The sequence below is a fragment of the Nansenia antarctica genome (assembly GCF_963989245.1).
Source record: "Nansenia antarctica genome assembly, chromosome: 4".
NCBI lineage: Eukaryota > Metazoa > Chordata > Actinopteri > Argentiniformes > Microstomatidae > Nansenia > Nansenia antarctica.
The window spans coordinates 39,763,383-39,835,471 of NC_137689.1; positions in this window are offsets into that span (position 1 = coordinate 39,763,383).

The following is a 72,089-nucleotide window of genomic DNA, read 5'->3' on the forward strand; positions in this document are numbered from 1 at the left end:
ACGAGTGGGTAGTTCAAAACCTTAAGTTGTGTCTGATGACAAAAAACCTAAATCAGATGTTTTGCTCTAAAAAACTTTGAACGCTAATTTGAAGCCTTTCCCGTTTGCAACTCCATAGCAAAGAGATGATACAAATAGTAGCAATGAGAAATGATGGCATCTCCTGACATTGTTTTTAAGCAAATTCTAGAAGTGACAGTCATTAAGAAAACAATGATGGAGAGAAGTATTTAGAGAGACTTAGTTGGAACACAATAGTTGTCTAAACAGTTGTTAAAAGTAGCACCCAGTATACAAATCATTAATATGTCTTTCAATAACCAGCTTTGTTTTCAAAACATGACTAAAATAAGATTATTAAGTACATTACCCTCCATAAGTATTCGAAAGAGGAAACATTTTATCTTATTTTAGCTCTATACTCCAACAGTTTAGAGTTGAAAACAAACAATTACTTTGGGGTCAGACAACATATTTTTTTCTGGGCTCCAAAACGATTGCAAAACTCATATAATCTCCAAATAAAGTACTCTGTAACTGCCTGAACGACCCATTGACCCCACCAGATGCTAGGTATATTTTCTGGTGATGCTCTGCCAGGCCTGTACTGCAGACATATTCAGTTGTGGTTTGTTTTGAGATATTTTCATTATCTTATCATCAGGATGTGAAATGCATGTTCAATTGGATTTACATCTGAGGATGGACTTGGCCAGTCAAGTACTTTCCTTTTTCCTGAAAAACTCCCTAGTTGCAGTATGTTTTGGGTCATTGTCTTGTACTTACTACCTCCAATACATTTGGAGGAATTTGCTTGTATTCAAGCAGAAGATGTTTCTTTATGCTTCAAATGACATTCTGCTGCCGCTGTCAGCAGTAACATCATCGCTAAAGACAAGCTAGCCAGTTCTTTCCTTTCTTTTATTTATTATTTCTTTTTCATTTCTTTTTATTATTACTATTCAATCTTTTCAGTTTGTAAAACGTCTTTGAGTGTCGAGAAAAGTGCTATATAAGTCTAATGTATTATTATTATTATTATTATTATTATTATTATTAAGACAAGCTAGCCAGTTAGACAAGCGAGCCAGTTCTTAAGACAAGCTAGCCAGTTAGACAAGCTAGCCAGTTCTTGGGGCAGCTATACATGCCCAAATCATGGCAACCTCTTCTCCGCCATGTTTCACAGGTGAGGTGGTATGCTATAAATCTTGATCAGATCCTCCAAACTTTCCTCTCACAATCACTCTGGTACATGATAGTATTCATCTTATCTGTTGAGAAGAGAGTTTCTGTAGAGATCTCTGCAAGCTTTTTATGTAGTGTTTTTTCAGCAAACTGTAACCTGACCATCCTGTTTGAGGATAACTAGTGGTTTGCACCTTGCAGTGAAGCCTCAGTAGTTTGGCTGGTGAGGGTAGTCTCTGCCTACCTCCTTATGCCTACCTCCTTACGCCTACCTCCTTACGCCTACCTCCTCACGCCTACCTCCTTACGCCTACCTCCTTACGCCTACCTCTTTACACCTACCTCTTTTTGTAAATGTCTGGCGGTGGCAGAAATGAGTTATCACATATTCAATCATCATTTAATTCAATAGAAGCTATTGAATTGCTCTGAAAGTACTAACAAGTGTTACTTCATGCTGTAGACAGTCTAAAGTTTATTTTAGAAGTGATTCAATATTAGATATTATATTTGTATATATATATATATATATATATATTTGTGTCTATATAAACCTACTGTAATGCGTAGCTTTGGTCCTGTGGGATCTACAGCCATTCCACATAATATTATTTGTTCAATTTAAGCAAAACCATACTTGACTCCACCAGTCAATCATCAAGCCTTTGATTAGGTACATCTGGTGTGGTCGTGGTGGAATAGAACCAAATATGAAATGGTTTGGAAGAAGATATGTCAGTTTAAGACCTCTGTGTCAACCTCTCCACCCACATTTCATCCAGACGATGGAAAAGAAAATTGCTCCCAAAAAACCCCCCCACTGACACTCCCCTTTAAGTCCTGGACCTTGTTGGCTGTCTTAAATGATTACAGACAAATGAAAACACACACACACACACACACACACACACACACACAGGGATTTACAGGTGTAAGAGCCGGGCCATTTTACCTACCACTGGGCTCCATTGTGACCCTAAAATTGCCAATATTGAAGCTCAGTGGGGTGAATAAAGAAAAGGGGGAGGGAGGGGGGGGGGTGGTAAAGCCGAGACAGATAGCTTGAGTTCTCCACTCTCTCCTCATAGAGACAGAGAAAAGAGAAGGAAAAAAATCATAATCTCACATTGTCTGATGCAAGCTTAAATGCTTGATTGCTTTGCCGCTCACGTCTCGCTCCCATAATCTTTTCCCCGTGTCTCAAAGACAAATCTGGGCCGCCACACGCACACTCGTACGCCGACGCCAGCTCAGGCATGATGAATGATGCTCCCGTCCCGACGGGTCCCTGTCGATGCATGTTCAAGTGGATGGGATTGAATTTAACCATAGAAATGACAGACCATTCTTTTGGGCTCGTCGGCAGGGTTACATGAATGCTTTGCAAGCGACGAGGGGATCTGTGATGGATGGTCGGAACATAGCGGCAGGGATTCTGGGGAGGGAGAGAGAGAAAGAGAGAGAGAGGGAGAGAAACAGAAAGAGAGAGAGAGAGAGAGAGAGAGAGAGAGAGAGAGAGAGAGAGAGAGAGAGAGAGAGAGAGAGAGAGAGAGAGAGAGCGGGAAGGCCATCTCTGTTGTAAACAGATTTTGAGAATCAACTCTTTGATCCCTTTCCACCTTATCCTCTTTACCCGCTGATTCCCTTCTGGATGAGCTCAATGTCCCCCCTCTGTCAATACCTAAGTATTCCTTTTCTTCAGACACCGAGGTCCTGTCAATGATGGGCTGATGTGATGTTCAAAATTATACCCCAATTGATCTCATGATGATCGACGACGCCATGCATCGGAATTATTTGACGTAGTCGCTATGACAATGAAAATGATGTGCCGTAAGCATGACATTTGAAACTTGAAAATAAATATGGCATTATTTGTGCTGTTCCATTCAAGACCACTTATACCAGATTGGTACGGATGGGGTCGCGGCGACCCCAACGTGTCTCTCTCCGGCCGCTCATGGAGCCGCTCCACTCTCCTTCTTTATGGACTCAAATATTACATCTGTTTTTTGCTCACCTATGTTTGAGTTTATGTCCTCACTCCCCTGCACTAAACGATCATCTCTGTGGGTCCTGTCATGTGTTCCATGTCTAGATAAGTCTGTTCCTAGCGCAAGTGACAAGCAGCTGGTAAAACAAGAACAGGTCCAACGGACCGTTCTGACTTTTATTCAGAAAAATGTAAATACATTTCAACGTTGTTGAAAATCAATGACACACTCGCTAATCAAGCCGAAATATTGCAGTTCAATGGATTCGGTGAGTAATCCCCGACTAATACCTAGTTAGTGTAGAGTAGTGGGGATTACTCACCGGATCCATTGCATTGCAATGTTTTGGCTTGACTAGCGAGTGTGTCATTGATTTTAAACAACGTTGACATTTCTAAAAATAATTCTGAATAAAAGTCGGAACATTTTGATTGGTTGGTCCTATTTTTTTTTTTCTCAGCCTGTTTTGGAGACTGATTTCTCCATTTTTATTTTCGAGACAAGTGCGGGTTTGTATTTCTGTTTTGCCTTTAACGCTCTGAGGCCCTGTCCACACCTATACGTTTTTTTGATAAACTTGGATTTTTATATTCGTTTTGGGGGGTTCGTCCAGACGCAAACGAGTTTTTGCCCCCTGAAAACGAAGATGTTTAAAAACGCCTGCCAGAGTGAAGATGTTTAAAAACGCTGTATATTCGCCGTATATTTTTTACGTGTGGACGAGATAGACGGAGCTTTTTGTATTCGTCACGTCATCATGCGCGTAGATTTCTATGATCATGCGCACTGCAGCTGTTTGCTGTTCCCTCCAACGTCATATCCTAGCACCAGTAACTACTTTGTTTACAACAGGCAACGGTGTTCGAGGCTACACAAGCGAGGAAAATGGATGTGAACAAAGTGCTTCTAGTTCTTTCACTGTTAACTGGACTTTTAACCTGTTTACAGATAAATGCACAGTTAATGATCGAGAACATTGAGAGACAGAGGCGTCTGATTGGCCAGCGGGGCTATGGGGATAATATTATATCGCCGACTACTGGTGTGGAATGCTCAATGCCAGCGTTTATATTGCGTTTAAACATGCTGGTGTGGACGGTAATATTTTTATATACGAAAAACTTTTATCAAAAAAACGTATAGGTGTGGACAGGGCCTCAGTAAAGGGACCTTTTATTTGAGTTTGCTACCTGCCGTCTACTCATTCCTCTGCATCGCACCTGGGTCTACACCACAAACCCAGTCCTTACATCAGATGGCATCCTCTTCTTATGACAGAGGTTGAGAGTAGAGGCATTCTCTTCTTATGATAGAGGTTGCGTCTTGCATTATGACTTCACTGACAAGACCCCCCCTAATTTCCAGAACACTTGTGTAAAATGTAAAATGTGCCATGGAAGTTTGGATTCTGGGCATATACTGTATATACATAAGTAAGAATAAGGATCTCAGAATTCGGCCACAGTGAAAAGACCGTCATAGAACACAACATTCAACGTCATCTGAGGAGCTGCAAGTGGACCTGGCGTCCTATATGGAGGAGCTAGGTATACATTGCTCTGTACTGGAGGAAATTGGAAGCCTCCATAACAATGCAGAGTGAGCCCCCCAGGACGGATTAGGACCTTGTTTTCTTCTATCTCCTCTTGAGCAGGCATCTCCCCAGACCAAGCACCCGAAGTCAGCTTGGCTCCACTGAATCACTCAAGTCCTGGAGGTATTGGAGGATGTTCAGAGTTCCCCTTCCTCCAAACTAGACAGGAGAGGCTGTTGTGTGTGCTGTACCACGTCCCTGTTGCTATTTCATCCTTGCCCGCTAATACATTAACACCATTGTAGTGAAGAAGAATGCAATTAAATCTCCTTTTGATAATGAACACAGATCCATCTCCGTTGATTACATAAACGACCATTATGAGTGTTGGGCATGAATATTCATGAGCCGTGAATAGTCTTAAAATGATAGTCATTGTCTTTTTGGGGTTAGTTTTCTTGTCAGGAAGTGATCACCCACAGATGGAGGGAATGAAGCCACAATTTCAACTTCAAAGTAAAGTGATGTTGCTGCTAATCAGCAATATGTTTCCGCCTTTTTGTTGTATTGATATACATTTTCTAATCCGTCTGCTGGTGACCGTGTATTTGGGCTCTTTTGTAATTGTCTTGTTGTCGGTTGTTATTGACGTGCTATTTTTCCTGTTCCTGTCTTCTAACCAACATGTGAATGCTCTGTCCAAGCTTCAGTATTCATCAGTAGTTACGTCATTTCCCTTTTCTCAATGTCTCCAAAAATGTACTGAAAAGACAGACTGAGGTATATAGAAACACTCTTAGAAACCAAGTAAATGATAAAAGTATAATATTTTAAGAACTTTTGAAAGCTTAGGGAGAAAAGGCTCGGAAGATCATCAAATGAAAAGGTATTCGATCTGTTTCATGACCACATTGTGTCTATGCTGAGATCTCTCAACTACACCTTCTATAAAGGCAAACAGACAGAGCGGAACTGACATGGAGAGAGACAGAAAGAGAGGGTGAGAGAAAAGAGAAAGGCAGAGAGAAACCCTTTAATAAGAAAAACGACTCGCTCACAAGGCGATAAATTGCAGGATGACAAAAAGTCACAGCACAACAAAAGAGGAGAACTGCTGGGACCATTCACTGAGAAATTGATGAGATCATACTTAGAAGTATAGTCTCCAGGAGTCAGCAGTGTGTTACCCAAGCGTCCCAGGATTAAGACAAGTGTGTGAGTACCCCCAACCGATCACTGTGTCACTGTTCTTTGTGTTTCCATGTTCTTATGCAACAAATTCTCCTCCTCCTTTTTCTATATAAACTGGTCATTCCACAAAAGGAAATAAATACCTGAAAACACCTCCCCCATTTGCGTGTCTACTCTTTTGATGTTATTGTTACTGGAAGCCCTGCGTGAGTTTGAGGTGATTCCTTGTCTTTCCCACATTTCCCCTCCAGAATTGTGTGAATGTCAAGGTTTATTATTTAGCTCTGCCTTGGCTAGGGGGATCGACATATTGAACCGCTCATCAAAGAAATCAAATGCTCCCCCGTCCGATAGAACGTTTGATCTCTTGTGAGAGATCACTAGCCCCCACTAACAGCGCAGCTGTTAGATGCTGACACTTAAAGGCTTCGTGAGGCATGTGTGCTCTCTGTTTTATTTCCTTTCATCTGTTAGGAAACACATATTTTGTATGCAGGGAATCGAAAATGTGACATCAAATAGTGACATTTCTTTTAATATTTAAAAGACTCTAAAATAGTCTCTCGCCCTATCCTCCTAATAGCATGCTGATGAACCTGTATGTCAGCCACTCACTAAACGTATGTGTATGGTTCTAAACAGTGTTTCAGGGTATTCAGCTCAGCTTGAATGTGTATTTTTCATAGTCTTTATTTCAATTTATTTCAATGATATTTGCTGGTTTAGAAGACACTCACACCTATTTATCTCTGCACTCCAAAAACATTTGAATAAAATAAATTGACAATGCTGTAAGTTTTAAATAACTTACATACATATTCAGGCAATTTTTAAAAATTGTTTCATGTATTTTGAGTCTGTGATAGTTTATTTTTCTATTTATCTAGGCCTAGGCCAAATGTTACATGTAACACTAACCCTAACCATAAGCAGATCAAATGTAAATGGTTTGATGAAAAGGTCCTCATGTCGGGAATAACCCTAACCCTAACCTCACAATCGAGCCACACAAGTCTTGTTGTGAAAAAAAAAAATCTTCCAGTTTTTGGCATAGGAAGACAAATGAAGCGATGAAGAACCTACACGATATCATAACCAATAGTTTCACATTCACTAAATACCTACAGCTAGTTAGTAAAGTCGGGTGGGGGGTATTATTGATATTAGTGTGTAGCCACACCCACCGCAGCTGTATGTAAGTAGCCATGTGCGTGTGGACCTGTTTGTTGACAAGTTTACAAGATGGATGCTGACCCTCTCGCTGATGCTATCAACAGAATTTCAGTAGCCGGTAGAAATATTGACAGTGGGCAATTAATGAACTCCTTCATATTGGACTATATACATAACAGGAACTCCTAATCTGAAGATGATGATGATGAAGAAGACGACAGAATTTCAGACATTGATCTCAACATCACTTCACTATTCATGGCACAGTCATCTGCAGACAGACCTTCTGCTTTGTTCTTGGGTAAGTTTTAGTGAGTTACATGTGTTGTTTACTAGGCTAGCACAACCTAACCTAACCTGTTAGGATAGCCAAACAGTTATTTGTTGTTTTGTGAGTAAGGTAGATACTGCCTTTGTTAACATCAGCTATCAAACCACTGAAACTGTGTGCTCAACACAACCATGACTCCCCATATACTTAGAATTCTACAAAACTAATATATGGTGGGAGGAAGAAATAGGTTGCCAAAGATAAAACATAATGAATATAGTGTGTGTGTGGTATGCTAGCCAAACAAGTGTTAGCTAGCTTTCTAGTTTTGTTAGAGATATAACAGATTATAGAAAAGGTAAATGCTTTTGTAATGAACGGTAATGTTGTGTGGAATCAAAAATAATGATTAATTCATTGATTTGTAAATTTGCTGTAGAATAATACTGTGGATTGAAATTATTTCACTAGCCTACTTCTTACAGTACAGGATGACTTCAACAAGTAGCCTACAGTACACTGAGCTGCACCTCTGACCTGAAATTTGTGTTACAGAATGACAAAGATGAGAGGTTCTGAGAGATGACATCTTGATGAGAGTCACCAGCACTTCAGGTATTTGTCATTGTCATTGTATTAGCAATTCTATTTTATCAACATAGTAGTATTTCCTAAAAATGGTGTGTTGGTAACTGTGGGCAATCATTTTAAATGTACTGTCTTCTTTTTTTATTACAGCTTTGATGCCCAGATGGTATAGGAAGGAACTACACTGAAGTCCCACTAGATGCTTTACGGACTATAATGATAAATGCATGCACACAGACACAACATTATTATTTTTTACCATTCTATTACTGCATTGCTCAATTGTATTTTGCCTAATTTTTTCCTCTGCCATTTTGTTCTCTCTTGCTGCTGCAATGTCGACTGAAACTGAAGCGATAATAATTTTACTCTCTTGTACTTGTAATGGGATGTAATACACTTTTGGCACACGTGGTAATAAAAAATCATGAATCTTGAATTATTATTATTATTTAGCAATTTAAACACGTCAGCCCTGCAAGTTTTTTCTTGAGGGTTAGCTGACAACCCCACTGACAGATGACAGGTAGTGTAATGGGGGAGTGGTTATCTTGAGGGAGTGATTAGGGTGGAGTTAACCCGCTATTGTTCCCACCCATTACCTACCTGTGAAATGTGACTGTGAATACTTTGAGACTGGTTTTCTCAGCTCGCTGATTTGGGGGGTAGCAATATTCAAATATGCGTAAGTAACTTGTCTCAGATTTCAATGTATGACATAATTTGAAAGCTTACAATCTACCCTTTCATAATCAGGAACAAACTGAAACATTACATTGCCAGACTTGCAGACCTTTTCATCAGACCATGTCACAAATGGATACATCACTTATTCTTCACAGAATCACAACATACATTGCCAAAACATGTATTGGACACTTACGGCACCAACAGTAATGATGTCCCTGATTTATGAAACATCAGCCTATTAATTTCCCTGATGAGAAAGAGCAGAGAGTTTCCATCATAGAGGTCCATTCAAATAATACAATTCCTCTGTATTGGATTGTTTGGTGTTAGCAATGGGAACAAAATGTGTGCAAAAATGTGCTGTCAAACACATGACAAGAGAAAAAAGAATTAGAGAGACATATTAGCAAAACACAATTAAATAGGAGGAATGGTCTGTCACAGATTCTCATTTGATTCTCCTGCCATGCCATCAAATTAATCTGTGGAAAAATACATTTTCTAAAACTGCATTGCCGAGATCCTGTTGCTGACTGACATCATCTAAAAGGTAGATTCATTTCATCCAAAATATGATGGGGGTCTTGATGTCATTGAAAGAGGAAATGAGGATGTCAAAGCTTATTTGTCACTAAAATAAAATCATCTAAAGTCTCGGGCCTGTCTGAATATTCCTACTGTCAACTATTTAGTAGGCTATTTATGCATGCAAGATTAAGCAAGTTTGACAGTATGTGAAATGCAGTATGAGTGAAGTGCTGGGATTGCCTACTCAACTCAGCTAAAATTGAAGTATGAAATTGCTGTACACTGTTCTGAACAAAACCCTGGATTCAAGAAAGTCTTTGCGCCTTGCTGTTTCTACAGAGACATGCAAGCTGTTTCCGGTTGGACAGCATTGTCTTATGGCAGGGGGCATTATTCCTATGTAATACTCATAGCCTCATCTAACCTGTCTTGTAGGACATGGAATCAAAAAATCTGAAGATTAGAAAGCATCCGCGATAAAATAGATCCTAACTTGTGAGATCCATGTGCCCTCCCAATGCTTTATATATATGGGACTGCTACTTAAGTTACAAAACTATGCAAACTTGATATACATCAGAATGTATAATCTGTCTGGCTTACTGAACAGTCTATGGTAGATTTCTTGTACACTTCCAAACGAAAAAGCCCTATACAAGGCCGGGAGTGTTTTGCATGGTTGACCCCACCCAGCCCAGCCTATAAAGGCTACTGCACTGCAGTTTCATTATTATTAACTCTCACAGGCAGGTCAGCAAGACCGTCAGGCCAGGCAGATCCCAAGTCAGAGCCCCTGACAGTTGCAAAAGTATTCCTCTGAAGTAGTTCCAACAAAAAATGACTGTTCAATATCAATATACAAAGTGGACCTTAACTGATTTACTGTTCTGGGCTTCCAATAACATTAACCCCTTGCACTGCCCAGAGAATATGACGTATCACTTTCTGAAACTTTCCCAAAAAGCCTCTTAGCGTTAAATACTTTGTGAAGTCATTGGTAAGAGCAGTCAGCAACTCCAGCGGGTTTCCCGAAACCCTTCGTAGTTCACGTTGTTCTTTCATGAGAGCTACAGATCACATATGGAGCAGCCAAACAGCATTGTTAAAATAAATGTGCTTTACTTTACACATTGACAAAAGAAAAAGAAATACAGTTTTTAGACATTGTTTCATCAATGCAAGGCATGGCAAATGTATGTATATAGCTCACGCAGACGAATGCAAACTCATAGCGCTTTACATAAAAACATAAAGATTTTTTTTTTTTAAAGTTTTTATTCAAAGAGTACATATTCAAAATTATACACATATCACATACAGTATATATCACAAATGACTCTTTTTTTTTTTTTTTTTCCCCTAAACATGGATATCAAATAATCCCCTCCCTCCCGGCCCACCCTAAGAAAATAAAATAAAATAAAAAAATAAAATCTAAAAAATCTAACAAATTATAATAATAATAAAATTCAAATGAAATAAAAGAAAAAGATTTAACAACTTATGGTACTCTTCAAAAGAAAACCTATTCAGTATGGAAAGTGATGAAAACAATGTTAAACGTTAAACAGCTAGGCTGTGTGACCCTCTATAAATGAGAAGAACTCCTACAATCAGCACGTGGGCCTACCCCACGATAACTTCCCCATTCCCTTCCCACATGACCCTCTCAACACAACTTCAGTCAGGAGGTAATGATTCTAATGTATCTACATATGAGATTAATGGTTGCCAATGTGTGTAAAATGTATCAGAAGATCCTCAGATTGTAAATTCATTTTTTTCCAGATTTAGGAATGACAACACATCACAATTTTGGTGATGGGGGAGGTTCTGCTTTCCAATGCAAGAGTATCCTCCTACGGGCAATCAGTGAGGCAAAGGACACAACATTGGTCTGTCTTTTGGTCAAGACCACATCTTCCTCAGGGATCCCAAAGATAGCAATTTGAGGGCAAGGTAAAATAGTTGTCTCCAGTGCCTCAGAGATAATATCAAAGAAGGATTTCCAGAATGTCGTCAGTTTAGAGCAGGACCAGAACATGTGGGTTAAATCCCCTGGTGAATGGGCACACCTGTTACAGTTGTCTGCTACGTTGGGATATATTTTAGACAATCTGGCTTTACTGTAGTGGACTCTGTGAAGGACCTTGAACTGGATGAGGCCTAGTCTAGCACAAGAGGAAGAGGTGTTAACTTTCTCCAGTGCCTCCTCCCACCATTCATCCGAAAAAGTGATCCCCAGCTCAGTCTCCCAACCTGTCCTAATTTTGCTTATGACCATGTCTTTTCGGGGAATAATCTCATAGAGATATGAGACATGGCCTCTATCCATACTAGCTGAGGGGAGGAAACACTCTATGCCTGATGGAGGGGGCAGCTGTGGAAATGTAGGGGAATGGGTCTTAACAAAGTACCGAATCTGAAAGTATCTAAACCGGTCAGAGTGGCGTATATTATATGTGTCACATAGGTCATTAAATTCTGCAAGTGCCTTACTCAAGGGCACACTAGTAGTGGTGTGGTTTCAGGCGGGATTTGAACTCACAACCCCAAGTCCAACTCACTATCCACTAGACCACCACTACCCCCCATAGGCCATCTATGTATAAGTCTCGTAAAGTGATTAGACCCTCTCTATTCCATGTTGCAAAGCCAGAATCGAGTTTAGCAGGTAAGAAAATATGATTATTACAGATGGGTGCTGACATGGAGAGCGTGGTCCACCCATATGTCCCTCTCATTTGGGCCCAGATCCTCAATGTTGACACAACAATTGGGTTCTTACTATATCTTGTCGGTGACAGTGGCATATCACTGCAAGCCAAAGCTTGGAGGGAAGATGTTGGACAAGAACTGGCCTCAAGTTGACACCAGCTACTGTCCGGTTCACTCATCCATAGGACAATTTTGTGAAGATTGGCAGCCCAGTAATACAGTCTGAAATGTGGTAAGCCCAGCCTTCCCTGTGTCCTGTCTCTTTGTAGTAAGGATAATTTAATTCTTGGAGTTGTGCCCTCCCATATACATGAGGAGATCATCTTATCCAAATCAAGAAAAAATAACTTGGGGAGAAATAAGGGGAGACTTTGGAATAAGTATAAGTATCTGGGTAATATATTCATTTTAATGGAATGTACTCTGCCAGCTAGAGATAAGGGTAAGTCACTCCACCGCTGTAAATCGGCCTTCACCTTTGTTGTTAATGTAATACAATTTTGTTTACGAAGGGAGTGAAGAGATTGAGAGATATTAATGCCCAGATATTTGAAACCAGTACTCACTAAATGGAAAGACTGTAGGGATTGGGAAATATTTCGGGCTAAATCATTAATTGGGAAGCATTCACTTTTCTGTAGATTTAATTTATAACCAGAGAAGCTTCCAAAAATATTTAGAAGGGACAAAATGTTTGGGATACCGGCCAGTGGGTCTGATATGTAGAGCAGTAGATCGTCCACATAAAGAGATACTTTATGCTCACTACCCCCCCTCCTGACACCAGAGAACAAGGAGTCAGCTCTGAGCGCTATGGACAGGGGTTCAATGGCAGCAGCAAAAATCAATGGCGACAATGGGCACCCTTGGCGTGTCCCACGTGTGAGGGGGAAGAATTTAGAACTAGAGCCATTGGTTGTGACACATGCCTGGGGGGAGGTGTACAACAAGCGTATCCACAACAGCACTTTTTCCCCAAATCCGAACTGTTTCAGTGTAAAGAACAGATAGTCCCACTCCACTCTATCAAAGGCCTTTTCCGCATCTAATGAGACTACCACCTCAGGGCTTATTTGAGAGCTTGGTAGACCAATAGGGGTGTAACTGATCACCTAACTCACGGATCGGATCGGGTCACGGATCGGATCATTTTTCGGATCAACACAAAACATTTTTGTTTTTTTATAAAAACTGCTTTTTCCTTGAATTCTGTAAAAACACCACTTTTACTATGTGACAAAAACCAACAACATTCAAGATGTCAAAACTGGTAATATATATATATATGTATATATACATATATATATATATATATATATATAATATATATAACATATTCTACACTCAAACATTACATAATTATACTGAAATACACTCAATTTAAATGATAGGAGAGAGGGAGGAGGCGCCTGGTTGCAGCAGTGAGTCACTGGGCTCTTTAAAGCAGATGAATAAACATGTTTTATGCCACTTTTAACTAAATAATAAAGTGAACCCTTATTTTGAACATGGTATGAAAAAAAGGCCTACATTATCAGAAGTTGTCGAGCTACCTTTTTCGTGCCTCCCGTCATAGTTGACAGAGAAGCCAAAGTGCTCCAATACATGGGATTTAAATGACGAGGGAGGCATTTTGAGTTCTACTCCGCTGAACAACGTAACTAGCACTCGCCATGATACACCTGGGCCGCGTTCGTAAATTCGCTTTGAGAGCGCCGGAGCGCACACTGGGTCCGACGTCATAAAGCGACCAAGTAATTTGATTGGACAAGAGGCGTTCCTTGAACGCTGATCAGATTCCAGAGCGGATTTACGAACGCAGCCTTGTTGTTGTGGATTCCCAGCTTCACGTGTAGTGAGCAAACAACGGATTATTTTTCTTTCGCATTATCAACCTATCATTGCGCTTTAGAGTAAAACAAAGCACGGAACTGTCGCGTCTATCTTTTAATGGCAACTCTACATTGTGATTTACAAGAGATATTAACTAATATTAAGTAATATTATTACTTGTTAACATTTTGCAATTGATCCGCGGTACACATGCGTTCCGAACCGTGGAGGGCGATCCGAACGGATCACGGAATTTCCGTGATCCGTTAAACCCCTATAGACCAATAATACTTAGTAGCCTACGAATGTTTGTGAAGGAATGACGATTCTTTATAAAGCCTGTCTGATCCTCAGATATCACTGTTGGGAGAACCGATTCTAGTCTACACGCCAGCACCTTAGCTAATATTTTATTATCCACATTGAGGAGAGACACAGCACGATAAGAGGAGCAATTTGTGGGGTCTTTATCCTTCTTAAGGAGTAAATAGATGGAGGCCTGAGTGAGAGTAGGTGGTAAAGTACCCAGTTGTAATGAATCATCGAACATCTCTAATAATAAAGGGGCTAATTGCTTCGAAAACTTCTTAAAGAATTCTACAGGGTACCCATCTGGGCGTGGAGATTTCCCACTTTGCATCTTTTGTATAGCTGCTGTAACCTCACCAAGGCGTAGCGATTGATCTAAGTCATGACAATCCTCTGGGGAAATTTTGGGAATAGTTTGGCCTGAAACAAAATCTGACATTACAGAGGTGTCTTTAGGTGCCTCAGAGGTGTAGAGTTGGGAGTAAAATGACACAAATGCATCATTAATTTGTTTCGGATCTGTTGTTAGAGAGCCTAGACTATCGCAAATCTGTGGTATTAGTTGTGAGGCTGATCTCCTCTTCAGCTGTTGAGCCAGGAGTCGACCTGCCTTGTCCCCACTCTCATATAAGGCGCCCCTTGTCCTAAGCAAAAGTCGTTCTGCCTCTTTGGTGGATAAAAGATTATGTTCTGTCTGAAGGCCAAGTCTGTCCTTATAAAGTTCCGGAGTAGGCGCTACTATGGCATATCTACGATCAAGATCTGTAATCAGAGTCTCTAATTGTTGTTGCCTTTTGAGATGTTGTTTGTTAACAAGAGCGGTATATGAAATAATTGTGCCCCTCACATTTGCCTTTAGTGTCTCCCATAATAATGAGGGTGAGGTTTCGCAATTTTTGTTTGTCTCAACAAATATATATTATACAATATAATCTTCATCCCCGGGAAAGTCTGCCCTCTCCAAGACTTCTCCATCACAGTGGAGAACTCTACTGTAACCCCCTCCCTGACAGCCAAGAACCTTGGAGTGATCCTGGATAACCGACTATCCTGTGCGGAGAACATTGCAGCAACGGCTCGCTCCTGCATATTCTTCCTCTACAACATCAGAAGGATACGACCATTCCTTACCAGAGAGGCAGCGCAACTCTTGACCCAGGCACTGGTCATCTCCCGCCTGGATTACTGCAATGTACTCCTGGCTGGGCTCCCCGCTTCAGCCATTAGACCTCTGCAGCTCATCCAGAATGCTGCTGCCCGGCTGGTATTCAACCTCCCCAAATACTCGCAGGTCACCCCTCTCCTTCGCACCCTGCACTGGCTCCCGATAGCAGCTCGCATCAGATTCAAGACCCTGGTGCTTGCATACCAGGCAGCTAAAGGGACAGCCCCTGCCTACCTGAAGGAAATGGTAACCCCCCAAACCCCTGCCCGCTCACTCCGCTCCTCCACCTCGGCTGGCCGACTGGCCCCACCTCCTCTACACAGCAGTCGGGCTGCCCGATCACGTCTCTTCACAACACTGGCTCCCCGCTGGTGGAATGAGCTCCCCACGGCTGTCAGAACGGCAGAGTCACTACCCATCTTCCGTCGTAGACTGAAGACCAATCTCTTCAGGTTACATCTTAACTGCTCCTCCTGAGAAATCTTCTGACCCTCACCACTACGTCTCCTAAAGACACCCGCTTTCCCCTCTACTGTGTCCCTAAGAACTTCTATTGCCCCCCTTGTACTGTTTCTCAGTTTCTCCAGTAAAAAAAAAAAAAAAAAAAAAAGTTTTAGTAGAAGGCGATAGGGAGAAGGTTTTTTCTTCTATCAGTGGCCCCGGGCCCGAGCTAGATTACTCTTCCTGCAACGAATGATGGATTGCTGATTCACATGCTTAGTATTCAAATGTATTGATTGTAAGTCGCTTTGGAATAAGGCGTCTGCTAAATGCCAAAAATTTAAATGTAAATGTAAATATAATGTTGCAAAATTCAGCCGTTGCTATTAAAGTAGAATCCAGTCTCCAGACACAGGCTTCTTTGGGTTTAGATTTAAAAACAAGTTTAAAAATGACAGGGGCATGATCTGAGATGGTTATAGCAGAATAGCTGGCTGAGGACAGACGGTAATAGGGCTTTATCAAAGAAAAAATAATCAATGCGTGTATAGGAGTGATGGACATAGGAGAAAAAAGAAAAATGCTTATCTTTAGGATACAGGAATCTCCACGGGTCTATGTAGCCATTATTACTCATAAAAGTGGATAAGGTTTGAGACATCTTTGAGGGCACAGCAGTCCTTGTGCTAGATCTATCCAGGTGGGGGTCTATTACACAGTTAATATCTCCTCCCAGTATCAAGTGATGTGTGTTCAAGTTAGGAAGCGAAGACAGAAGATTTTTTATAAACTTAACATCATCCCAGTTTGGTGCATACACACTCACAAGGACCACTGGGGTCTGATATAGTGATCCAGTTACTATTATGTAGCGACCATTGGGATCTGACATAGTCTTAGTGGGAGTGAACTGTACTTTCTTGCCAATCAGTATGGCTGCCCCCCGTGTTTTAATTTCAAATTTAGAATGAAAAATCTGACCAATCCATGGTCTAGAGAGTCTCATTTGATCAGTGGTACGTAAATGCGTTTCTTGGAGAAATATAATGTCACCTTTCAATTTCTTAATATGGGAGAAGACCCTAGCCCTTTTAACTGGCCCATTTATTCCCCCAACATTCTATGAGAAGAATCTGACCGTGTTCCCTGCTCTTATCGATACCTTAGTACTAGTCATTGTATGTTGTTAGTGAGGTAGGCAGAGTGTATGATAGTGGTTGCAGAGTATATAATAGTATTCCCATTAGAGGAGGGTGTCAGCCTGAGCAACTGTGTAATGGACCTAGAGAAGTACATTTTAATATGTCAGAGCAAAAAGAAAAAGTATACAAAAGTAAAAGAGTATCATAAAACAAACACAAACCATTCAACCCCCCTCCCCCCTCCCCCCGCACATCAAGTGTTCCCATCCCCAAATGATGGAAACAACCGTGCTGACTCCAACAGGAGCCATTCCCTTCAATGGTACTTACGACTTTTACCATAGGTAACAAAAACAACAAAAAAGAGCTCAGCAGAGTTATGTGTATTAGGCACATAGAATACAGTGCAATCTAAATCTAGTCTTTAACCTGCGACTTTTGTGGCCATAGGGTATAAATGCAAATTAAACCTGGTCAACTTTATCAAAAGATACATATAGAAATTAAATAATTATGTAAATAAAAAGGGGAGGTAGACAATAGCCATCTTTGTCAAGCCTATAGCAATGTTGCCAGCCTGAGAAATGTAGGATGCTATCAGAATAACATCAACAATTGAATGTCAGTCAGATTAAATCCTCTGTGTGGGACATAATAGTAATAAAATCAACGTCCTGCCACAGTTGGTTGTTAGTCAAATGGAGTCCTCAATACGAAAGAAGAGCAAAAAATGTAAAAATATCCACCATTAGCTAAATGCTCATGGCAAATTCAAAGTTCAGGCGGGTAGGTGAGGTGTATTTCCACAGTTATTCACTCTCTTCATACGGATAAAAAAGGATCAAAATCAAAATATTTCCATCAGCGGATGTACAGAAAATAAATTAACAGTAGCCTATATAGATCTGCATTATACCATAATGTATAGCGGACAAACAGCTACAAATAAAGTTCAAACTCTGGAATAGCACCCATCCCATTGTAAACAACACCAAATCACAACAAAAATACAGCCATTTTTAGGCTTCTTTCACTTTTTGTATGTAAAACAAAATAATAATTAGTGCAAGTATATTGTCGACTCACCAGGATCACCGATCAATCCGTGGAAACAAGTCAAAAAGCAGTCCCATCATTAATCTAGTCCCCGTTTCTGTTCAACGATTTGATGAAAGTTTCAGCCTCTTCGGGTGTGTTGAACTGACTTTCCTTGCCGTTATGAGTAACGATGAGGCGGGCTGGATGACGAATTCCGAACCGGAGACCCTCCACCTCCCGGAGCCGTCGCTTCACCTCGTTGAACGCAGCATGCGCCCGTGCTATCTTGGCTGTGTGGTCTGGGAAAACAGAGATGGTCATGCCCTCGTACGTGATCCTCTTCAACTCTCTTGCTCTCTTTAGGATGTCAGCGGAGTCTGAAAAGTAGTGCAACCTTGCGCGAGGTCGCTCTCCCGGTCCGGACCTGGGGTGGAGCATACGATGTGCCCTGTCTATCACAGGCTCCCTCTCCAGTTTGAAAGCCTCCTTAAGCAGCTTGGAGACGACCGCAGTCGTGAGGGGGGAACCTGTGTTTTCGGGAACGCCAATGATCCTTATGTTGTGCGACGGGACCTGGACTCGAGGTCCTCACATTTGTCCTCCATTCTAGCCAGCTCCTTGCTAAGATGTTCAACTTTCTCCGTCAATATGTCGACGTCGTCAGTGCATGAGGTTAAAGCGTCTTCCATTCCTGCCACTGTGGTCCCCAATCCCGTTACCTCGGACTGTAATTATGTTATCTTGGCTGACCATTCAGTTTTTAGGGCATGTAGTTCCGTTTTGATGGTTGTTAGGTCGTCTCCTAGGGTAGACCGTAGCTCAAATTTGAAGATTTCAGCAAAGAAATTCTGACACATCCCGTTATTAATTTGATCAATGCAGTCCATAAGGGAGTCTCTTGGTGCAAAATCATCTTGAGAAAGGGCTACATAAATGTGTGTGTTATCCCCATACATGTTTTATGCAACTGTGTTATTTATAAGCCACTTTGTTATCCTGAATAAGTTAATGCCTAACAGGAGCATGTATACGTTCAATACAAGAGGCCCCAAAATGGAACCTTGGGGAACTCCACACGTCACGCTTGTGCGGTCAGATATATTCGGTTGTTAAGTCGTGACGTGTTTCCGGGTCCAAAGTTGGCTGAGGCGCTCTCTTCGAAATGCCTCAGTAATAATAATAATACATTATATTTGTATAGCGCTTTTCCAAGGCTCAAAGACGCTGACAATATGGGGAAAACGGGAAAGTGCTGTGTCCCTTGTTGTATGAATAGATCCGAGTCTAAAAAACAATTGAACTGTCATTCTACCGCTGTAGTACACTGGTGCTTTAGTACACTGTTACTCTGGTGCGGGGAATTTCTGGTTTGGACCCGGAAATTGCTAAACGTCACGTTTGACGTCAAACTTAACGACCGAATAGTTACCAACTGAGACAAAGTAGTCCCTGTCCTGTAGGAGGACCTGAATCATTGTAAGACTGTGTCAGATAAGACAGTTCTAGATAAGACAAGTGTTCTAGCCGGTCTAGGAGTATATCATGATAACCCAGTTCTAGATAAGACAGTGTTCTAGCCTGTCTAGGAGTATATCATGATCGACATATTATAGATAAGACAGTGTTCTAGCCTGTATGGAGTATATCATGATCAACAGTATCAAACATGGACATCAATGAATATATTGATTGATTGGGGACATATTATTAAATCTTATTACAAAGAGGCAGCTTATTTTTTTTACAGTCTTCATTTCGCATTAAGTGTTTTGTGCAGCCCTACATGAACTGTAACAAAGGCATTACTGTCATGTTGGCAAACGTTTATTATAAGAACCAGTGCAGTGTCAGTCTTCTGTATTAACTTCTTATATGGGTTGGAGTTTGAGTAGGGAAAGCTGATCCAAGAGGAAATGCTACTGGCAATACATATTGTTCTCCAGTTCAAGAGAAACTTCACAAACGCTACAAGCTTTTAGTTTTTAGTGAAACTCAAAGACCAATTGCATTTACATTTACATTTTTGGCATTTAGCAGACGCCTTATTCCAAAGTGACTTACAATCAATACATTTGAATCAGGGGCGGATTTAGGATCGTAGGAGATCCGGGGCTTAGCCCAGAGGGAGAATGTAATGTGCGCGCGGAGCGCGCCGGAAAATTTTGCCTTCAACCTTCAACTTACCACCACCTTAAAGCGGACAAAAGGCACTGGAGAACACATATACATTCACACCCTTTAATGAAGCAAACTAATTGTGGTGGTTCTGGGCACAGAGGGAGGTCAGCACACGTAGCTCCCCCTGTCAGTCAGTCACCATCATTTATATTTGTATAGAATTACATAATTGATGGGCTGAGGCTAGTTATGTTACAGTATGTATATCAGGGCAGACTCTGTGCTCACCACTTATATTGTATTTAGAGTCTTGTCCTGTGTTATATGACGATATATTACATGTATTGTTGGCCTGTGTATAGTACTGTGAAATCAAATCCCCCCTGGGACATTAAACAAACTTAGTTAGTTAGCGTTACATCTTAGGATAGATTTGAGTCATGTTCTGTATACATACATACTACCATAAGGGCATACTTAATGTGGTTACTCCATGTTTACTAGCTGTAACATTAACGTTACATCATTCTTTTTCACTTGTTACTCAGTCAACCAGAGTGCAGATATCAAAGACTATCAGCCTGTTATTCACTTTATTTGTATAAGTATTATCCTTTGTTTGATTTCTTAACATGTACCGTAACAGTACCTTGCTATGTTTCATTTTCATTATAACATAACGTTATGTTATGATAGCCAGCTAGCATCAGCAAACCGGAAAAGTAGTGTCAGTGAGTCAGTCACCTTTCTAATAAGATTCACAAACCTGAAACATCATCTATGTCATCACTGCTGGTGATGTCATTCTTGCTGCTGATACTGCTGCTGCAACAGTTCTTGGCGCTTGTTTTGTTGAAAACAACTTTGGGATATCCATCCTTACAATTTTGCAAGTCAGGCACTGATTGAGATCACTTCTTCTTCAGGGCAGGGCAGGCTACGCAGTACGCAGGCTAATGTCGCGCAGCTGCTGCCTCTCTGTTGGACTCCGGTACTGCACGTTACTCAAATATTATTATTTTTATTTTTTTTTAAGTAAAACATTCGGGGCTTTTCAGAAAACATCCGGGGCTTGAGCCCCAGTAGCCACCCCCTAGCGCCGCCCCTGATTTGAATACTAAGCAAGTGAATCATCAATCCATCAGTCGTAGCAGGAAGAGTAATCCAGCTCAGGCCCGGGGCCATTGATAGAAGGAAAAACGTTCTTCTATCACCTTCTTCTAAACCTAGTTTTTTTTTATTTTTATTATTATTATATTTAGACACTTGAGAAACAGAGAAACAGTACAAGGGGGGCGATAGAAGTTTTTAGGGACACAGTAGAGGGGAAAAGCGGGTGTCTTCAGGAGACGCTGTGCTGGGGGGTAGTAGATGTCTCAGGAGGAGTGGTTATGGTGTAACCTGAAGAGATGGGTCTTCAGTCTACGACGGAAGATGAGTAGTGACTCTGCAGTTCTGACAGCCGTGGGAAGCTCATTCCACCAGCGGGGAGCCAGTGTCGTGAAGAGACTTGATCGGGCTGCATGACTGCCGTGTTGGTGTTGAGGTGGTGGGGACAGTCGGCCAGCCGAGGTGGAGGAGCGGAGTGAACGGGCTGGAGTTTGGGGGGTGGCCATTTCCTTCAGGTAGGCAGGGACTGTCCCTTTAGCTGCCTGGTAAGCAAGCACCAGGGTCTTGAATCTGATGCGAGCTTCTATCGGGAGCCAGTGCAGGGTGCGAAGGAGAGGGGTGACATGAGAGTATTGTTATCAGGAAACGCACCTCTGATCAAAATGTTGTTTTTGTGGCCCCTAACTAGTTTATATTCTACAGACACCTTGTCAAATACCTGCCACCTGCTGACATAACTCTTTAATCTATGTTATTACTGGCAACAAATAATACAACCAATGATGCAACAACTAAAACAGTGCTTCGCAATTATCATCCAGGGTAACCAAAAGGGTCAACATCTTGATGGCTACAACATCTTGAAAGCTACTTCTTGATGGTGGTGATAGTGTGTGCCAAGGCTTACAAGCAGGCAGCTACTGCTCAAAGCCCGGTGCTTCAAGCCTAGTGATCACACCCGTCTGAATTTCCATAGTTGGGCTTTCTAGTCCCGCCTGGTTTGATCTCCACTTTGTTTACATTCTACAGCTCAAAAGATGGTGAACTATGGAGACACTAGCAACACATCAAATGTTCTGGTTTCACAACAGGTTCTGGTAAGTCAAGCACTTCATGACAATTTTATTTGTAAAAAGCGCTAATCAAATCCATTCGCATGTTAACTTGGATTATGCTTGCCACAGACCACAAACCAAGTTCACGAGCCTGTTAAGCACTTGGATGACAAGAATATATTACATATGTATACAGTGTATGGAATGTAATATCCCACATTTGCTCTAAACCAAGTCCATAGTAGCCTACTGTTTGGCCTCCCTCCCACAAGGGTGGGAGAGGAGACCACCCTAGTTTTAAGCACCAAATAGGACCTGCACAGAATGGCTGTGGAAAAGTAATTGGCCTTCACACACTGCATAAGCCCTGCCGTGGAAAGTTGGCTATGGTTGTACCAAACCAATTTGATCTGAATCAGGTGTGTTAGTGTTGAATTGAAACAAAAGTGGTGCTGCAACTCGCTTGGTCCCCTGCTCTAGGCTTGGTAAATACTGCCCTTCAGACATGGACTGTACCACTAAAACTAAAGAGGCAGTTTCTCAGACACAGTGTAAGCCTAGTCCTGGTACTTTCAATTGAGAATCTCAACTAAAGTTGTTGTTTTTAGTCCAATAGTGGGATCCTGGTCTAATCTAGTCAGGGAGACCGCCCCTTTATTCTGACCAGCCTAGAGTAATCTCCTCTCCATACATCCTTCACCTCCTCTCTCTGATTTATCTATCGGTGTGTAGAAGGATTTACTCTGCTTCTATGCTAGCCCATTATAGCCTGGGGAAGCTTCACCTTGCCAGTGAATGAGCTCAAATGAAAAGCTAAAAGAGGACATTAACTCATCAATAAGGGGCCATGAAGATGAAAACACTTGTCATAGACCTGCCAGAAATAACGGATTGTGTAATGCTCTTCCATGGTATGTAAGGGAGGTCACAGGAGTCATGCTGCAGTGGGGGGAACATGGGGGTTGGGGTCCTGGGAGACCTACAGAATAGTTCAGGTGCTATGGTGACAATGATGCATGAAAGTATTGAATCATTGGTCAATTATGCAGACGTTTCAGTGACCAACTTTCAGCACTTAAAATAGGGGAAATTGTGATGTATTCCAAAGCAGATCAGATAGTTTCCAAGTCAAGATTAAACATTATTTCTCTTGCTTAAGTTATTTTCAGTCACCTTTGAAAGTAAACAATGATTGTCTCAAAAAGTCTACATTGTTTATGGGACAGGCTTCAAATCTGCATCTAGCAGCTACAGATGTATCTTTAAAGATCATCTCTAAAGATCATCGTAAGATAATATTTCCTGCCCTACCGTTCAACAAGCTACCAGGATGGTCTGAGAAGAATTATTTGTCTCATGCAGTAGTTCTTCCCCTGCCAAACACAGTAGTGCAGGGTATCATAAAGTAAATGCATTATTCAATAGTAGAAACTGCATTATGCAAAAGTACAAACGATTAACCACACAAGGGGAAGTTACTTTCAACCTAGAAAGATCTTCACACAATCTCCAACATGTCTCCACACACTGTTTCACAAAGTGGCTACAGTTACTAAGGGCGCTCATGTCTTTCCCTTGTGTTGTTGTACATGTCTCACTTTATGAAGTAGCAAAACACATCCTCTTTGTTTTATCACACTTATAATGGGATGAACTGTGTCATGTTTAACTTTGTACCATTTAAAGGCTAGGTTTTGTTTCTTTGCATTTTGACTAGGGGTGCCCAAAGTTTTGCACCCACTGTATAGCCTATATATAAACACATTATGTTACAAATATCAATCTTATTCACTGAATCTAATTCAGCACATGTAGCACATGCAGGCTAATATATATATATATATATATATATATATATATATATATATATATATATATATATATATATATACATTTATTTTTCTCACATGGTGAAATGACCCCACCCATGGCTGTTCTAGTGTTAACGGACATTAGACCTTGTTGGACAATCATCAACAGACAGCAGTGGTTGGGTGCCAGTGAACCCTTGATTGACATGCAAGCACGACCATGCTTTTTCATTTACTGCTATCCAAACATCAATGGCACAGGGGTGTATCGCTTGTAAGGGTAAACAAATGGCACAGCAAACCCAGAGGCCTATCTGCTCACATTTCCTATATTTATTATGCATGTGGATGGGCAGCAGGGAATTCAGGTGTGACTAGGAAATTCTACTCGCTTCAGAGTGCCATTATGGTAGTTTTGTGTGTCTTACAAAAACATCAATGCCTATACGGTGTAATGGAATGGGCAGTTTGATATTAAGTATTCATAGCCTCCACCAGTCAACATTGTATGTATTACAAGCAAGTATATGCGTATTGTGAGAGTAAGCGGACATGCACACACCTACACACAGTGTGTTGTACATATATTAGGCCAAGATATATTATTATTAGATGTATCATATTTTGATGGGAGACATTTTCTCCATCTCTATCATTAGCATATGTTTGATTTTCACAGTGGCATATCCATGATCAAGGTACTTAATACTTGATCTAGAATTAGGCAGTCAGCTTGCATGCACTGAATGAAATCTCAGCCAGTTCGCAATGAGAAATGAAAGATCACTCCTTGTGACCGTCATTGTCTAAATCAAGTGTTCACTCCATTCATCTTGGACACACCACAGTGCAAATCAAAAACACTTCTGAAAGCGGTGATGTGGATACCGGCCTAAATGTGCAAAAATATTAGACATTTCTGCATTTCTAGCAGCTCAACCCACTGAGCCCACAGTTACTGTGGCCTTATGGTGACTAGTTCTTGGTAATTAAACCATACACACAAACACACACAAACACACACACACACACACACAATATGGCACGGGAGCACCCCCTCCCTCCTCCCTACCGTGATACATTATTCATGGGTGTAGGTATGTTTTGGAGCTTTTAGTAATGAGTTCAAAGCTAGCCGTGGGGAGCCAAACAAACTGGCCTGGCCGCTTCAGAAGAGGGCTCCAACCTTGGCAGAAGGTGTCTGAGAATTCACAATACTTGGTCCATCGGCCAGTGCCACGCTGTGCCCCCTCACCCCACAAATGATAAACCCTTAATTCATATGTAAAATGGGGAGAGGGGGTTGCCCAAATTATCCCTACTGTTGGATTAATGGCCAAGAATGAGTCCAAACTCAACATCAAAGTACTTAATCAGTAACCAGCCAATGTCCCCTTTGGTGGCTATTCAAATGCAACAAAAATCCTTGCCAGAGGTAAAATATACATTTAATGATTTGAATGTTTTTCCCAATGGTTGGGAGATTTGAAGATTTGCTCATGTTAACTCTAGGACTAATGTTTTTCTCATTATTGACCATTTATAATGATACACAAGTACACACAAACATACATTCCCGGCTAATCACAAACAAAAACAGACGACACAAAAGACCCATGTACCATCACGTTTATGTAGGCGCCTGACCCCACTCTTTATCACACCCAGCAATTATGAGTCGTGCTATCAAATCATACCCCATTTGGCGAGGGAGAAAAAAGATGGATCATCACACAAAGAAGGAAACAGAAAAAAGGATATTATGGAAGCGGCTCAAAAGGAGGCCCATAGATCAAAGCGGCGAATAGCCATTTGTTCCAGCAGAATAATAGCTGTGATATGTGTCAGCCCCGGTGACCCACTGCAACAATAAAGCAGGTTTGGAGACGCCTAAGAGCAATGACCTTGTGCTGCTGAAACCTGCCCAAAAAGAAAAAAGGAGATGGATGGGGGGAGACACATTGCCTGGGACAAACAATTACAATATATATATATATATATATATATATATATATATATATATATATATATATATATATATATAACTGATTCCTGTTCACCGCTGCCACTCACTTGGGAGGGAGAAGATTGTTGTCGGCTTCCTTTTGCAAAAAAAACTAAGGGGAATGGCTTTTATACAAGATGAAGAGTGCAGAAGTGCCATTGCCACACTAGACGCACTGTCACTGAAATGGATACAACTGCTGTTGTTGCTGTTATTATTATAGACAATGATGCTGCTACTACTATTGTTACTACTACTACAACAGGTACCACAACAATTGACAACAATGATGAATAATCCAACCTTGGCAGAGCCACGTCTCTTCACAACTCTTGACCCTCCTGCTGTCCATAACTACAGACCCGTGTCCCTTCTCTCCTTCTTATCTAAAACCCTTGAACGCACTTTATCTAAACAACTGTGTCACTATCTCCTTCAGAACAACGTCCTTGACCCTCACCAATCCAGCTTTCAGGCTGGGCACTGAGACTGCTCTCCTTGCTGTCATGGAGGCCCTCCACTGCACGATCGCTGACCTCTCCACGAGCCCTCACCACAGGGGTCCTCCAGGGCTCTGTCCTAGGGCCCTTACTGTTTTCCCCCTATACCAAATCTCTTGGCTCTGTAATTTCCTCACATGGTTTCTCCTGCCACTGCTACAACACTCAATTATTTCTCTCTTCCCCTCCCCTCTGACTCACTGATAACAACACGTGTCTCTGCGTGTCTTGCATACATTTTTGCTTGGATGTCAGCCCACCACCTCAAGCTCAATCTTAACAAGACTGAGCTGCTCCTCCTCCCTGGGAAAGCCTGCCCTCTCCAAGACTTCTCCATCACAGTAGAGAACTCTACAGTGACCTCCTTCCAGACAGCCAAGAGTCTTGGGGTGATCCTTGACAACCACTTTTCCTGCGCTGTGAACATCACAGCGACAGCACAATCCTGTAGATTATTCCTCTACAACATCAGAAGAATACGTCCATTCCTCACCAGAGAAGCAGCGCAACTTGTCATCTCCCACCTTGACTACTGCAATGCACTCCTGGCCAAGCTCCCCTCCGGCTCCATCAGACCTCTGTAGCTCATCCAGAATTGTCACCCATCTGGTGTTCAATCTCCTCAAATTCTCTCATGTGACCCCCCTGTTTCGCACCCTTTACTAGCTCCCGGGGCAGCTTGCAACAGATTCAAGACCCTTTCTGATCGCCTTCCGAACGGCAAAGGAAACAGCCCTTCATTACTTGCAAGCAATGGTCAGCCCCCAAACACCTGCCCGATCACTCCGCTCTTCCACCTCTACTGGCCGAGGCGCTTCCGCCTCTGGTGATGCAGCAGCCTCACTACTTGGTCATGGCTGTTCACTGTCTGGAATGAGTAGTAGAAGAAGCTTCCCACTACAGTCAGAACTGCAGAAACTAGGGATGCACCGAAATGAAAATTCTTGGCCGAGGCCGAAGCCGAATTTAAGGAAACACTTGGCCGAATACCGAATACCGAATACCGAATGTGTATCGGCAGTTTTTAATTTTATCATTGCATAAACTAAATACATTTTGCTTTTTATTCATGCTTCTCAAAGAAAGAAATTGAGATTGAAAAAAAATTACTTTTATATATAACTTATTATAACTAATTATCGTGGGATTTAATCTCTACTGCTTTCCAGGGTTCAAGTTAATGATATTCATGATTTGTCTCTACATAGGCTTCAGAAAGTATTTAGACCCCTTCACTTTTTTCACATTTTTGAATAGATTTGCCATCAATCCACACACAGTACCCCATAACCTAAGTAAAAACGTTTTTTAATGTTTGCAAATGTATTAAAATGTAAATACAGAAATACCTCATGTACATAAGTATGCAGACCCTTTGTCACTCTTAAAATTAGGTCAAATGCTAAATGTCTTCAACAAGTTGAATTGAGTCCACCTGAGTGTAAGGATAATAGTTCATGTTATTTCAGAATGAATATCTTTTGTTTTTATAGTCTCTGGTTTGCATAGAAACCACCGCATGATACAGCTGCATGTCATAAACTCGTGTAGAACAGCTGGGGAGTCTGAATATGTTTTCAACAAGGCAACAACTCTGCTTCAGACTCCCATTTTAAATTGAGCTACGACTGCTACGCTAACTAGCTAGATGAGTGTAAGGTTGCGTTCGTAAAGTCGCTCTGAGAGCGCTGGAGCGCACACTGGGCCCGACGTCATAGAGAAACCGAGTCATTTGATTGGACGAGAGGCATTCCACGAGTGCTGATCGGATTTCCTGAGTGAATTTACGAACGCAGACAGTTTTGAAAGCGCGTCGCCTCGCGCCGCGCGCCTGTTGAGAGTTATATTTAATTGTATTGCGTCATCAAAACACGCCCACTATTCGGTGGTAAACATTCGGTGTTTTCACACATTCGGCCGAATACCGAATGTGCTTTATTTTGCGATATTCGGCCGAATACATTCGGTGGCCGAATGTTCGGTGCATCCCTAGCAGAAACACTACCTACAGTATCTTCCGCCACAGACTAAAGACCCATCTCTTCAGGCTACACCTTAACTGTCCCTCCTAAGACCTCTTCATCCCCTCTACCCCCTTTACAGTTTCTCTACTGTAAATAAAATGATGATACAATATGTGACAACTGACAGTGAAAAGAGCTACCTGTAGGCAAAATCACGTTTCTGTTTTGTTACATGTGCTTAAAGTACAGATTGTAAGCTTTCAAATGATGCATCATACATTGAAATCGGAAACAAATTGAAGACGACATGAGTATTTTAAAGTTGCTACACCTGAAATCACTAAAGCGGGGTACACACATAAGGATTTTCAAAATCTTAACCGAAATCTTATCTGAGACAGACCCCACACATGAAGAAACACAATCTTGGATTGAACAGCCTTGAGCCGGGTACACACATACGGATTTTCTGCGATTTCAGCGATTTTCGGATGTCTGAAAACAACAGAAAACGCCCGGTTATCAGATGGATCTTAACATGTTCCTATAACAAAATCCTGGGGTGTGAGGTGTGTTAAGAGTCAATTCTCTTCAATTGTGCAATCAACTCTCAACTCTCAACCTGCTCGGAAAATGGGCGTGGGGAACGACAGATTCCGGACTCTAGAGTCTCGTTCCCCAAGCCAGAAATCTCGCGTGAACCCATCCTTTTAATATTGCCTTTAAATTACAAAATAATTAAATTAAGATTATATAATGATTAAAGCACTTTGAGCCGCAACGTTTGCAGGAAAAGCGCTATACAAATAAAGTTATTATTATCTAACGTAGTACCCTGACTAGTCAGCTCGCTTCCTGATTGGCGAGCAGGGTTGCCAGATGGGAATGATATTTTCCACCCTAACCACAGTCTAAAACCGCTAATTCCACCAAACAATCTGGCAACCCTATGATTTCTGGTCGGAAGTATTGAACACATTTCACATTTACGATTGTCGGCCACGCCCATTTTCCGAGCAGGTTTGCGGGAGAGATTGACTCTTAACACACCTCACACCCCAGGATTCTGTTATAGGAAAATGTTAAGATCCATCTGATAACCGGGCGTTTTCTGTTGTTTTCAGACATCCGAAAATCGCTGAAATAGCCTATAGTATCCATCTGCGCGCATCAAATCCATCACCCGGAAATGTGATTTCCGGGTTTTGGACCACGTCATCGTAAGCGCGTCGGTAAAAGAAACCGCGAGAAACCGCGAGATTTTGAAGGATCTTAAATGGATTTTAAAAACACGGCGACATTGTATAGGACATTTAACGAACAATAATTTGAACACGCAATTGATAAGAAGAAGAAGAAGAAGAATTACAAATACAATGGCAAATGCAGCTCAGGTGAGAATTTCGAAATATTATTAATGAACATGTTATAGTTTTCAGATGTGTATTTATTATTTAGGTTGTTGCATGTGTTACGCGGCTGTTTCGCACGTAGTTTTGTTCATCTGGCTTGGCTAATTGGGTAATCCTATGTGGTTTAGCGTTATCAGAGATATTAGAGAGATATTAGATTAGATTCAACTGTATTGTCATTGCTGAGTACAAGTACCAACAACAAAATGCAGTTATGCATATAAGATGTACAGCTGGCAGGGCTAAAAAACGCTGCGTTGTCTTCAACCACTTAATGTAATTTAAAAGTTCACAATAGCTACATTCTCAGATGTCTACCGATTACTTATCCCCCTATTTTTATTGCTTGTTTTCTTGTTTTTGAGAGCTGACTTTTTGCAGGCGCCGAGCTGTGGTCCCGAGCAGAGGGACGACTGGCCACCAACGGAGCTGTCCGTGTCTGACCACTGGGGGTTGGACACAACACTGAACACTACACTACACTGGACACTGGACACAACACTGAACACTACACTGGACACAACACTGAACACTACACTGGACACTGGACACAACACTGAACACTACACTGGACACTGGACACAACACTGAACACTACACTGGACACTGGACACTACACTACACTGGACACAACACTGAACACTACACTACACTACACTGGACACAACACTGAACACTACACTACACTACACACAACACTACACACAACACTGGACACAACACTGAACACTACACTGAACACTGGACACAACACTGAACACTACACTACACTGGACACTGGACACAACACTGAACACTACACTACACTGAACACTACACTACACTGGACACTGGACTGAACACTACACTGGACACTGGACACAACACTGAACACTACACTACACTGGACACAACACTGAACACTACACTACACTACACACAACACTACACACAACACTGGACACAACACTGAACACTACACTGAACACTGGACACAACACTGAACACTACACTACACTGGACACTGGACACAACACTGAACACTACACTACACTGGACACAACACTGAACACTACACTACACTGGACACTGGACACAACACTGAACACTACACTACACTGGACACTGGACACAACACTGAACACTACACTACACTGGACACTACACTGGACACAACACTGAACACTACACTACACTGGACACTGGATACAACACTGAACACTACACTACACTGGACACAACACTGAACACTACACTACACTGGACACTGGACACAACACTGAACACTACACTGGACACTGGACACAACACTGAACACTACACTGGACACTGAACATCTGTCATTACGTGAAGCGCATTGAGTCGCATCTTGTAAGAAATGCGCTATACAAATAAAACTTGTATATACAATTGATTTGATCCCTTGTACACCTTTTTGGGCATTTGTGTTGCAACACACCTATACATTGTGTTTGACCTAATAAAGTCCCACACCTGGGGTCATTGACATTCTTTTATTTATATACAGTTAGGTCTGGAAGTATTTGGACAGTGACACAATTTCCATAATTTTGTCTCTGTATGCCACCACAAAGGATTTGAAATGAAACAATCAAGATGTAATTGAAGTGCATACTTTCAGCTTTAATTCAAGGGGTTGAACAAAAATATTGTATGAAACATTTAGGAATTGCAACTATTTTTATACACAGTCTCCTATTTTCAGGAGCTCAAAAGTAATTGGACAAATTAACAATCATACAGTAAGTAAAATGTTCATTTTTAATACTTAGTCGAGAATCCTTTGCAGGCAATGACTGCCTGAAGTCTGGAACACATGGACATCACCAAATGCTGGGTTTCCTCCTTTGTGATGCTTTGTCAGGCCTTTACTGCAGCAGTCTTCAGTTGTTTGTTCGTGGGTCTTTCTGCCTTTAGTTTTGTCTTCAGCAAGTGAAATGCATGCTTGATTGGGTTGAGATCAGGTGATTGACTCTGGCCATTGCAGAATATTCCACTTCTTTGCCTTAAAAAAGTCCCGGGTTGCTTACACACTATATTTTGGGTCATTGTCCATCTGTATTGTGAAGCACCATCCAATCAACTTTGCTGAATTTGTCTGAATCTGAGCAGACAGAATATCCCTAAACACTTCAGAATTCATCTGTCTGCTTCTGTCTTGACATCATCAATAAACACTAGTGACCCAGTGCCATTGGAAGCCATGCATGTCCATGTCATCACACTCACCAGTGCATTCTTTTTTTCTCAGAATGTACCAAACAGTTAATTTGGCCAGTATTAATGTTCCTACTATCTCTCTGATGGATTTTTGTTTTGTTTTTACAGCCTAAGGATGGCCTGGTTCAGTTGCATTGAGAGCTCTGTTGACTGCATGTTGTGCGTATACAGCAACAGCCTCCAAATGCAAATGCCACACTTGGAATCAACTCAGACCTTTTATCTGCTTAATTGATAAAGAAATAATGAAGGAATAAATAGCCCACACTGGCCCATGAAACAGCTTTTGAGTCAATTGTCTAATTACTTTTGGTTATTATACATAAGAGCTATAATTCATAAACCCTTCGTTCAATTTGGATGTGAATACCCTTAACCTAAAGCTGAGAGTCTGCACTTTAAGCCCAGTAAATTCTGTTGGAAATCTCATATAAGATATGTTAGATCCAAAGTATCAAGGAGTATTGCAGTATTGTGCAGGGCAAAACATATTCTGGAACAGAGGATGTTGTATACTCTATATTGTTGTCTTGTCTTACCCTATTTGAGTTACTGTGTGGAGATATGGGGAAATGAATATAAAAGCACTTTAAACCCATTGATTACACTACAGAAAAAAGCTATGAGGATTGTACATGAGGTCGGATATCGTGATCACACTAATAACTTGTTCCTAATGTCAAAAATATGAAGAAAATATGAAGGAAAGCAGAAATATTGCTCTATTGCTCTATTTAAAAAAAGGTTTAAATTATTTTTAATGAAAAAGTATTAGAACGGATGATACTGAAATATATGTATTAATTAATTGGATTATATAATGTAAGCATAATTGTTAAGTATAAACAGGGGTAGGACAGGCTTCTTCCTACTCCTTTTCGAACAATTGATAGGACTGTACTCTACATATTATTTTTTTCCGTAGTTTTCACCGTAGTAAGGCCGTAGTAAGGCGATTCATGGTTTACTCCTAGTGTATCCTTCTGCGCGCATCAAATCCATCACCCGGAAATGTGATGTACCATACGTCATCATACCGCGCCTGCATATTTGCATAACACATTTCCGGGTGATGGATTTGATGCGCGCAGATGGACCCTACTCGAAATAGCAGAAAATCCGTATGTGTGTACCCCGCTTAAGATCCATCTGATAACCGGGCGTTTTCTGTCGTTTTCAGACATCCGAAAATCGTGCCAAAACCGGCCAAAAACTCCTTATGTGTGTACCCCCCTTTAGCAGAGAAAATGCCCTTCAAAGATTTTGTTCTTTCTCACCTTCACACAGCCAGGTAATGGACGGTAACAATGGCTGGTTAACCCCACCCCCTCTAGATTGACAGCTGTCAACTATCAATATCTGTCAGTGTTAGTCACTCGGTCAGATAGCTATAGCTAACATGATTACCTAGCAAGGTATTACCTAAGCTAATTAGCCAGCTTATCATTGTGGAGGCTTTATGGTTGTTGTAACTGTTATTCTTTTAATGATACAAAAAAGTCTTCAATCAGAATCAGAATTTATTTTACAGTACACAAGAATAAAAATCTTTGGCTTTGGTTTTTCAACATTAGCATTGCAGCAAGGTACATAATCACAATAATAAGTAAATAAGTAAAGTAAGTAATGATAAGTAATACAGTTTTCTGAGGTGCTGTGGAGTCTGGTGGGCACGTGGTGTCTTTTGCCTCACCTGAACAGAATTCTCTGATCAAAAAGATACTTCTGTCTGGCCATGTCAAGTCCGAGTGGGCCTTGCGCATGAAGATCACCTCCGGGGGGCTTGACATCAGTGATTTTCAGCCATAACCACGCCAGGTTCCTTAGCATCAAAGCTGGAAAAGACGGAAGACAATACATCGAATTATTGCCCACAGTAAATGAAATAATATTACCGCCATATCCTGTTCATAAAATGAAAGAGGTAATACATGATAACGAATTACCTGAAGTGCTGGTAACTCAGGCAATCATGCCAGGCACAGTACCACAGCATGAAGTTGTTCTGAACAGTAAAAAATAATTTAAAAATCAAACACAGTTAGCTAGCTGTACACGGTATCAACAACACAACTTATAAGAACAGCATAATGTGCTATGCGATTGTTTTATAAAGTCTTACGCAATACCACACATAACTTACTAGCTAATGCTAGCTAGCTAACACAGCTAGCCCAACCCAAGTAACAAAAGAAAAACAGTTAACTAACTGTACACAGTAGCAACAACACAACTTATAAGAACAGCATGTGCTACTATGCGATTGTTTTAGAAAGTCTTAGGCAATACGACGACACAGAACATACTAGCTAATGTTAGCTAGCTAACGTGGCTAACCCAACACAAACAAACAAAGGAGTGTAGGCTACTTACCCAAAAGCAGAAAGTGTTGTGGTATGTATGTATGAAATCCGTATGTTGTCCTAGTAAAGTTTCATTTCTTGTGGACTTTCTTTGTGCCTTCAGTCATTACTGAACAATTCATTGAGCTAAGCAGTGTTCATCGATGTACAAACTCGAAATACATTGTCAATGAAAACATTGAAACATGCGCCCTTTGTGTCCCTCCCCTTTGAGCGAGCTCAACAGCCAATCACACCCAAGTGAAAGCATACATGTGATTTCAGCCCACCCCCTCAAGCGCATCGGAAAAAGCATGACAAACAAGCTCATTTTGTTGATAGATTATACTTATTTAATTAACGTAAAACTGTTCGGAAAAATAACGAGTGGGTACTTCAAAGCTTCAAGTTGAATGTTAGCAAAAAAAACGAAAATCTGACTTTTAGGTCAGAAATAGTTTGAAGACTTATTTGACGTATTTCTGTTTTGCGCCTGGTAACTCCAAATACAGTAGGTTGCCACATATATATATATATATATATTCTTAACATACAAACATATTAGCGAATTATGTAACTGGAAAGTTACTGTAATCAAACCGTTGTTTCACGTAATCTTATTCAACTAAGAGTGTGAAAAGTGACTGTCTCTTCAGAGACCCTACGGCATTCAGTTTCTTAAATAGTGCTATAGCATTAATTTGGGTGAGATGTTACTTTGCAGACAATTTACAGGCAAGCTGTTTACATCGTCTTTTTAGCAGATTACTTTGCAGCAACTTTATGTGGTTGTCTGCTAAGTTAGTATGCATTTCTAAGTCTGCAAAAATGCCTCTGATTCCTCTAACCAGTTTGCCATGCATTTCTTGATTCCTACACCACATATTTTTGTTTTATCTCCACTCCAAAATACAAGTAAATACTAGTATTTTCAACTTGTGATTAATCATGATTAATCTGATTAATTACAGAATATTATTATTCTATTAGCATAGATCATTTTTTCTTGTGATGACTGATGGATAGATGATTAACTTACTTTAAGTCGCTTTGGATAAAGATATCTGCTAAATGCCACAACTGTAAAATGTAATCATCCTTATTATCATAATATCAAATAAGTAACATTATAAATAGGGCCCTATATTTAAAAATAATGTATTACTCTTTCACATACCTTAGATTTGGTCTTTCACCAAAAGTGATACCATCTGTGAAGTGCCTGTCATTTTATTTGCCACAGCAGCAGAGAAGTGGCATATAGCTTTGGCTAGCACATGTGTATTAATATATTATTATTAATAATAAAATAAAAACAAAATAATAAAACAAATATATATATACGTATGTATTCATATATTAATACACTGCATACATGTATTCATATATTGCATATTGTATATTATAGTGATGGAAACTGTGTATACCTTTTTCATAAATGTGACATTAGTTTTGTTAATTTTGACATTAGTTTTTCACATTTCAAATACGTTTGTAATACAGCCAAGCCTATCTATATATTATTTTCAAGGTCCTGTAAGCTGTGTAGTTGTAGTGAAAACAGTTTGGAAAAACAGAAACCTAATACAGAAACATAAATGTTTCTTTATCACAATGAAAACATAGTTTACACCAAAAAGCATGGTGTAAGTGGTAAGGATATTCTTCATTACGGAGAGTTTAAGTAGGCTTATTCAGACAATACAATGCAGTTGGGCTAGCTTAAGAATCCATGTTAAACTGCTAGCTGAAGCTATGCTGCGTCTTGGCTGCTGTGGCAAATGGAATGACAGGCGCTTCACAGATGGTATCATTATGTGAAAAAGTAATTATGATTTTGGAGTGAAAGTACCCGTAACAAAGCCTTATAAAGTATCTGTATATCACAGTGTCCTTAGATATGCTGCTTGGCCAAATGTGACACGGTCTGGTCAATTGGTCCACAAGTCGGCATTTGTGAAACCTTGCAAACGAGAAAAACAAGTCTTGTTGTGATTTTTTTTTGCATCCGAAAATGTAAGTGTTGAAGAGCCCACTCAATACAACAGTTTTAGGATCACTAAATAAATACCTATAATTTGCGTTTTCCCGTGGTGTGGGGTTCGTATTCCGTTTGTGACTCTAGCTGTTGGCCACCCCCACACCCCCACAAATAGTCATGTGTGTGCATGTGTGTCTGTTTGTTTACAAGATGGACCCAGCCATCAATGACTGTATCCACAAAGAAAGTTTCGTCGATCAACATACTATTCACGGGACTGTGGTCTGTCGAACACACCTTTGTTTTGGGGTAAAAGTGAGTTACATGCGTTATTTCCTAAACTATGTGTCTGTTTACTAGGCTAGCCAAACAAGTTGTTATGTACTTGATGCCGACACACTGACACAAGCTGCTTTATTCTTGGGTCAGTGTAGTGAGTTACATGTGATAGCCAAATGTGTTAGTTTGTAAACTTGTGTAGTGAGTTACATGTACTGTTTACTAAGCTGTGTGTGTGTGTTTACTAGGCTAGCCAAACAGGTGTTAGCTTGTTAACTAGATAGCTAGCTTTGTTAGAGAGCTGACTTTGCATGGTTTTGTTTGTTGTGTACGAACGTACACAAGTTATTGTGTGTGTGTGTGTGTGTGCGTATGTGTTTACAAGGCTAGCCAAGCAGGTGTATGTTGGGGGAGGGATAGGTGGGGTATATAACTGCATTAAGCACTTTGAGCTGAAACGCTTGCAGGAAAAGTGCTACACAAATAAAAGTTATTATTATTATTATTATTATTATTAATAATAATAATTGTTTCCTTCTTCCATTTTTTCCATTGCCATTTAGTTTTCTCTCGCTGCTGCAATGTCGACTGGAACTGAAGCCATAAGAATGTTACTCTCTTGTACTTGTATAATGAGATCTAATAAACTTTTGGCACACATGGCAATAAAAAATCATGAATCTTGAATTATTATTATTATTAATATTATTAATATTATTATTGTTATTATTATTATTATTATTATTATTTAGCTATTTAAACATGTCAGCCCTACAAGTTTGTTTCCTGAGGGTTAGTTGACAACCGCACTGACAGATAACAGGTAGTGTAATGGGGAAGTGGTTGTCCTCAGGGAGTGGTTACCTGCTGTGGAAAGTGTGAAAACGTTGAAGCTGAATTCATCTGTTTGTTGATTTGGGGGGTATCTACATTCACGCATCACCTTCTTAAACTTTTTTCTGATTTCAATGTATGACACATCATTTGAAAGCTTATAATCTTCCCTTTCATAATCTGGAAAAAATGCAAAATGACCTTGCCCTACTTGAGGACTTTTTCACCAGACCCTGTCACAAATGCGACACAACTCGTATGCTATACATCAGGTAGTATGCGTGATTACAAATTATGTGTGATGCCGTTATCAGTGATGCCGGTAACGCGTTACTAAGTAACGCGTTACTTTAATCTGAATACTTTTCCCAGTAACGAGTATTCTAACGCGATACTATTTCCAAATCAGTAATCGGGTTAAAGTTACTTATTCGAGTGGCTGTGCGTTACTATTGCGTTACTACCTCATAACTTAGGCTAAATGCAGTATTTCTTTGTAATGTTCGATAGTAAACAAACATTTCTCGCGTCTTGGGGAGTGACGTCAGTGCTCACGTTTTCAACACGAGGTTACTATGGAAGGCCATGCCCGCAAAAAACGGCTCTCGATTATCCCGAGATTGCAGCAGAATCGCTCACGTGTATCACCACGCTGATTGCACAGTGTAAACAGAAGCGTAGCCTACACAATGGAGCGAGAACAGAGATATGCGTTAAATAGCTGGAAATATAAGGATTATTTTGAGTTTGTGTCAGCAAAGGATGACAAGAACATAAATGTTGATCATTGATAAACTCAGACTCACCCAGTTTAGGATTAGGATTATATTAGGATCATATCTGAATGGTCAGGGTAGGTTTTAGGTTTTGTGAAACCACTCCTTGCTAGTTACTGTTAAATAAAGATGATATTTATTATATTGTTTAAAAACAAGTATTTATGTTGGGTGAGGCAAAGAAAGACTCTTTATTTTGTTGTTTTAAGTTATTGTTTAAAGTTTAATTATGTAATTTAAGTTACTGTTAAAATAAAGTGAGTTTTGGCAAAACCAGTTTTCATTTTTATGTTGCGGGGGGGGGGGGTGCCTAGGCAGCTGCCAATAGTAACTAAAAAAGTAACTAGTAATCTAACTTAGTTACTTTTAAAATCAAGTAATCAGTAAAGTAACTAGATTACTTTTTAAAGGAGTAATCAGTAATCAGTAATCAGAATACTTTTTGATAATACTAACTGTGGCAACACTGGCCGTTATACATTTATGAAGGATTCACTGAGTCTTTATATATTTCCTTCAAAGTGTGACCATTTCATAAAATAAAATAAAATACTAAGGTGTTGTTTCCTCTGTGTCTAATTCCATGCTATATTCTGGGTTGATATTTACCCCTGCTTGCTTTCTCATATCAACATAACATACTTTGATAAAGACAGAGCAGAAGACTCAGCTCTAGCTTTGTCCATATGAGATTAAGCCACTTTCCCTCCCCCTCGATCCGCTTCGCCCTTTTACTGCACTGAAAAGCTATCTGATGAGGAAGATGGCCAGGAACAATCAAAGATGAGAGCCATTCGCCAGCCACTCAGAGAAAGGTAACAAAAGGCACACAAGAGCACCTTTGTGCCTACCAGATAAAGGTCTGGAGGAAATGGGAGAGAGAAGGCTGGTATTCATTGTGTGACATGGGATGGTGGCAGCTAGAGGCGTGACAGGAGCCTTGACGGTTGAATGGGGGTGAAAGGGGGATACAGGAGGCAAAAAAATCGAGGGAGTGAGTCTCAAGCATGCCGCTGGCCACAAAGGGATGAAACGACAGGCCTGAGCAAGGAGGTCTGTACATGCGGCCACCACTGACTATATCATCGCAATGCCATAGAATTGTATGTCACGCATCTGTGTTCCACTTCCTCTGCACACAATCCTATGGTCTCCGGATGACTTAAGCAACTTGAACCTTTTGCTCTGCTTATGAATTATCCATATGTGACAGGGGCTGGTGAAAGGGGTAAATCGGAAATCGTGAAGTCGACAAATGACAAAAAAAAATAAAAAAAATATGAAAATGTTGATGAGCCCACTCAATATAACAAACAACCGTTTTAGGATCACTAAATAGCCTATTTATAATTAATCAGCGAACTCAGTTTGTTTTGCATTCACTGTATCGTCTGTCGTCCTGCTTTGTACTTGGTGAGTGTTCAGGGCTGCCAAAGTTCACCAAAAGTTTGGAGTGAGATTTTTTGTCAGTGGAGCGACCCAAAACTGTGCGCGTTTTGGCAGCGGCGGCCCCTCTCTCCCACCCAATTATTTGTGCTAGTTTCCTGCAATTTTACATGTTGTTCATAATAAACCAGCACAAGAAATGAAAATAATTAACATTTTATAAAACAAGAAAAAAATTCTGACAATATATCATATTTATGAAATCTTAATAAACAAATACAGATAAACAAATACAAACTACAGACTCTAAAAGAAAAATGGGCCCCATCAACAGGACTCAGCCCCTTGGTCAGCAGCAGAAAGACCCTTGGTCATCATCTTACATACAGTGCATTGCTCATAGATGGCTATCATGTTATAGAGTACATACCAGGGTTTTTCCTGGGTCAGAATGAGGGCTTGATGGTTGATCTTGTGATCTTGTTGATCAGGGGCGGATTTAGGATTGTAGGAGATCCGGGGCTTAGCCCAGAGGGAGAATATAATGTGCGCGCGTAGCGCCGGAACATTTTTCCTTCAACCTTCAACTTACCACCACCTTAAAGCGGACAAAAGGCACTGGAGAACACATATACATTCACACCCTTTAATGAAGCAAACTAATTGTGGTGGTTCTGGGCACAGAGGGAGGTCAGCACACGTAGCTCCCCCTGCAGGCCAGAACGCGCCATTGGATAGCAGCTGACCTGTATTACAAAATAGACAGTAAACACACACACACACACACACACACACACACACACACACACACACACGTCAGTCACCATCATTTATATTTGTATAGAATTACATAATTGATGGGCTGAGGCTAGTTATGTTACACTATGTATATCATGGCAGACTCTGTGCTCACCACTTATATTGTATTTAGAGTCTTGTCCTGTGTTATATGACGATATATTACATGTATTGTTGGCCTGTGTATAGTACTGTGAAATCAAATTCCCCCTGGGACATTAAACAAACTTAGTTAGTTAGCGTTACATCTTAGGATAGATTTGAGTCATGTTATGTATACATACATACTACCATAAGGGCAACTTAATGTGGTTACTCCATGTTTACTAGCTGTAACATCATTCTTTTTCACTTGTTACTCAGTCAACCAGAGTGCAGATATCAAAGACTATCAGCCTGTTATTCACTTTATTTGTATAAGTATTATCCTTTGTTTGATTTCTTACCATGTACCGTAACAGTACCTTGCTATGTTTAATTTTCATTATAACATAACGTTATGTTATGATAGCCAGCTAGCATTAGCAAACCGGAAAAGTAGTGTCAGTGAGTCAGTCACCTTTCTAATAAGATTCACAAACCTGAAACATCATCTATGTCATCACTGCTGGTGATGTCATTGTTGTCAGCTGCTGATACTGCTGCTGCAACAGTTCTTGGCGCTTGTTTTGTTGAAAAAAACGTTCGGATATCCATCCTTACAATTTTGCAACTTCTTCTTCAGGGCAGGGCAGGCTACGCAGTACGCAGGCTAATGTCACGCAGCTGCAGCCTCTCCGTTGGACTCCGGTACTGCACGTTACTCACGAGAGTTTTTATTTTATTTATTTTTTTAAGTAAAACATTCGGGGCTTTTCAGAAAACATCCGGGGCTTGAGCCCAAGTAGCCACCCCTTAGCCCCGCCCCTGTTGTTGATCCCACATTTCTTTTGAGGGACCCCCAATTGTTGTATTTGTATTGTAAATTGTAATTATTATTAATTATTATTATTATTAATGTACCTGGTTATGTTACAGTAGAGAAACAAAAAACAGTTACCAAAACTGAGTATTTACTAGCTAAGATTGGCAAAAGATTGGCGTGGTGCAACCGAAATTAGTAAACAACTAACTAGCTAGTAACAACTAGGGGTTTAGTAACTACTAAATGCCTGCATTTAGTAATGACTTATGCCAAATTGGTGCAACCCAGTCCAGTAGGCTACCAGATACGATGTTGTAATATATGCACATATTTTGCTACCACGGTTGCCAGACGGAATTGACAATGTCCAGCCCAACCGGTCTAAAAGCTGCCGAATCCACCCGTCCAGTGTGACCAAAAATAGCCCAATCTGGCAACACTACTTGCTACGTTCTTGCAGCTCGCGTGAACACAGGTTCTTCCATCAGCGCTCGCCTGCCGCTTCGTTTGCAGACTCAACTTAACGCACGTGCAGAAAGATGCCACGAAACTCATGTCCGGTAGCTTTCAAAAATAACATTCCCGTAAAACAATTGTTATTTCTCGCCGTGAGAAATAGAGGTGCGGCGTGAGAGCGTGAGAACTGGTTGAAATGCGTGAATCTCACAGCGATTGCGTGAGACTTGGCAGCTCTGTGAGTGTTAGAGGTGCAAGTCTGGTTAACAAACTTATATTTTCGGACTGTTCAAAAGCATGTGTAATCATCTAGTCAAGTGTAGTTATGTGTTTTTAGCATGTTCATATTCTATCAGCATGTTGTGATGTACTAAACAAGCAGTTAGATGTTACATAGCAATGTTTTTGTTGTTAGCTGCTAGCTAGCTAGCTTTGATTCAGAGAGATGTTCTCCACTACTTGGTTTGAGGTGTAACAACATTAAAATAAGCATATCTTCTTTAACTCTTCGCCCTATTTGGGAACCAAAACACCTTCCGCTGTCACATATGAAGAGCTCAGCATCAGTCAAAGCCTGCTGACCGTCTATGCATAGTTGTTGATTGAGGCAGCCTCCCCTGGTTGATAGAGACTGGGCAGCTACCCAGCCTACCCTGGTTGATAGAGACTGGGCAGCTACCCAGCCTACCCTGGTTGATAGACTGCAGCCTACCCTGGTTGATAGAAACTGGGCAGGTACCCAGCCTACCCTGGTTGATAGAGACTGGCAGCTACCCAGCCTCCCCTGGTTGATAGAGACTGGGCAGGTACCCAGCCTCCCCTGGTTGATAGAGACTGGGCAGGTACCCAGCCTCCCCTGGATGATAGAGACTGGGAAGCTACCCAGCCTCCCCTGGATGATAGAGACTGGCAGCTACCCAGCCTCCCCTGGTTGATAGAGACTGGGCAGGTACCCAGCCTCCCCTGGTTGATAGAGACTGGGCAGGTACCCAGCCTCCCCTGGATGATAGAGACTGGGCAGCTACCTAGCCTCCCCTGGATGATAGAGACTGGGCAGCTACCTAGCCTCCCCTGGATGATAGAGACTGGGCAGCTACCTAGCCTCCCCTGGTTGATAGAGACTGCAGCCTACCCTGGTGGATAGAGACTGCAGCCTACCCTGGTTGATAGAGACTGGGCAGCTACCCAGCCTACCCTGGTTGATAGAGACTGGGCAGCTACCCAGCCTACCCTGGTTGATAGAGACTGGGCAGCTACCCAGCCTCCCCTGGTTGATAGATACTGCAGCCTACCCTGGTTGATAGAGACTGGGCAGCTACCCAGCCTACCCTGGTTGATAGACTGCAGCCTACCCTGGTTGATAGAGACTGGGCAGCTACCCAGCCTCCCCTGGATGATAGAGACTGCAGCCTACCCTGGTTGATAGAGACTGGGCAGCTACCCAGCCTACCCTGGTTGATAGAGACTGGGCAGCTACCCAGCCTACCCTGGTTGATAGAGACTGGGCAGCTACCCAGCCTCCCCTGGTTGATAGATACTGCAGCCTACCCTGGTTGATAGAGACTGGGCAGCTACCCAGCCTACCCTGGTTGATAGACTGCAGCCTACCCTGGTTGATAGAGACTGGGCAGCTACCCAGCCTCCCCTGGTTGATAGACTGCAGCCTACCCTGGTTGATAGAGACTGGGCAGCTACCCAGCCTCCCCTGGTTGATAGAGACTGCAGCCTACCCTGGTTGATAGAGACTGCAGCCTACCCTGGTTGATAGAGACTGCATTTTAAATGTTCAGCTTTTCACAGATTATGAAAGTGTAAGCTATTCAAATTATATGTCATACATTGAAATCTGAAAATAGTTGAAGAAGATCTGCTTATTTGAATGTTGGTACCTCAAAACAAATACTGGAGAAAATCGCTCTGAATTTGCAGCACTCTGAAAGTACATCGCTATGTAACATCTAACAGCTGCATGTTTAGCACATCACAACCAGCTGATAGAACATGAACGTGCTTAAAACACATAACTACACATAACTAGATGATCACACAGTTCTTGCAGTCCTAAACAGTCCTAAAATGTAACATTGTTTACCAGACATGCATCACTAACACTTCCGAGGACAAAGCAGGAAGGCAGATGACAGTGAATTTTCAAAAAGCTACGGTTTGCTCACAAACAACAGTTCACATACAGACTTGTACTTCTCAACAACTTTGTCTCTGACTTGTTTGGAGAGTTCCTTGGTCTTCATGGCAGTGTTTGGTTGGTGGTGCCTCTTGCTTAGGTGTTGCAGCCTCTGGGGCCTTTCAGAAAAGGTGTGTATATACTGACAGATCATGTGACACTTAGATTGCATACAAGTGGACTTCATTTCACAAATTATGTGACTTCTGAAGGTAATTGGTTGCACCAGAAGTTTATAGGGGCTTCATAACAAAGGGGGTGAATACATATGCACATGCCAATTTTCAGTTCTTTATTTTTTTTATTTTTTTTTTAATATATATATATTTCTCATTTCATTTAAAAAACTAACACTATTTTGTGCAGATTCATCAAATAAAATTCTGATTTAAAAAATGTTTAAATTACAGGTTGTAAAATAGGTAAAAAGCCAAGGGGGGTGAATACTTTTGCAAGGCACTGTACGTTTTGCTAGGTGACTGTGTTGAGTCAAGGAATGGTTGTAGCAAAAAAAGAGACTAGAACAGCGATTTGAACCTGGTAATTGATATCAAGAAAATGGATCTAGGAACAGCTGTCCTCAGGATTTCATCCACTGAGTGTGCTTAGAATATACTTGGTTCTCTCTCTCTCACTCTCTCTCTCTCTCCCTCTCTCTCCCTCTCTCTCAGCAGGAGAGCTGTCCTTAATACTGAATACCAACATGCTGGTGTCTAAAGCAGACTGCCCCAATTCCAATAGTCCTGCAGAATTACTGGGTGTCACAATACTTTCTAATACTGGTTTACAGTCTGGGCCAGTGATATTTAAATGGGATGTATTAGTGCTGTGCTGGGACGAATGTTGCCCACCAGGAGTTGGGAGGCCCCAGATCCAATGCATTTTCAAATGTTCACATAACTGTAGACCTACTGTCATTCTGTGATAACACTCATTATATAAAAATGTTATCGAAACATACAAGTGTAAGCAATTGCTCTTGAATGTTTATTTGTTTAGTGACATCAATAACAATACACATCATGGTGGAAAATATGTGGACAGGAACCCCCAAAAAATAAGACAATGTCCAAAAGACCTTCCCGCTTGTATTACAGTGTTATTTATTTTTTGGGAAATCCAATCTCTAACCTAACCAAGTTCAGTTTTCTGCTTCAGTGAAGTGCTCAGGCCTGGCGACTCACCTGCAGTGTAATTAAAACTAAACAAACTCCATCCATCAGCTGACATTACTGAGAGGAGAGGGAAGGGGAAAAAAGAAACAATCTGGACAAATCAGGTTTAGAGTCCAGGGTGGCAACAAACGTGATTACAACAGCTAGAGTGAGTCATAGAGAGAGGCCCTGAGGGATCTAGGTGTAGTTGGTCCAGAACACTGAGCACACACACACACACACACACACACACACACACACACACACACACGCACACACACACACGTACACTCACACACGCGCACGCATAAAAGCTCACATGCGCGCACACACACACACACACACTCATACACACTATCCTTGTCTTTTCCTCTTTCTCTTACACATAAAAACACATACCTAAAGGTACACTATGGAAGTTAATTGCTCATTTCTTACCTAAAATGTCTGCCCGTATGCGATATTCTGGTTATCATACTCCCATTTTGCTTCAGTAAACCAGACAATCCGTAGTTTCAGACTAACATCAATTCTTATGAACATGGGGAGGTGTGCCTCTTTCTGTCCAATTTCAGATTTTTAAAAAGCAACGCACGCACACACACACACACGCACACGCACACACACACACACACACACACACACACACACACACACACACACACTTGCTCATTTATAGTAAATAATCCAATGCAATGTATAGAGTATGTGCCAAACTAAATCGATCAGATCTGATCTCAGATCAGAGCTCAGGAGTCACAATGATCATTCATCCGGCAGACCTCCACTGACATCGCCTGGTCAATAAATCACCCCTCCCTGGCTTTGCATAGCATCAAACGCCTACCTGACAGCGTGTCATTGAACTACACTAAAGCTAAACACGAGAGAAATATCATTTGTCAGACTAAAGCTACTTTAAAACAGTAGTTCACTACATCAAAACTACACACAACAGTCAGCTACTGGCCTTATGACATGAACTGAAACAACTGAAACACCCTGAAATTACTGAGAATTATAGAAACAGGTGAGGTGGAGCGAAGTTGGGAAGTAAGTTCAAGGGCTGTAATAATAGTTACATTTTTATTTGAATTTGTATTTGTTTATGGGGGGGGGGGGTAGTGAGTAGTGACAGTAGAACACTATACTGCTACATGGTAAACTGTATAATTAACATTTAGCAGACACTTCAGCAGTACTACTGAAAACACTACTAAGATTTTAATTAATGAACATTGGAGTTGAATTTCCAACAAACTACAGAAAAATGTTGTTATACTTATAGTTGAGCTTCATGTAGTGGAACTACTCCCCGACACTGGAATCCCAGTGTTCAAAAACACAAACAACAGGTTTTTGGTAACACTTTTGGTAGTTTTCTGCATTAAGTGTATTTTCAAGTTAGGCCTAGGTGATACTTTCTTTAATAAAAGTACAGGTAATAAGCATTCTCCAATAACTTCACAACTACTCTCAATGTCACATTCCCTGCACTTATTAATAAAGCTTTCTGTCAAATAACATGAATGATCTTGAAGATCCCATCACTGAGAATAACATGAGTAAGTTTCATGTATCCCCTTTAATAAAAAAAGCAACTAGGTTTTCTGGGCTGTTTCTTTATATTCTTTCTCTCTCTCTCGCCATGGGAGGTAAAATATGTTTATTTTTCCAGAGTTCTTCGGCGTATGGGTAGTTGTTTTCCTCTCCACTCCACCAGGCTCGGGGCCGAGGGGCTACCCTTTTACCACCCCGAGACCTGGTTGAGGGGCTCACCCGGGCTATATTTCTGGACACCCCTCCAGAAGCCACGTCATTGCCTCGTCATCTAATACCGACAGACCATGCATCCAGTTGGGTGGTACAACGGGCAATCCAGGATAATGGTCTGCGGTTTGGTCCTCTGCGCCACACTCGCACGATGCATTTGGGGCCAAGCCCCATTTGTGCATTGATGAGCGGAAACGCCCGACGCCGGTCCGGAGACGATTGAGCCTCACCCAGGATAGCCTTGGCAAGTCCATCCCGAGGGGCTCAGGGCCGGCGACTGGGATGTGGTCGCGGAGTTTGGAGGTGTTTGCCTCCCACTCCCCGCGCCACATATAATCTGCCCATCCTGCCGCACTGATGTTAAGATCTCTGCATTGCTGCCTGAGATCCTGTGCGGTGCCTGAGATCCTGTGCGGTGTCTGTTTCCAGAGTTGTTGCCGTGTCAGAGGCGTGAGACGGATGCTATGTTTGGACCCTGAATAAGTGCTCCTCGTCACAGTGTGGAGACAGTGGCAGTGGTAGGTTGTGCCGTGTGACAGTGGCCATGACAGCTCATCTTAATGACCCATGAGCGCTGCCTCTTCAGGGTGACATTTTTGGGGGCGAAGGGGGGGGCACAAAGACGCAACGACAGCTCACTGTGGATGAGGGTCTCTATATTCCTCTGGCAACTCAACATAAATGACTGTCAGAGATTAGTCTCTGAGACACATCACGCCTCACCAACTCTGATTCCCCTGCCGACTGAGAGGGAGTATAATTGTTCGCCTGTTACTATTTGAGGATTTCATCATTATTGACAACAGAAAAGCAATACTTTACCTGAGGTGGCATTAAAGCGTACTGTATAGCTTGTTGTATTTTGTCAAAGCTACATTAGCTGACATCCACGAACAGCTAAATACAGTAGCTACTTCAAGCTAATGTCAGCTAACACTGACAAGGAAGATACCTCACCTATTACAGGTCATTGCGATCACATCTGTACAATTTTAAGTGGGTGTTTATTACTGTAAAAAACAATATCCTATCGTGTTTTTCCCTAAAATTGCTAGCTCACTGACTATGAAGGAGGCCAAGTAGCAATTATGGAATAACAGTGGGCACTGAAATTCACATGAATGCATCATGTGATGCATCAGCTTTTTCATTGTTTGATGAGGTTGTTGACCCCAAAAACATGATGACAATATCAGGAGTGGTTACATGGTGCCAAATGTACAGATGCTGAGGAAATTCAACAGGAGTGATACCTCTTGATTGCGTCTTAAATACAGTAGATCCATGTCTGCTTAAGTTTAGCCTGCCTCCTACACAGAAAAACTGCAAAACAGCTTTATACTATCTGAAAGGATAGTAGGATGAAAGGAGGGTCCTGAAATTTGATCGAGTGCAATGATCACATTTTTTTTTTACTCACAGTCTTCAAATTATCAAATCTGGCCCCCACCCCTGCTCTACAAGATAGGTCCTACAATAATGTATCATCTTGTGCAAATGGAAATGAGTAATTTGGTTTCACTCTGTAAACATGTCTAATAATTGAATTATTGCATAAAAGATTCAATTGCATGTATGTGAGAGAGAGAGAGAGAGAGAGAGAGAGAGAGAGAGAGAGAGAGAGAGAGAGAGAGAGAGAGAGAGAGAGAGAGAGTTCACAGAGGTCCCAAGACAAATGTCCCTGTGCCAACCCTTTATGCATTGTATTTGCTTATACATTATTTGTTTAAGAGGCCAGTTAAAAAATCTGGTCTAAATCCAGATTTTCTGGTGTATTATATGGTATTTGCACACCATGAGGTTGAAGTAACACTGTGAAATTGTGTGACAATTCGTATGACAGCAGTTTGTGTCACAAAGTGCACCTTGAATTACATCTTGTTTTGCATGGGTTATGGTTTTGGCCCCCAACACAATGTCTCTGATTTGAACACAACAATGACAACCATGTACAACTCAATAAAACAAACCAATAACAACATTTGTTTAAGTTTGACTTCTCCCATCTTTGCTAGCACCAGCAGCGTGCCCAGGGACAGTTCCTGGCAGGTACAGATAACAGCTGAGACTAGATGAAACTGGCCATTTAAAATGCTGTGGTAAAAGACATCAAGTAACTTACCAAAAACATAGTAGCATCGAACTGCAAACAAAACCCACACAACCCACCCAAGAGAGACTGCAGGTTGCTAAAGATTTGCCATTGACCTAAGGAAATAATGTGTATATCAATAAAATAACTATAATAATAATAATAATAATAATAATAATAATAATAATAATAATAATAATAATAATGTCCTATATGCACCCTCACACCCACACCAGCAGAGTGTGCTTTTCAATGACAGGCGGTGGCCAGAGGAAAGTAATGAATACAGGTACGATTTTTCTTCAAAGCAAACACACACATTTACTTTTTAGATACCCAGGTATGTAACAATTGCAAGCCCCCCTTAAGCATATATGCAGGCCTCATAAATAGTTAAGGACTTCACTTTAATGTAATTTGGGATCCAAACATCTCAGTTTATGAAGTTGTGCAGGCAGCTGTGTAACATTCACAGGCATATGTCCACGTACTAGATGTGAATAGTAATACAGTTGAATCTAATCTAATCTAGTCGTTTTTACCACCACCATTTAAACCATCTGAACATAAGTGGATTTGTAAAGGAATAGCTGTCAGCAATGTCATGGCAGCAACAAATAGCCAGCTATTTAAAGCTAGTCATCTAGCTTCTGTCAATGTTTAATAAACCCTCTTGATATCTCAACCGCTGCGCACCTCATTCATAGAAACTACTTTGGATCAAATGTGATCTTACCCGTGTTGTAGTGATTCATACAATTTCAACGTGAGTCGATTTGACCGTGGAAACGATCGTAGCTCTACGTCAGGTATTGACTTGACGTACGCACATTACCTACTGGTTATGCGGAGTTATTACAGGCATGTGAGCCGCACTGCCTATACTGTAATTCATGCGAAGTGAATGTGGCTCGTAATAAAATTAACTACGTTGTTATCAGCCGACAAAATAAGTTTAATTCAAGATTTAAAGGTTGATGATTGTATTTCAGTCTTCCTTTATATTCCTCCGGAGCTGTGAAGGCAACGCCATCTCCCCTTCAACATGCCTATAGTGCGCTCCACAACGGACCTAGGCCATCCGCTAAATTATACTGGATTTTCCTCCGGTGTCTGGGGATTCGCAAAGGGAGTGAGAAGCCATGTTTTCAATGTCACCTGATAAGAATAAGACCATTATATTAGTACAGTATAAGCATTTGCCTGGTTAGTTGTCATCAGTACTCAAGTTTAGGGGGGATGGCATCTTCTAAAACTGCCATCCCCCCTTTCCATCCCTTATGTCATTTTATCAAGGAACGTGGTATTACTGCTATTTCAACATTTAGTTTTGCGCATATTGAGTAAAATACTGTGGGCGAGGGGGCACGCACACATGCAATTACATTTTTACCAAGTCACTGACACTGAAGACACTGACGCTGTGGGGATGATAAAATTGTCCCCATATGATAAAATCCACCATCCCCCCTGATTTTCTTTTACAACTTGAGTACTGGTTGTCATGATCAAACGTTACAAATGCAACTTAAATTTCTCTGAGGCAGGTTATTACTCGTAAACCCAGGGAAAAAGGAACACAAGCGCCGCGACAGTCATCACAGGGAGCGAATATAATCCATTGCCCCTTTGTGGTCGTCAAATCGGCGCTTTCCTTGCTCCGATCTCACAGTGAGGATTGCTGGATTTTATTTATTTATAAATAGCAATATCCCAAATGTAAAACGTGAAAGTAAACTGCTATAAGTATGATTGTTAGACAATGCTGTAGATTTACATTGCTGTACCTCACCTTTATGTTTTGTTGTGTCTATTTTTTGTCTTTTTAATTTATTGTCCAATGTCAACTGTTACTTGTGCTGGATGTCTGTTCATTGTCTGTTTATTGAAAATAATAAAAACTATTAATCATAAAAAAAAAAAAAATGCAACTTAAAGAGAAGCCACCCATCTCTGCCCTCTCCCGCTCACTTGGCTTAATTCAGCCGCTATAATTGAGCCGCTATCACAGGGCATAAATACAAAGCTCATTCACCTGCGTTCAATTTCAAGTACAGTATATTTGGTATTTATAGACTTAAGTACGTACGCAATTTTAGCGCAGCCCGTTTTATAAATAATGCTTACGTCCGTTTATAAAAATGTGCTTTTTTATGAATGAGGCCCCTGGTTTAATCTCAAGGACCCGACTACAGTCATCCTACTACAGTCATCCTACTACAGTCACTCCTACAATCACTACTACAGTCGTCCTACTACAGTCACTACTACAGTCACTACTACAGTCATCCTACTCAGTGGCGGCTCCTGCCAAATCTCTCAGGGGGGGCAATTGTTGCGTTGATGGTTAAGGTGACACGTTCAAGGGTAAATTCACCTAAATCAGCGGGCTTAAATAAATTGACTCTCACTGCCATTGGTATTCAGTTATCACATATTTTATTTTAGGTGCAGCAAATCCAGGATAAAGAGCAGTGGCACAGGGGCTGATAATGTGCAATGGATGGATAAAACTATTTACATACTACAAAATACAAAATATGGACGGCATACATACTGCTCACTTGTATTGAAATTTAGCTTGTCTCTCTTTCAAAGCAGCAAAACAATCAATGACCCTCTCATTAAAATCAGGCATCTTCCTGACTAGTTCCCTCTCCATTGAAAGCATGGCCAGTGCATTCAGGCGCTCCTGGCCCATTGTGTTTCGCAGGAAGTTCTTGATTCTCTTAAGGGTCGAGAAACACCTCTCAGCTTCAGCTGTTGTCATGGGAGTAGTAATTAGGATGTTCAACAGAGCTACAGTCTCAGAGAAAGTCTCCTGGAGGTTGTAACTGTGTAGAACCTGGTACAGTGCCAGTGCACCAGAGCAGCCCTTGAACTCAGCACTCTCATAGACAAGGGACAGCTCAGTCTTGAGCTTCACCTGGTTCAGCATGGGGTATGCCTTGACAGTGGTGTTCAGAGCCTCAACAGGGAATGCATGGCAGTGCTGTTGGAACATCTCTCCTTGGAGCAGCGTGGCACTCACAAGGTGGTTGGTGAAAGAAAACCTTTCTTTGGAGTGGGCCAGGATTGTGTCGCAGATCTGTCAAAAGTATGGGGTGTGAAAGAAAATGTGGAAATAAGCACTTTGGAAGTACAACACTGAATAAAGACTGCTACCATCCCATCCCTGAATGTAACTCTGATTGGTGGTGATTTTCCAACACTGTGTTTCAAAACTTGGACCTACCTCTTTAGACAGCCTCTGCTTCTCTTCTTCTCCCAAGACCCTCCTTGATGTTCTGGTTCCTGTGGCTTCTTGCTGCTGCTCTTGAGATGAGCTTTGGTCCCTGAAGGCAGACAGACCAACAGTGTTAAGATTTCAAATAAGAAAATGTAGCTGAACAATCTGCTGTCTTGTAGTTGTAATTGTATCAATGTACAAACTATATTTTTTGATCTTACCTTATGGCCTGCATGCTGCTTGTGAAGCTTTGGACGGCATGTTTTATGAAGACTGCGTCAATGTCCTTCTTCTGCAGCTTCTGGTACAGCATGTCAACGTGAGGCATGATACCGTTGAAGAGATGCAGGAAAAACCGGAAGTTCTCATCCTCCAGCATCCTCACAAAGCCAGATGCCTCCTGCACTGTGGTGTTATCAAAGGAGCTGGTCCTGATGGTTTCGAAACACTCTATGAGGTCATCCAGGTTCTCGTATACAGTGTTCACGATTCTGCTGTTGAAATTCCATCTTGAACGAGGAACTGGTAGTGTAGCTCGCCCCATGCGGGAGTCGAACCCCGATCTCCCGCATAACCGCCGGCCTCGGCTCGCTAACCACAACACCAAGGGAGGAGCTGTTAACAGGCCCCGTACGGGAACGCTACACTAATAATAATTATTTCAGTATCATCAGTAGTAATACTTTTTCATTCTTAATATTGAAACAACACAAAATAAATAAATAAACATAATTTTCCATTCTTAATACTGAAACAACCGGGAGGGGGCGACATTACCTTTCTCTTCTTCAGTGAAAAGGCTGCCAAGTCTCTCCAGCAGTACAGTAGCGATCGAGTCGGCCGTTGCATTCAAGATGGGGATGAATTCAAAAAAACGTTCTTGGACAGCATGGTTCCTGTCTATGTATCTCAGCACAAGCACCAACTGAGTCTGTGTAGAAACATCCGTGGTCTCATCTGCTTGGATTGCTATGAATCTGGCTAACTTCACTTCCTCCATAATCCGTTCCCTGATGACTGACAGCTTACAATCCAACAGCTCGTTCTGCACAGTCTTTGACGTTCCCTTGAAGACTGTTGCTGTTTTCAAGTGTTCCTCAAACACTTCATCCATCGATGCCACCAAGTCCACCAGTCCACGAAAAATCCCTGGGTTGCCGGAACCCGAGTCATTTTCATTTTCCCCCCGCAAAGCTACCTCGAACACCCCACAAAACTTCACACACTCAATCAGACGGGAGAGAATATGTCGGTTTTTGTTCACCTCGTCGTTGTGACGACGCACAGCGACCCTGTAGCTCTCATCCAACTGTGTGGCAATGTCGACCCTCCCGAATGCTTGAAGCTTCATGCAACTAGCCATGTGTAGCTTTGACAGGTCATGTTTTTTTGCCTTTTCAGACAAATGGTGCATGTCTGTGACACCTGTACTTGTCCATGCGTCCGCACTCGGATGGAATAACATGCAGGGAAAGCAGAACAACGCATTTGTTACTTCACATCCCGCTAGCCATGTTTTCTTCTCATACCAACCCCTCGTAAATCCTCGGTTATACGATTTTGCAATTTTCCCTGCCTTTGTATAAACTTGCTTTATAATTAAATTTGGTCTGGGTGGTCCTAATTCCTTTACTGTTAATTTCTCCTGGTTGCTACGACGGCTGAACGGTGTTTCTTTTAAAGATTCAACCGAGTTGTTCAGAACATTACTAGCCGCCATAGCCATGGTGAAGCAGGTGAACGAACGTGATCTGAAATGTAGGTTAATTGGCTAGCTCGTCTAAAGCTACGCCGGCCGTATGACATGACGTAAGCACGTACGATTCTTTGTGCATGTCCCAAAACCCCATAGACAAATGACCGAATGGCCTGAAGTTACCAAAATAGATTTTACATGCAAGTCTACGAGAACAGCCTAGTGCAATTTCGAGTAGAGTGAAAGTTGCACTGAAAGGGGCGGGACTTGAAGCTAATTGGAATATACTCCACAGAACACTAGCTGGTTGGACTATGATATACTCCACAGAACACTAGCTGATTGGACTATGATATTCAGAAGCAACACTGTCTAGAAGTCATAGAAAAAAAATCTCTCTCTTCTCCCTTTGGTGGGGCATTGTCCAATTGCCCCTAATGAACCAGCCTCCCCTGATCCTACTACAGTTACTACTACAGTCACTACTACAGTCACTACTACAGTCACTACTACAGTCACTACTACAGTCATCCTACTACAGTCATCCTACTACAGTCACTACTACAGTCATCCTACTACAGTCACTACTACAGTCATCATACTACAGTCATCCTACTACAGTCACTACTACAGTCATCCTACTACAGTCATCCTAATACAGTCACTACGACAGTCATCCTACTACAGTCACTACTACAGTCACTACTACAGTCACTACTTCAGTCACTAGTACAGTCACTAGTACAGTCACTACTACAGTCACTACTACAGTCATCCTACTACAGTCACTACTACAGTCATCCTACTACAGTCATCCTACTACAGTCACTACTACAGTCATCCTACTACAGTCATCCTACTACAGTCACTACTACAGTCATCCTACTAAAGTCACTACTACAGTCGTCCTACTACAGTCATCCTACTACAGTCACTACTACAGTCACCCTACTACAGTAACTACTACAGTCATCCTACTACAGTCACTACTACAGTCATCCTACTACAGTCATCCTACTACAGTCACTACTACAGTCATCCTACTACAGTCACTACTACAGTCACTACTACAGTCACTACTACAGTCACTACTACAGTCACTACTACAGTCACCCTACTACAGTCACCCTTCTACAGTCACCCTACTACAGTCACTACTATAGTCATCCTACTACAGTCACTCTACTACAGTCACTACTACAGTCACTACTACAGTCACTACTACAGTCATCCTACTACAGTCACTACTACAGTCATCCTACTACAGTCATCCTACTACAGTCATCCTACTACAGTCACTCTACTACAGTCACTACTACAGTCACTACTACAGTCACTACTACAGTCATCCTACTACAGTCATCCTACTACAGTCACTACTACAGTCACCCTACTACAGTCATCCTACTACAGTCATCCTACTACAGTCATCCTACTACAGTCACTACTACAGTCACTACTACAGTCATCCTACTACAGTCACTACTACAGTCATCCTACTACAGTCATCCTACTACAGTCACTCTACTACAGTCACTACTACAGTCACCCTACTACAGTCACTACTACAGTCATCATACTACAGTCACTACTACAGTCATCCTTCTACAGTCACTACTACAGTCATCCTACTACAGTCACTACTACAGTCACTAGTACAGTCACTACTACAGTCACTACTACAGTCATCCTACTACAGTCACTACTACAGTCACTAGTACAGTCACTACTACAGTCACTACTACAGTCACTACTACAGTCATCCTACTACAGTCACTACTACAGTCACTAGTACAGTCACTACTACAGTCACTACTACAGTCACTACTACAGTCACTACTACAGTCACTACTACAGTCATCCTACTACAGTCATCCTACTACAGTCACTACTACAGTCACCCTTCTACAGTCACCCTACTACAGTCATCCTACTACAGTCATCCTACTACAGTCACTACTACAGTCACTAGTACAGTCATCCTACTACAGTCACTACTACAGTCACTACTACAGTCACTACTACAGTCATCCTACTAAAGTCATCCTACTACAGTCATCCTACTACAGTCATCCTACTACAGTCACTACTACAGTCATCCTACTAAAGTCATCCTACTACAGTCATCCTACTACAGTCATCCTACTACAGTCACTACTACAGTCACTACTACAGTCATCCTACTACAGTCACTACTACAGTCACTACTACAGTCATCCTACTACAGTGACTACTACAGTCATCCTACTACAGTCATCCTACTACAGTGACTACTACAGTCACTAGTACAGTCACTACTACAGTCACTACTACAGTCATCTTACTACAGTCATCCTACTACAGTCACTACTACAGTCATCCTACTACAGTCACTACTACAGTCACTACTACAGTCATCTTACTACAGTCATCCTACTACAGTCATCCTACTACATTCATCCTACTACAGTCACTACTACAGTCATCCTACTACAGTCATCCTACAACAGTCACTACTACAGTCACTACTACAGTCACTACTACAGTCACTACTACAGTCACTAGTACAGTTATCCTACTACAGTCACTACTACAGTCATCCTACTACAGTCACTACTACAGTCACTACTACAGACACTAGTACAGTCACTACTACAGTCACTACTACAGTCACTATTACAGTCATCCTACTACAGTCATCCTACTACAGTCACTACTACAGTCATCCTACTACAGTCACTACTACTACAGGGGGTAGTGGTGGTCTAGTGGATAGTGAGTTGGACTTGTGATCGGAAGGTTGTGAGTTCGAATCCCGCCTGAAGCCACACCACTACTAGTGTGCCCTTGAGTAAGGCACTTAGCCCTCAGTTACTCCAGGGGGAATGTCCCCGTAATTCGTAATTGTAAAACGCTTTGGATAAAGGCGTCTGCTAAATGGCAAAATTTACTACAGTCACTACTACAGTCATCCTACTACAGTCACTACTACAGTCACTACTACAGACACTAGTACAGTCACTACTACAGTCATCCTACTACATTCATCCTACTACAGTCATCCTACTACAGTCACTACTACAGTCACTACTACAGTCACTACTACAGTCATCCTACTACAGTCATCCTACTACAGTCCCTACTACAGTCACTACTACAGTCACTACTACAGTCACTACTACAGTCACTACTACAGTCATCCTACTACAGTCATCCTACTACAGTCATCCTACTACAGTCACTACTACAGTCACTACTACAGTCATCCTACTACAGTCACTACTACAGTCATCCTACTACAGTCACTACTACAGTCACTAGTACAGTCACTACTACAGTCATCCTACTACAGTCACTAATACAGTCACTAGTACAGTCACTACTACAGTCACTACTACAGTCATCCTTCTACAGTCATCCTACTACAGTCACTAATACAGTCACTAGTACAGCCACTACTACAGTCACTACTACAGTCATCCTACTACAGTCATAGTGAGATACGAAACGAATACTATGAAAGAGAACTTTAGGTTATTTACATAACCCCGGTTCTCTGAGTAGTATTCGTGAGTATCTCACCGGACCACCCTCCTTGCTTTAGAAGCGAGGAAGAGGTTGCTTGTTTTGAATGACGACAGACGCTGTGTGTAAGCCTTATATAGGCGGAGGGTCCCGTCCCTCCTGACACAAGCGTCGCCTGGGCCAGCCAATGGGCTGGCGCAATGTAATTCAGTTTCTGATGAGGTCACGCAGGGGGCGTTCCCATAGTGAGATACTCACGAATACTACTCAGAGAACCGGGGTTATGTAAATAACCTAAAGTTTTGATGCTAGCTCCGAAATGTTAGCTAGCCAGCTAGGCACCTCTTTGTTTGTGAGCCAGGACCAGCCAGGTAGAAACAAACATATAATGAAATTACAAACAAACTTATAATTAAATTACAAACAACTGTTACAATTAATTTGGTTCCGTTTGTATTGGAAGCTGTTGTTAAACAGTTTATAACAGTACAGTACCGTAATAGACTAGTGTTTTGATACTAGCTCCGAAATGTCTCCGCTCCGCCTACGACTCTCATTTTTTGGCACTACAATACCCTCCTTAAAGCATATATGTTGTACTCTCGCAACAGAGGTGTCAAGTAACGAAGTACAAATACTTCGTTACCTTACTTAAGTAGACATTTTGGGTATCTATACTTTACTGGAGTAATTATTTTTCAGCCGACTTTTTACTTCTACTCCTTACATTTTCACGCAATTATCTGTACTTTCTACTCCTTACATTTTAAAAATAGCCTCTTTACTCCTATTTCATTTCAGCTTGTTTTCATTACAGCTTTTCATCGTTAAAAAAAACACACACAAAAAAAAACTATCCAGATAAGTCGCGCCATCCGGATAGAGTGAATTTGATTGTGGTTGGATGAGAAGTATAAACATTATACCATTCCGACACCCTATTGGTTTGTACGAGATGCATTCCATCTGCTGCACATGACACAAATCACACTCCAGCAAGGAAAGCAGATGTATGTAGCCAAAGATGTCCGTGACCGTGCCAGAGACTCAAAATAACAGCGAAATGTCCCAACCAAGCACCAGCATCAACCAGGTTGATAGCCAGGAAGATCAGCCAACCCTTCTCCATCCCTGGCCGTACCTGGAATAATTTTTTGAAATGGTTGGATGCAAAAACAACTCCTTTCGAATGCGCTGCAAGCTCTGCGCACCCAAGTACCACGAGCTAATGGCCTTCAAAAACTCACCGTCTAATTTGAAAAAGCATATTGAGGTAAGCTGAAAGTTTGTTATTATCACTCGACATTTTGTAGTAACCTAGTAACGTACTAATGGTAAATTTGCAATGTTTGCTATGGCTAAGAACATGCCATGGTTTGCTTGCTAGCAGTAGGCTATGATTCAATGTTTCATTTGTAATCCTTCATGTGTTGAGGTCGGAGTTTTACCGTGTTTGTTGCTGTAAAGAGTTAATTATGTTCCCACAGGAGAAGAAATGTGTGCGGTGTGTGCCATTAACAATAATGTTACTTTTCAGTCATGCCAGCAGCTGCTTGTGGTCCTAAAACAGCTTTAAGTGGCAATATTCTGGTCTGCTCAACATAATTGCATAGACCAGTGAAACTGCTCCCTAACTTGTAGTCTGACCTCCATTCACGAACTTCCAGCGTGACATTTAATACAGCGGAAGTCCTAGATAGTCTCAGCTTGTGGTTTGAGAGAAATAATATGAATCTCAATCTGTGCCTGTGCATTCATTTTCTCCACAGAAGAAACACCCCACTCGTCTAGAGAGGTACACGCAACTTTCTTCAACAGCCCTCAAAAGGAAGTCATCCACTGAAGGTTATTTGACCCCACCCTCCAAACAAACCAAGCTGTGGGAGGCTCGAAGAGTGTCCCAGGCAAGTGTGGATGAAGTAGTCCTCAAATTCATTGTCCAAGGCTTGCACCCACCACACATTGTTCAGCAACAGGGCTTCATTGAGCTTGTGCAACATCTTCAGCCAAATACAAATGTCATGACGCGTAATACTGTTGTTAACAAAGTCACAAAGGCCTCTGTTGAAATGAAAAGAAAACTGAAAGCTGCCCTTAGTGAAATTGAGTTCATAGCAACAACAACAGACTGCTGGACGGCACACCGTCGCGGTTTCATTGGTGTCACTGCGCACTGGTTTAACCCCCAGACCATGCAGAGATCCTGTGCTGCCCTGGCATGCAAGCAACTTAAAGGGTCACATACCTTTTCTGCCCTGGCTGGTGCCCTAAATGATATTCACACAGAATTCAATGTCAGAGAGAAGATCGTTCGCACTACAACTGACAACGGATCAAACTTCCTGAAAGCCTTCAGAGTTTATGGGCAGACTGACGAGAACAACAATGCTGAACCTGTAGGAGAGGGTGATGGAGAAGAGGATGATGGTGGCCAAAATGATGATAACGATGAAGAAGAGGAAAGCCTTGAGGGTGTTGAATTTGTTGATGCCGGAGCCCTGTTGGAAGAAGATGACTACTTAGAATACCAGCTACCCAAGCACCATCGCTGCGCCTGCCACCTCCTCAATTTAGTGTCCACAGTTGATGCTTCAAAAGCAGAGGTCAACCCACTGTACAAGCGCGTGTCAAGGTCCACATTTGCCAAATGCTCTAGCCTGTGGAATAAAAGTTCAAGATCAACCACCGCATCTGAAGTAATTGAAGACCACTGCAAACTCCATTTCGTAAGGCCTGTTGCTACAAGGTGGAATTCACTCTTCTCAGCCGTAGAAAGAATAGTGAGAATAACACGAGAACAAGGCGAGGGAGCCCTTGCAGCTGTCTGCAGTGAACTAGATACACCCAAGTAAGTGCTTGTTTTTCTGCCTTACAGTTAATGAAGTGATTAACAATAGATTAAGTCACAGTTTTATACTTGGAATACTGTAGAACACGTATGCACTATGCCAATATGCAGTCCCCATATTTACTATGAATGTGATTTGTAGCAACACAACTTCATTTCTAAAAGTCTCAGATGACAATATTTTTCCTTTTTAATGATCAGTTCCTCCAGTTGAAGGTACTACATCAAGTAGACTTAATGTTCCATGTTGTGTTTTTCTCTTCTTCTTTGTACAGGTTTACTCCAGTGGAACTTGCATTTCTTGCAGAATATGCGAAGACAATGAGCCCAGTTGCAAAGGCACTGGATGTTCTTCAGGGAGAAACCAGTGTGCAGATGGGATGGTTGGTCCCCACCATAACTCTGCTAAGGACCAAGCTACAGCACCTTCAAGTCGCCTCCAAGTTCTGTGAGCCTTTGATTGCTGCACTTCTTTCAGGCCTTGAGAAACGCTTCGGAGAGATGCTTGCAGATCCAGAACTGATAGCCGCAGCCATTCTAGTTCCCAAATTTAAGACCTGTTGGACAAGTGACGAAAATATCCTCAAACTTGGTAAGTGTCTCACTTCCGCTTAATATGTGTCATTTCTATGAAGACAGTGAAATTAGTTTGAAATTACATTTAATGACACACACACACACAACACTATCCAATACACAGTTACAATACTGCCATATAGTCTAAATTGTCATGATTTTTGTTTTTTATTCCACAGGCCTTCACTATATCAGAAGCCACTTGGACTGTCAGGACGAGAAACACTTCAGTGAGGGCTCCCAATCGTCTGAGGAAGAGGACTTATTTTCCGCCTTGAAGAAGACCGGCCCTCTTGAAACGTCCCAGCAGTTGGATGCGTACCTGGGGTGCCCAGGAGACACAGTAGAGGTACTGAAGACCTTCCCAGCTGTGTGCCAGCTATCACTCAAACTTAATACGGGACTCCCTGCCTCAGCAGCCTGTGAAAGACTGTTTAGTGTCGCAGGGCTGATCTTCAGGCCAAAAAGAGCATGCATTGGCTCAAAGAACTTTGAGAACCTGCTGCTTTTGCGGCTGAACAAAGCTTATTGGTAACTCTGATGCTGATGTAGATTGTATGTATGTGTGTGTTTTTTACTGTCACTTCAAATATCAACATATAAGCCCAAACATGAATAGTTTTTAAGTTTCAGACGTTTGTTTTAGAGCTGGCCAAAGACAAAAGCAGGTCTGGTCAGAGCACGTTGCCGTAGCAACCACCAACTGTCACTTAACTCTTACAGGTGTCCCTCTGATCGACAGCAGCAGGTAGGGTAAGAACGAGAGGGAGACAGAGAGAGAGGCGCACATGCACACACACACACACACACACACACACACACACACACACACACAACCCCACAACTTGGCCTCTGGGTGAGCTAGAGGAACGCGGTCTTCGCCGGGGGATGCAGGGGAGTTAGCTAGCACTAGTTAGCTACAAGGTTCAGATTTAGGAAAAAGTTAGGATATTTATAGCATAGCATAGTGTACAGCACAGTGTTTTATTGTATAGTATAGTAGTATAGTATAGTAGATAGTGTACATAGCCTTTATTTATGTCAACCAGCTCTTTTCTCTTTTTTGTTTTACCCTTGGCTCTCTTGTTTTTAGTCTTTTTTCCAAGCACCAGGGGAGCCCCCCCTCCTAAATTTCGTTTTATGGTACCTGTACTGTATTAATGACAATAAAGACTATTCATTCATTCATTCATTCATTAACCCAGGTCACCCTTAACTCTTTGACCGCCAAACCCGGAAAATTCCGTGTTTTATGATAGAACGCTTGGCCGCCAATAACGGAATATTCCGGGTTTCAGAGTTATCACTGCCAGACGCTAGGGGGCTCTGTTATGCATCGTTTGACCAAGTATTACACATGTCCATCCTTCACCAAGCCAACAGGAATTTTCAGGAAAACTGCGCAGCTGTTTTCCAGTGCGTAATAAGCGGGATTATCAAATCACAGTCGCGCCACTTTTTCCCCAAAGATGCCGCTGACTAAAAGCTATTCAGCAGCTGAAATAGCAAAAGTTGTCATGTCCAAACTGTGGGACTCAGACCGAGAGGTTTTTGATGAGGCAGGTGATTTACATTACGACCGTAATAGTGACTTTGAGCCGGAGGACAGTGTGACGCGAAAGACGGTGACGCAGGGGAACGGCGGTGTAGAAGATGATGGACAAGGTAAGACAATTCACTGAATAAAGAGTACAGCAATGTGCAATATTATCATACAGTAACGTTGGGTCAACGTTATAAACGTTATCCCTCTGGAGTCGGCAAGACCGGAGGCGGTTTAAAAAAAAAAAAAAGTTAGTCTTTTAGAGACTCTCTCTTCATGTGCAAATGGCTCCAGTTCTGACGTTAGTAACAATATTACTAAAACGATATGTTTTGCTATTTAGATGTTGGATGTATTTTGTCAACAGTACATAGCCAAGAGTTTGCTGCACAACTTTGTTTTATAACATAGTTTTAGCTAGTGTTATACTAATTCTAATTATTTACACATCAAACAGTGCACAGTGCTAAGCGTCGAAGACGAATTAGGCGCGGCGCTGTGAATGAAGTGGGAACATCAGGACCCCCTCGTCGGATGCAAGTCAGTGACTCGTCACATTCCCTTGCTAGAGGTAAGACACAGATCTCTACCAGCTGGTGCGGGCGGGAATATAGTTTTAGTTAGTGTTATACTAATTATAATTTTGTAATCCCCTGTCGGATTCAGATTCAGACCCGGGTTCAGACCTAGATTGGACCCGAAGTGCAAGGTCACGTTCCCCTGTCCAAGGTAACACACATCAGATCATTTTATTGTATATATATATTTCTACCAGCTACATTGTCTTATTAACTGTTTTATCTATTTACTTGTTATATTTGCTTTTATTCATTGTAATTTGTATTTTCTTACTATGCTCCTCTTGCTGTATTTTTAAATAATACATGTAAAGCACTTTGAATCGCCCCTGTTGTATGAAATGTGCTATTGTAGGAGTTGGAGCGTACAAAGGCCCAACATGACCCACGGGAGCCTGTCGACCCAACCACTGTCCTTGAGGCTAGCCCGAAGTGCAGCTTTCATAGAACGATGAAACCGCTCGCACAATCCGTTGGCCTGTGGGTGATATGCGGTAGTGCCGTGTAGCTTCATCCCCAGGCCTCCGGCAACCGCACTCCAGAGCTCAGACGTGAACTGTGGCCCCCGGTCAGAGGAGACGTCAGATGGAGCACCGAACCGGGCGACCCAAGTGCCAACGAACGCCCGAGCCACCTCAGCAGCCGTGGTAGATGATAGTGGAACGGCCTCCGGCCACCGTGTGGTTCTGTCGACCATTGTGAGGAGGTAGGTGAACCCATGAGAAGGTGGCAAAGGCCCCACCAGGTCCACATTGACATGATCAAACCTCCTTTCCGGCACTGAAAAATGTGCCAGAGGGGCCTTCGTATGTCGATGCACCTTAGAACACTGACACATGACACAGGCATCTGCCCACTTCTGAATGTCCTTTCTAAGCCCGTGCCAGACAAACTTAGCTGCCACCAGTTTTTGAGAAGCCTTCCTCCCTGGGTAGGACAGGCCATGAATAGCGTCGAAAACCTGTCGTCTCCACTCAAGGGGCACGACGGGCCGTGGCTGCCCAGTGGACATGTCACATAGGAGTGTGGTCCCGGTGTCGTCGAAGACCACGTCCTCCAACTTAAGCCCTGTGACAGCAGTCCTGAGGGCCTGAGCATCTTGGTCAGAGGCCTGATCGCCTGCCATGCGGGTGAGAGGCAGTCAGCAACCCGGTTGTCCTTCCCTGCAACATGTTGGATGTCGGTAGTGAACTCAGAGATGAAGGACAGTTGGCGCTGCTGACGGGCAGACCATGGCTCTGAAACCTTCGCCATCGCGAATGTTAATGGCTTGTGGTCCAACAGAAAACGGAAGTGCGAGGTAGAGGCCCAGGAGCTCCCGATCGAAGGTGCTGTATTTACGTTCGTTAGGGCGGAGCTGCCGGCTGAAAAAAGCGAGTGGCTGCCAAGCTCCCTTCACCCACTGCTCATGCACCGCCCCGACTGCATAGTCAGAAGCATCCGTGGTTACGGCAATCGGTGCATTCGGCGAGGGATGTGCCAGCATAGTTGCCCTAGCCAAAGCTCTCTTAGTCCCAGTGAAAGCATCGTCCATCTCCACAGACCAGCCGATGATGTGCTTGGCGGTCTTGCCTTTAAGAGCCTCATACAAGGGCCGCATAAACCAGGCTGCTCGGGGAACAAAGCGGTGGTAAAAGTTCACCATGCCTAAAAACTCCTGCAGGGCCTTGATTGTGAGTGGACGTGGAAAATCCACGATAGCGTTCACTTTTGAGGGCAGGGGCACTGCCCCGTCATGATGCGGTGTCCAAGGAAATCGATTGACGTCAGTCCGAACTGGCATTTGGCTGGATTGATGATCAGGCCATGCTGGTTAAGCCTTTCAAAGAGAGTTCTTAAATGCGACATATGCTCTGCCATGGAAGCGCTGGCGATAAGAATGTCGTCCAGATAAACGAACAGGAATGGCAGGTCCCTAAGCACGGTGTCCATCAGCCGCTGAAAAGCCTGTGCCGCGGTTTTAAGACCGAACGGCATACGGAGGAACTCAAAAAGGCCGAATGGGGTGATCACTGCTGTTTTCGGGACGTCCTGTGAATGGACAGGAACCTGGTGATAGCCACGAACTAGGTCCACCTTAGAGAACACCAACCTCTCCGCCAGCCGGGCAGAAAAATCCTGAATGTGTGGGATTGGGTAACGGTCAGGGGTCGTAATGTCATTGAGACGGCGGTAATCGCCACATAGACGCCACCCACCACCAGGTTTTGGGACGATATGTAGTGGAGAAGCCCAGGGGCTGTTTGACCGGCGAATAATGCCAAGGCGCTCCATGGTGTCGAACTCCGCCTTAGCAACGTCGAGCTTAGCTGGATCCAGGCGCCGGGCACGAGCATAGACTGGTGGTCCAGTAGTGGCGATGTAATGCTCAACCCCATGCTTAGTGGAGGCTGACGAGAAAGTGGGCTCCGTAAGACTCGGAAACTCAGCTAAGAGGCGGGAAAACACATCAGCAGCAGAAAGAGCACTAGACAGTCTTGTCGTGCCCGCACCACTGAGTGCACATGCGAGGGAACTAAAAGTTTCTGCGTTGATGAGTCGTCGGTTCTTGACGTCCACCAAAAGGCCGTTAGCGCAGAGGAAGTCGGCGCCAAGAAGGGGAGTAGACACAGTAGCCGTAATAAACTCCCAGTTAAAACGCTGTCCTCCGAAGCACAGTGGTATTTTCCTCATCCCAAACGTGCGGATGGGGCTGCCATTGGCAGCTTCTAGAATGGGGCCATGTTTATCGCTCTGGATCTCTATCCGTGATGCAGGCAGGACTCTCAGCTGAGCCCCTGTGTCACAGAGGAACCGCCGTCCCGAAACTGTGTCAGTAATAAACAACAAGCTACCTGAACGGCCGACATGGCTTATGATCCCCTAGAAGAAAACATGGCTTATGATCCCCTAGAAGAGCTAGCATATAATCCATCAACTCAGAGGGTTTAGCATCGCCGAGGCCGGGCAGAGAGAGTAGCTGGCGGGCACGTTCAGATTCAGTTAAACTAAAAGTCTCTAATAAGTACGCTTTCAATACTCCATATTTGTTGCGCTCAGGAGGCTGCTCGAGAATACTCACCACCCTGGCTGCTGTAGAGCTCCCGAGAGCAGAGACGACATAGTAGTACTTCGTATCATCCACGGTAATTCCTTTAAGCACAAACTGTGCCTCCGTCTGAGCAAACCAAACGTTCGTCTGTTTCTCCCAGAACCCTGGCAACTTCATAGTGACAGCGTTCATCGTAGCCGTTGCGTTATCCATAGTTGAAAAAAACAAAAACAAGATAATCCTTGGAAAGCGTCCCAAAGCGACGTCAGGGTCACCACTGTAGGAGTTGGAGCGTACAAACGAAACGGAGACTTGGTGCCAGTATAAAGCCGACCGTGTCGGCATTTATTTAACTGATGACATCGCGCCCATAGCAACATACAACACTTCCTTAAATGTTACCTGTACGCCCATACGTCACACCCCAGTGACCGGCGTTAAAGTGCCCGCACACAATTCCCCATAACCAAACACACAGGTGAATTATGTACATCATACATCATAGTATTTGTCCGCTACACTATACAAATAAACTTGCCTTGCCTAACAGGCAAGTTTACATGATTATTTTCAAATGCGTCACATGTATAAAAATATACACATTCTTTTATCTTCTCAAAATATCCATTCATATAAAGATCCTGTTCATAATGAATATTAGAAAATTAACATAACATGTAGGACTAAATGGCTCCTACAATGAGATTCATTATGTGTATTATAGTTTTATAATGTCAAATGGGTCAAACGGGTCTTGGGGGTGAAAATACGTTTTTCTCTGTTTTTTGTCCGAAAAGTAGTTTTTTAATGAAAATGACCAACATTGAAGTGTTCACTGAACATGCTAGGAAGAAGATAGAATCAAACATGTTTTTTTGTGTGCAAGAAGAAGGTCTCTTCTTTCTTCTGATGTATTCCGTGTTTACATAATCATAGAACAGAATATTCTGGGAATTTTTGAAGATGAGTCAAAATTATCAAAAAGGCTGGCGCTGGCTGGCAACTTTTTCAGAAAACTCTGGCGGTGAAAGAGTTAATGAATATCCAAACTAAGTAGACCATGCCATTCATACAACATTTAGAGATGATTGTGTGGTTGTTGTGTCAAATGGTTACATGAATCCCTGCAATGGAGAATTACTGTATGAGCATTTTGGTAAAGTTTGGTGACATCACATTCCTAACTCTGTTCATTACCAACAGATTCATATGGTCTGGATATTACAGTTACACTTATATTAATAAATAAACATGAACCAAGCTATATAATAGTTTCGCCAACGTCCGCCTTGATAAACAGAAACAAAGGTTCAGGGTGATTTTCTCTGCTATTTGGTTTGAGGTGTACCAACATTCAGAAAAGCATATGTGACATGGTCAGGTCAATTGGCCCGCGAGTCAGCAACCGACTTAATGTTCAAACTTTTCTTTTGAAAAATGTAAATACATGTCACACTCGCTAGTCAACTAACACAGCTTGTTTTGTGAGCCTGCTAACAATGTAAAGTAGTGTTATAGTAAATTATTAATTACTAATCACCCAAAACATGATTGGTTGCTGACTTGCGGTGCAAATGACCAGACCCTAAATGACCCCATCACATAATGCTTACAATCTGTAAAAAACTGAAAAATAACCATGCCGACTTGGGGAACAAACACCAGCTCCTATGACAATTGTTCTCATACTAGATTATGTCTGTACACCTAATATTATACAGTAGATCAGTGTTAAAACGGTTCATGACTGAGCAATGGTATCGCGGAGGTACCACAACTCAACTGGAATTTCCCACAAATTTTATTTGAGGTAGTTCACCTCTGCAATACAACCACCGACATTGAGCAATTTTAATGGATGGGCTTGTTGTGAAACAGTAGCTCATATCCGCATCTTCACTTGCCAAATGTGTGAGCTGATGGGTATTTTAATTTAATATGTATTAATAATTATTTGTAATGTGTAATATATATATATATATATATATATATATTTATTTATTTTTTAGCATCAGCCTGTGAGTAGCCTATGAGTTTAAATGTTCGGTGTCCTTGGAAAAACTTAATTTAGATCAAATCATGTCTTTATGGTCCCTTGATAGAATGATATCAGACATGTGGCATTGTTTCCCCTACCATGGAGTTGGCGGGGCAGGCAGGACATCAGAACGATTTCAGCTTATAAGAGGAGCTCAAGCATGCACAGACAGGAGTTGAATCAAAATGTGTAGCCTGCAGATCATGAATGTCAAACATATCCACAACTGTCCAAGGCAAATGATATGACACCGATATGAACATATAATAACATTCATATCAGTGTCATATCATTGCTGTACCAGGAGGCATCATTGAGCAATTATAATGGAAATGCTTACAGTATTATAGTATACATTGTAAGCATATTCATTGTAATTGCTCAATGATGCCTCCTAGTGGTTGTTTTTCTGAAGTGAATGACTTCACATAAACTACGACAGTCACACGACCCCAGGGACATGTGTCGCACAAGCATCAATCTTTTAAACTCATGGCAACCAAATCAGTTGTGACTTTATTCACAATAAAAACAAACTCCTTTCGTGCCTTATTGCTTAAACATAATTGTTCTGTTACAATAACAGTGATTTTTTCCTCCAACAGTGAACTCTACCTATATCACAGTCCAACATATACAGTAGGCTTGTTTTACTGTGTGGTTTGCAGACATTATCATTGTAAATAAACACTGCATAAAAATAAATAAATGAATAAATACATCCATACATGCTTGCATACACACACACACACACACACACACACACACACACACACACACACACTCACAGCTTTGTTGTTGTTTCAAATCCCAGGTTTCCCCTTTAAAGTGGGATGAGAACATCATATGCATCACCAAAAAGGCAGAGCATTGTATGTTCAGTTGACTGAATTTCAATGTGCCAAACTGTTCTGGTTCAGTCCTACAGAGCAAATCATGGAAAGCATCCTGACCACTTCAGTGACTGTCTGGAAGTCTCTCAACTCAATAAACAAACTTAGTCCGAACCGTGGAGAGGAAGGGTAGGTCTCTAACTGCCCTCCGTTCAGGATCTGTACATCTGCAGGGCAAAGAAAGCAAAACAAAATCATCTCGGACAACACTCACCCTGGAAATTATCTCTTCCAAACAGCCACTGTGGAAATGCTACAGGTCAATCAAAACAAGGACCACCTGTCGTCACCTGAACAGTTTTTTCCCCAAAGCTGTTATCTTCATTAACAAGAAACACTGAATACCACTAATCCCCTCACACATACACACACACACACACACACACACACACACACACACACACACACACACACTCACACACACACACACACACACACACACACACACACACCACTTGCTCTAGCACCCATGCATTCATATGTGACACATTCTAGTCTTTCGGGCCGCATATTGGCAACCAATCAAAATGTTCAGACTTTTCTTTTGAAACACTGGAACTACGTTTCAACGTTGTTGACAATCACAACACAAACTCGCTAGTCAAGCCAAAATACTGCAACAACGTAATGGATTGGGTGAGTAATTCCCACTGCTACCTAGTTAACTATAACACTACTTTACATTATTAGCAGGCTCACAAAACAAGCTGTGTTAGTTGACCAGCGATGTGTCATTGATTTTCAACAACGCGGAAATGTAATTCCCATCATTACATCAGATCCCGATATGAGGACCAAAGCATTAGAACGTGTCACTTTATTAATAGTGACTTATGGGAGGATACAGTAGATAGTGTGTATTGTGATCTTGTTTTTTATGATGGATATGTTCTTAACATGTCACACCATGTTGTTGTTATCAACAAGATGTTATCTAGGGGGGGTAGTGGTGGTCTAGTGGATAGTGAGTTGGACTTGGGATCGGAAGGTTGTGAGTTCAAATCCCGCCTGAAGCCACACCACTACTAGTGTGCCCTTGGGTAAGGCACTTAGCCCTCAGTTACTCCAGGGGGAATGTCCCTGTAATTCGTAATTGTAAGTCGCTTTGGATAAAAGCGTCTGCTAAATGGCAAAATTAAATTAAATTATTACACCAAAGCAAATCCCTGGCAACCGTTCGTTGCTTGGCGCTGAAGTCTCAGATATTCTGTCTAGGATGCTGCTTAGGGCCGTGCTAACCCGCTGTGTCTCTCTGACGTCTGTTTGACAAACATTCCCCTAATTAGACCGTCGTCTGGTCATCACCGGCGTCCCATCCTCCCATCCCGCAGATGTTATCGTCCCTATCATCATACGACTGAGGCTGTCAGCGGTCGGGGGGGCGGCGTCTGGAGCGTGCTGGTGAGTGATGCAGCCTGACGGGGCTGATGTTGTGCGAAGCGTGAGGTAATGGAACAACAGAGGTCGGAGAAACCATTACCACGAGGGGGGGAGGGGGGGGGGGGGACGTCGTTGAGTTGACGACGACAGATAGGGCGGGGCCGCTGTCTTCCTCCGCATGACGGAACGTCCACGCGTCGGCTTCGCATTAACCACGAGAGGAGGCGTTCGTCGTGTGGGATGGCCGCCATAAATACATGTCATACGTGTCACAGGAAAGAACGGGTCATATTGGAGGAGTGCGAGGCAGAAGTGAAGGGCATTGTGTTGTTTTGTTTGTTCAAAGAGGCTCCCTTCTCTCTCGCGCGAGTCTCATCTTCATGCTCATCCTCGTCGGACATGTTTGGTCGACCCCAACGTGGCTCTGATATTACTACTGGAATAGAGGACGACACCTCTCTGTGGAGTGAGTCCTTCAGCTTTAGTGAGCCAACACACACAAAACACGCACACACACATGCATACACAGGCAGACAGACAGAGATACAGGCAGACAGACATACAACAGACAGACAACAGACAGACAGACAGACAGACAGACAGACAGACAGACACACACACACACACACACACACATACACACAAACACACACACACACACACACACACACACACACACACACACACACACACACACACACACACACACACACACACTTATAGGCACACTCTTCTGTTCAGTGGTCAGTGGATTTCAATTCATGACATATAGCCATTGACTCATGAAGAACATGACTTATACATGCTAAATGAGCTTAGTAAAGGTGTCTTACCTCATCACTACACAAAAGAAAAAGGTTGTTTATTTATTTATTTTGGAAACAAATGTCAAATAAATGTTTAAACTTTTCTGTAGTCTTTGCATCCAGAACTCTGTCTATGAGTATCACATTTCTCCAGCTCCAACTTTATAACAAGTGTGGTAGTGTGTGGTAGTTTTTATAACATGTGGTGTGTCCGACATTTGCCTGAAAAATAAATGAATGATTGCACTTCATATAGCCAAAGCTGTAAATTCAATATTCCATGTATTAAATGTGATATTTAAAAAAGGGGTTGCTCTATGTAATGTAATGCCAGTCTTGGTATAAACCTTGGCAGTATAAACCATATTAGAGATTTGTTTTGCATACCTGTCCCAAATTGATTCATCAAAGTGAAGAAGTCTACCTCTCTCAAATATAATGCATAACATTTCATTTGGGGTGCAGTCAGTGGCATAACCATATCGATGACACTGTCATAAATGTGACTGAACCTCTGTCAAGACATGTTATGGCAGTTACTGACAACAGATACAACAGATACAACAGTCCTAATGCAGAAAACTATCCCCACTGTCCCATCCATCCATCCAGTGTCACTGATGTGTCCCTGTGCCAATGTTGCGATAACATTGTTAGCGGCGCACCACAAATAAGACGCCGCTGTGTACAGTAGCAAGGTTATAACTCAATGACAGTTGATGTCGACAGATCCCTCTTATTATGATGAGTTGGAACACCTTGATATCTACCGCAACATTAGCGCACCATCTGGAAGCTAATGTCCTCCGAGGTGCGGGCGAGGGGCCCCGCCGCACAGTGCCGAGCCTTGTTGACTAATATTTCTGGGTGAAAAATAAAGAACGAAGGCACGAAGATGTGAAGGACATGAGAAGGAGGAAAGGAGGGGAGGAATGGAAGGAGGGTGGGGAGGGAGTGAGGGGGAAAATAAGCTTTTCATCTGAAATGAGTGTCAATGCAGGCAGTGGAT